Raw genomic sequence first — 72,089 nt, 5'->3', positions numbered from 1 at the left:
TATCACTCAAATCCCTGAGACACTGCTCAAATTTTTTCTCCTCTTTTCTTCTCTTGTTCTCACTGTATAGTTGTGAATGTACTGTCTACTAGTTTACTGATTCTTTTTTCCCCTGTCCGAATCTGCTATTGTATAAATATAGTATTTCTTTATGTCTTTCATAATGTCTTTCACCTCATTAATTTATGTTTCTTTTATATTTTCACATTATTTACTTTCATGCATTGTTTTCTTAATATCCATTAATCTATATTCATGTTTTCCTTCTTCTTAAATTCATTTAGGAGATTTTTTGTACATTTCTGATTAATTTTTCCAAATTCTATTTCTCTCCTGAATTTTTAATTTGTTCTCTTGAAAGAGCCACATCATCCTGTTTTTTTTTACTATTTCCTGTAAATTTTTGCTGATATCTGTACATCTGCTCATCTTGATGAGTGTGATTGTTAGGTTAATATGTCAACTCAGCCAGGAAATTTTGCTTAGCTGTTTGTTCAATCAAGCAACAGACTAATTATAACACAAGGTCATTTCAAGGACCTTAATAATCATTGAGTTGACTGCATAGTTGACTGGTTATATCTTCAATCAACTAAGGAGATTGCAGTCAGCAATGTGTGTTGTCTCACCCAATTATTTGAAGGCCTTAAAAGAGGAAGTGATTTCATCATTTAGAAAGAATTTCTATCTCTACTTCAGATAGAGTCTCCTGAAGAAATAATCAAGGAATTTTATTGGAGCTCTGGTTTGTAGCATTCCCTATAGAATTTGGATTTGTACATCCCCACTGTCACATGAAACAATTTTATACAATCACATATTATTTACAGAAATCTCCTGTCAATTCTATTTCCCTAGAAAACCCGGGCTAATATAATGAGTCAAATCTGAAGGTTAGTTTTTCACTATTGTCAGGGTTTTATTGTTAGGTGGCTTTGTATTGTCTCTTCTTTGATGACTGTTCCAACTGATTTTAGATCTCTAATGTAGCCCGTGTTTAACCATTTTGTTTTTTTCTGCTATTCATCTTGTTATGGATATGCAGTCCATTTTTTTAAGGTTGCAATTTTGTGCAACTGTTTCATCTGAATTGTAAAGATCCCTTTTCTGCTCTTTCCCTGGGAATCTTGATATGTGCTGATTATTTTTGTGAAGAAATTTCTCTTCAATTGCTATGGTGTGTTTAAATTTTTGCCCTCATTTTGTGTCCCTTATTCCTTACATTTTTCATTTCTGTCTCATAACTATCCAGTTGAATAACCATTTTATATTAATAGATTTTCTGCCTCCAGTTTGTTCCCTATTAGGGTATCCTGACCCAAGGAGCCAGAAGGCATCAAACCAGAAAGGTGGGTCACTCAAAAAGAGTCCGTTTTGCATACATGTGCCAGTCAACAGAAAACAGATTGATTGTGAGCACCTCTTGCCAACAGTTCTCTCATGGGCTTTTTCTCTCTACTCCTGTGGACACTTTTGTGTCCAGCAATACTTAGCTGTGACACATTTGCCAACACTGATGAAAAAACATTGTGATACTGTGATATCTATTGATGTATAAGTTTTTAAAATTTTGATGAAATCTGATTTATTTTTTTTTCTTTTGTCATCTGTGTTTCTGTGTCATATCTAAGAATCTACTGCCTAATGAAATGTCCTGTCTATTTTTTCCTATATTTTCCTCTAAGGGTTTTATGGATTTAGCTTTTATGCTTAGGTTGTTGATCAATTGTGAGATCACTATTTTATATGCTACATCATTTTTAAATGGCAGTACTACTTAAGATTTTGACATATAGTATCAGCCACTTTGGAGCTAAAGAATATGTGTTACTATTTTGTACATAGCACATATCAGAATTCCTCCCACTTAATGTGAAAATGAATTAGATAGAGCTCTTTTTATATAGGCTGTGGTTCCTTATCTTTCAGGTAGGACCCATATTCTGCATTTCCACAAATATTTCAGGGATGACATTCTGATCTTCAAAGAAAAGCATGGGCAGTAACTAAAGTGAGAGGACAGCCTTTATTCAACCTGCTGTTATAAAGGAGGAGTGAAAGTAAAAACAACTGGTATCAACTGTTATGAACAACTAAAGAGTCCTTATATACTTGTTAAACAAAAAAGAGTCTGGTTTGTGTACTTTGGTCCCTTATTTAAGCCAAGGAACAGGAAATTTTCATCTCTATTCTTGCCATCTGGCATTATCCTAAGTTTGACTGCCATTGTTTTAATGCTACAAAACACTGACAGTTTCTAAAGTTTAAGAAATGGATTTATGACAAATAGGTCTACTCACTCTCCTAGCTGTGTATTGGATGATAAACTCTACCTCTCTTGTAAACTCACTGTCCCATAATTGGATGCTCTCTGTGCATCAGGCAGAGGAGACCCACATGGATCCATATCAGTGGGAACCCAATAAGCAGAGATTTTGGATCCAATGATATAGGGTGTCAGCCAAAGGGGTGCTAATGCAAAGTACCAGAAATTGGTTGGCTTTTATAAAGGGTATTTATTTGGGGTAGGAACTTACAGATTTCAAGCCATAAAGCAAAAGTTACTTCCCTCTCCAAAGTCTATTTCCACAAGTTGGAGCAATATGACTGATGACATCTGTTAGGGGTCAGGATTCTTGGGTTCCTCTGGGCTCAGCTCCTCTCTTTTCTCCACAAGGTCAGCTGTAGACTATCAGGTGAATAGCTCTGTCTCTCTCCCTGGGGCTCCAGGTTCAGCATCAAACTCCAACATCAAAACTCCAACCTGAAAAACCCTTAACCCCGTCCTTTGTCATGACTTTTATCTGTGAGTCCCCAACCAACAGAGTGGGGACTCAACACCCTACTCGCACAAGAAGTTTACATAATTACTTAATCATGTAAACCTATGAATCTGATATAATCTATTATGCCAAAGGAAAAGATCAGTTTACAAATATCATCCAATATTTCTTTTTGGAATTCTTCCCTAATATCAAACCACTACATAAGGCTTAGATGGGCCTCCAACAGCTCATTGCTTGGTTGGTCAAAAGATGTACCTCATGATGGTTTACACAAAATGGAATAGAAATGCTAATATTGTCTAGGTATACTGTCAAAGAAGCTATCCCAAGGCATAAGAGCATTGGTATGTTAAAGAGTTTCTACAATTTCAGACCTGATAAATCATTATGTTAGGTTTCAGTGACATAAATTTCACTGTGATAGTAAGAAATAAAGTTGAGTAGGAAGCCTCAAAATTCTTGAGGAGTTCTGTGTTCACTCTTACATATATGTCACAAATTATGGTAGGAATCCCTGCCCTTAAACTGGAATTCTTAAATGCAATGGATGTAATTGTATTCTGGCATGTTAAGGGGACAAGTTGAAGTACAAAATTATCTAAGCCAAAGTGCCCATGGTTACAATAATGAGCAGCAGAATTAAAGCAGCAATCTTAAAAATCTACTTTCATAGATCTATGGTGTGGGCTAATTTTATTACAATTTCCCTAGTAAAGAAATAATTGTGCAGTTTACAGGATATTAAAATGATACGTATAATCAGGGAAGTTCTATATCCAGAACACAGAAGTATAAGTTGAATCAATAAAACAGAGAATTATGATTTATTAATCAATTTCCAGATGTGAGAGGTTTTATAGACCCTGAATCTCTCAAGTAAATTGAAGGTGAATCCTATTGAAGAGGACATTGGAACAGTTCTAAAAAATTACGTTAATCTTACTCCAAGTCTTCATCGAATAGTACTGTGGACTTTACCAGGGTGAGAGGGTATTTGAGAAAAAGAAATAATTAAACTCTTGGGGATTACTGGACACTGTCTTTGAAGTGACACTAATTTCAAGAGTCCCAAAACATCATTGTACTCCACTAGTCAGAGTGCATATTTTAGAGGTCAAATAAACAATATAGTTTAATTTCAGGTCCATGTCATAGTGTATCCAGGTGATGCCTAAAAATATTTTGTGGTTATTTCCTCATTCCCAGAATGTATTACAGGAATAGAAATAATAAGCAACAGACAGAATCTCCACATTAATTCCCTCAACTCTGGAATTAGGGCTTTGATGGTGGGAAACATCAAATAGAAGTCACTAGTGCTACATCTGTCAAGAAAATACTTTAGGTAAAATAAAATGGCCACCTGCATTGTTCACTTCTGGGATAGAACCCCTTTCTGAGAAGGATTCTCAGAAAGAAAACTGAGTGTATGTTACAGGGCTCTTAACCTGTTGAGAAAACCTGTTAATAAAACTACTTTTGACCCAGAAGATAAGCATGCCACACTAGTTAATGTATTTCTCCACTAAACTTTGTGAGACACCCATAAGTAAATGGAAAATTAATGTCAGTCTAAGAGAACATTTCCTCACCTGCTTCTGCATTCACACTATATGAGCTTCTACTTTCTAACCCCTCAATGGAGTTCCCTTCTGCTATCTGAATAGGATGTTGCTTAACGCATGAATCAATAAATAAAATTGTGTGATCCTGAACTATATGAACTTTTTCTTATATCATTAGTAAACCAAAACTAAGACTATATTTGTTGTACATTCCTTGACAAACTGGAGATTAGGGCTATCATAAAGTACCTAAAGGACTAAGGGTTGGTGATTAACATAATATTCCCTTTGAATTTGCCTAATTGGTCTATACACAATACAGATGGTTTTGTAAGATTTGCAGTCAAAACCCAAAAGTGAACAGTTGTGACACTAAAGTTCCTTTCTAGGGCATCTCTGAGTGAAACTGGTGAAGAGTAATCAACTCAGTAAGCACCTTGTTGTCATTTTGCATAGTAAGGGTAGATTTTTCATTATGTAGCAATCCATGGACTGAGGCTTATAGTTTCTATGGATGGTCATATACTTAGAAAGAACATAACAGGACACTTAAAGACAAGGAGATCTGGAAACACATTATGAAGATAGAGTTATCTGAAAAAGCATAAACATGAAGATATTTGCATCCCATATGAATACTCACCAAAGGATGACCTCGGGAAATACCAGTTAGTCTCTTTCACAAGCTACTCCTGTCAATAACCAGAGGGCACATGAAAAAAATTGGCCATTGTGTCACAAATGGAGGTTAAACATGGATGAACCAAAATAGATTTTCACTCAGCAAGGCTGACAATTTTAAAGGCACTTCTGAGTACCTAATGTGAAACAAGTTGATTACAAAGGACTGCTTCACTTTGTAAAAGGCAGTATTTTTTCTTAACATAATAGACACATTCTACATACAGTGTTTCTATCTTGCATGCAATGCTTTGCCAAAACTACCATCTGTAAATATACAAAATACCTCATTCAGTTCTGTGATATTCTGTACAGCATTACTTCTGAAAAAGGTACTCACTTCAAAGAAAATGCAATGTGGCAATGTACCAATGGTTATTGAATTTGTTTTACCATATTCCCCAACATTCTGAATCAGTTGGATGAAAGAATGATGGAATGGATGTTTAAAGAGTTAGCTTCAGTGGCAGTTAAATAGTAAGATTCTTGCAGGGCTGGGTCAAATCATGCAGGAGTTTGTGGATGTAAATTGGCATCAAATATATGGTGTTTTTTCTCCCATAGCCAGGAATCATGGGTCCAGGATCAAGAGCGTGGAAATAGCTGTGGCACTACTCAATATTAAATCTACTTTCTGTGTTTGCTAGCCTATCATTCTTATTCAAAGGTAGGGATGCTTCCAGCAGACAACAGACTAATGATTCCATTGACCTGAAAATTAAGACAACCACCTGGTCACTTTGAGCTGTTCATATCTTCAAATCATATAAAGGTAGGATTTAATTTACCAGCGGGGATGATTGATCTTGTTTACAAAGGTGAAAAACTGGAGTGTTTTACATATTGGATGTAAGGAAAATTATGTTTGGAATATTGGTGCTCTATTAGGGTATCTATCATGACCTGTCATTAAAATCAATGGAAAACTAAATAATCCCAATTCAGGCAGGACTACTATTGTCCAAGGCCATTTAGGAATAAAAGTTTCTGTCAACAAATAGGCAAAGAACAATGGCCAACTGAAGTGATCATTGTGATCAAAAGAAATATGGAATGGGTGGTGGAAAAATTGTTATAAAAAGTTCTACAACCACATAAGCTGTTGCAGAAATGAGGATAATAACTTTTCAGTATTCTTAATTTTTCTATGAATATGGTTTTGTTTATAATATCTTTGCTGTCTTCTCTTTCCTTCCTTAATCACATACCATTGTATATGAACTTTACATCATAGTATTAAATACAGGATCTGAAGGACAAGGTGGATCATATTGCAAAAGGTTTTCAATCCCCTTCTGGAAAAGTGTACTGGGTTTTCAGTTTTATTAGCAGTGTTTTGTTATGTGGAAGTATGACTTTGCTATTGTATTTCTTTGGAGATTAAGCATGGGTAAAGAAATGTGAGTGTGTAAATTTTACAAAAGAAAAATGATGTCGGCTTCTATTCTGCCGTGCCCAGTTGTTTGGTATGAGATATTTCTGTGAAGATATTATGTACAGATGATTAGCATATCCAATTAGTTGATTTTAAGTGAAGGAGAATATCCATAACTATGCGGATAGGCTTCATTCAATCAGTTGGAATTTTATAAACTCAAAACTCCTTCAAATGTTGTCCTATGTATTTTATTCTAATAGCTCCCACAATTGTGTGAGTCAGTTTCTTAATATAAATCTCTTTACTCACATACAAACACCCACATATCCTATTACTCTGTTCCTCTGGTAAGTAATTACAATGAACCCTGATTAACACATCTTGGCTGGATGGAGTGTTTTGTTTCCTCATCAGAATTAGCTAAATTACTATATGTGGTGGTGGTGCATTTGACCTTTCTAAACCAATCTTTAGGTTCCATTAATCCTAAGGATTTTGTGGTATATTTAATTATATATCATGACAAAGATATGTCCTTAATCTCAATCTGCATTGCTATGGGTGTGAATACATTTGTATTATCAAGACTATATTATGGTGAGTTAGGAAGCTGACTCCTTTGTGAATAGAATCTTCAAAACTCCTATTTATATGTGACAAATTGAATCTAGGTGGGTTTTAACCCATATTACTGGAGGCCTCATAAAGAGAAGGAACTGGAAGTCAGAATTCAGTAAAACTGGATGAACAGGCACAGGAAGAGAGAGATGAACATATGCCTGGGAATGTTGCTTTACAAGGTAAGGGACCCTAAAGACTGTATCAAGACAACATTAGAATGTTATAGACTTTGGGGATAAAGAATAGCATTACCATCACTTTGATTTTTGACTAGTCCCTAAATTAAAAGGAACAATATTTTCTTGTTGTTACTTTTACCACTTTGTGGTATTTTTCATAGCCAAACTATGACAAGGTGCTAAATGATAAAGAAAGAAGATTTAAATATAATTTTCTGTATTATTTTGTGGATTTGAAAGTCATCTAGTTCTGTCTTATATATAATGTGAAATTTGGTTGAAGTTTTGGATGAATGTAAAGATGTTCTAGTTAAGAGCAGATGAAGTCAGGTTTTAATCATGACAAGGAACTGTGAAAGGACAGGAAGAGGGGAAAGTAGAGTTGGGAACCAGAAAAGAGGACTTAGAAAAGATTAGGATGGAATAAGAAGTGGAGTGTATTCATAAAGGGTCAGAAATGGCTTGAGACAGAAAGAAAGAAATCTATGGGAAGAGTAAAGGCTGAAATTGCTTAAGAGAGGCTTCCATTGACTGAAGAACATCAGAATTATTTATTTTCATGGTTTCTTATACCAATAAAGTACCCCCCATTTGTTAGTTAGCTAATACATTTTCCTTTTGTTTTAAAGTACCATGCAGTTATGCACATCTTGAGGTATAGAAGACCCTAAAGGGACTCCTGAAGTTTAGGATTCCTTCTCATAAATTAACTTTGTTCTAGAATTATACAACACAGTTAGGAATGTCTTGAAAGTACCTAAGTGGCTTTTATTTAAGTGGTTCTAGATTGAAAATTTAATATAATAAAAGAGTTCTGATGTAGAATGAGAGGGAATAGTCACATGGTGATAAACAGCTACTGTTTATTTATCTGCTCAAGGAACCCTGAATGATGGAAAGAAAATAAAGGCAGTTTTTACACTTAAAAAAAAGAAGACCTGCAGCCTCTTTCCTACAAAAGAAAAACCCAGTCATGGGAGTAGAGCAGATGTCACAACCTCTCAAACTTACATAATACTCTAAGAAGAGGGAAACAAGGAGGAAATGTGTAAATCATTATTTATAAATGAGGTGAAAATCTGGGAATTGATGGAGTTAAGAAATGACTTAAAACAGCACAAGTGGTGTATGATTTAAATATGAAAAGTTACATTGTATTTATAACAGAATAAACATTTTTAAAAATCCATGGGCATACACTATACAAACAGTGAATCCTAAGTTAAACCATTGTCTTCAGTTAGTAGAACAATTATAAAAATGTGCTGCCATCAGCTTTAACAAATGTTCCATACCAATATTAGTTGTTGGTGGTGGGGTATTGTAGCAGATTGATATGGTTATGAATTCCAAAAATAGATATTGGATTATGTTTGTAATATGATCTGTATCTGGGCATGATTGAGTTCTGATTAGGAAATTGAGTCCCCACTCCTTGGTGGGTGGGGAATCACAGGTAAAATGTATGGCAAAGAACAGAGTTGGGGGTTATTGATGTTGGAGTCTTAAGCTAGAGCCCTGAATCCAGGAAAAAGAAGCATGAGGAAGGGAGGAACCCAGGAAGCCTGAACCCTCACAGACATTGGCAGCCATCTTGCTCCAACACATGGAAATAGACTTTGGTGGGGGAGGTAACATGCTTTATGGCCTGGTATCTGGAAGCTCCTACCCAAATAAACACCCTTTATAGAAACCTACCAATTTCTGATATTTTGCATCAGCACCCCTTTGGCTGACTAATACATGTGGTATGTGGGAATCCTTTATTTTAGGCATGATTGTTTTGTAAACCCACAACTTCTCTAATGAAAAAAATGAAAAAAAAAGCATATAAAATTATTAATTTAAATATTTTAAATTTCTGTTTTCTGGGAGTGGGTGTAAGCATCAAAAATTTCCTTATAAACAAAGCAACAGCAATAATGAATTGCCTAAATTAAATGTGACTCTAAGTATTTGGGGAAAAAACACACACACAGCACAATTGGTTTTCCAATGGACTTTGAGAGCAATTGCTATCCCACAACATCAAAGACATCTCAACAAATATGTATTATTTACCCAATTTGTATGAATTAAAGAACTGGAAGTCAAAGATGACTGAGGAACCTGACTTTGAATCAACTATACTCACGGTCCCTCAAACTAATCAGGGTAGAGATTGGTGAAAAGGCCTGATTCCCTTAGATTGACCCCCATCTTGTACTCTGTTTTAGTCTACTAAGTGTAAAATGTGCAGCAATATACCAGAAATGGGTTGGTTTTTACAATGAAGATTTATTCATTTAAGCACTTGTACTTCTGAGACTATGAAAATATCTAAATCAATTTATCATCAGAAATGCTTATTCATCAAAAGTCAGCTGCTTACAATTCTAGACTCATGCTATTAGGCAAGACATAATGGTAACTCTTCAGTCTGGGTCTATACATTCTACTCTAGACTTACTTTCTCCCTGAGCTCAACTGTAGATAATCTGAATTATGACTCATCTCTCTCTTCTCAATGGAGCCACATGTATTTCTTAGTCTATTGGGGTTTCTCTGCCTCTATAGCCTTTATCTCAGTGTGCCTGCTACTTTTATTCTTCTTTCATAAAGGACCCCTTCAGAAGTACCAAGACTTGCATTAGGTCATGCCTCACTGAAGTAATCATTTAACAGGGATCCCAATTGAGTCTAATCTAATCAAAGAGGCTCATTCCAACAGGAATGGATTAGCAACAAAAACATGTCATCGTTGTATTCAAAAATGGCTTCAAACTGTCACATTGCTCAGGTCCATGTACACATGGGTGAGTGAAATGGTCAAGTGGTGGAAAAGAAACTTCTGGAACTCATTGACACAAGAACCCAATTCATTGCAATTCTAAACCTATTTCTGTCATCATAATGATGGCTACAGTTAGAATAGAAGGATATAATTATTCTTTGCTTAAAAGATAGTGATGTGGGAAAAGTAGGGAGTGTGGGGAGTGGGGCACATGGGAATCCCCTACTTTTTTAATGTAATATTTTTCATGATCTATGTATCTTTTAAAAATAAATAAAAATATATTTAAAAAGCAAACAAAAAACAAACACACAAAAAACAAACAAAAAAAGATACTGGTTAAATTTTATGTGAAATTCTAAGGTTTAAATGGAATTTATGTCAGGTTATGTCTCATTTACCTGAAAGTATTTCAGAATGAGTATTTTGTGTTACAGGGAAACACTTTCTCTATTTATTACAGAACAAGAAAATGCAGGTGAATTCTAGGGATTTTTAGGTCTGTGGTTGAAAACTGCAATGGTAGGAATTTCTTTTTAGAAAATATGGCACAGGAGGATCACTGGTTCAGGGCATTGGTGGTGGTGTGATATGTAAGAAATGGTGAACCTGGACATGCTTCTGTGGAATATGAATGTATTCATTTTGGCATAGGTTGTTATCTCAGTGGCTATAGATCGACACAATAAATGAGAATATATTAAATTCCCATCCCAGGGAACCCTGCCACATTCTCAAAGAGAGGGACAAGAATATCTCAAGTATAAAGCAGGGCCTAATAAAAGAAAACAGACCAGTGTATCAAGCTTTCAGTATTGCATGTAACTCTAATCTTATTCTTCAGAAATTGAAACTTAGTAGTTGCTATAGGTTCTGATGGGAGGGTAGGGAAAAAAGGGTGGACCATAGAACATTTTTGTGGCATTGGAGTTGTTCTGAGTGATCTTGCAATGACAGATACATGCCATTTTACATTTTGTCAGAAAATATGAAAGTATATGGTACAAAAGTGAAACCATTATATAAACCACTGAATATGCTTAGTATCAATGCTTTGATTTTTACTCATCAAATGTACCATACTCATGTAAGATATCAGTGGTAAGGGAGGATGTTGGGGCAGGAAATGAATGAGCTGTATGGGAATCCTCTTTATTTTCTATATGACTTTTCCGTAACCTAAAATTTAGCAGAAAATAAAGTAAAAAAAATAGACGTCGGGGGAAGATTTAGAAAAATATGTAATTTTACATGAAAGATAACATATCTTACTGTGATGAAAGGCAGAATGCCAAAAAAATTTAAACATGTTTGATATAATTTCTTATTTTATTTTTGTTATTTTTTGTTGGATTTGCTTTGGGGAGGTTTTGGGTTGCATTGGGGTTGCATCTGTGGTAACCCTGGTCCATGGTTTCAGTGTTGGAGGGATGAGTATTGGGTGTGTGCTAGAGGCATACTTCTATGGAGTGTGAGTGCATTCATGTGGTCATGGGATGATGGTTTAGTGTATGTAGACCCATATAATAACCAGCAAAATATTGAATTCCAAATAGTTTGAATTCAAAATATTGAATCTCTGGAATACATGGGCAGTGCCTAGCCAATGCAGGCAGACATTGTGCCATTTCGTTGATACTGATGCTTCTACTTACGAAGCTTGTTCTTGTGAAATTGCAACTTGGCCTGTTAATACATATTGCCTAAGAGTTACATCCTGGAAACCTCCTTTTTTTCTCAAATGTGACCTCTCCCTAAGCCAAACTTAGCATACACATTCATTACGTTCACCCTGATGTGGGACATGACTCCAGGTGAAGAACCTCATTGGTACCAAGAGATTATTACCAAGTGCCAAGTTACAATGCATTTGTAAAAAGACTTAGAATAAAAGGGATAAATATTAAATGCAAATGAGTTTTTATTGCTGAGAGATTTCAAAGTGAGTCAGAAGATAATTCCAGAGGATGTGCTTATTATGAATTGCAGCCTATTTAACATCCTTTTTTGGCTATTCATTTTTAAATGGGTTCACCTATGGGAACCCACAGAATGTAATTCCAGTTTGGAACAGGCTGGGGAGTATGACCTCTCTGTGTTTGTGCCATGTGTCCAAGCTTGTGAGATCTAACCCTGGCTGAGAGGGTGGTGGTGCAAGGAAGGCAATCAGAGCAAGGTCCTGCCAAGACCAATGTTCTCTGATCAAGATCTGGGCACTGTGAAGCTGTGTTTTAAAGACATCTTAGAAGCTTCTGGTTTTGCCTTCAGACACGGCTACCATTGCCTTCTTCTACCCTCTCCCCTACTTGGTAGTGGCAGTGATGGAAAACTAGAGAGTTGCCCCTCCTTATGGGTCCATAACTTCAGAGGCCAACCTTCCTATCGAAGACACCTGGCTACCTATTCTGGGATGGGGTAGGAAGGTGGTGGTGGGCATGGCATACATGGATGCCATGATAGTTCCCTTCTCCAGAGGGTCACAGGCCAGGGTTCCCTTCATAATCAACCTTAAACCACATTTAGTCTTCCTACTTTGTCCTACTGAATTTCCCATTACAGGTTTGGGTTAAAATTTAGAAACTGTAAAACTGAAAATGCATTTACTATTGAGCTTAGCCATACTCATGGTGAAGAAGGCTACTGAGATAGGCTAGTGAGATAGCTTCTAGATGGATTTGGAACCTGGCAGCGAGTCCATATAGCATCAGTAGTCCCCAAGATGGCTGCTGGAAGACCCCCACTCCCAATATTCTCTTATCCAGAACAAAGACTTCTTCTGGAAGCAAGGAGAAGACCTGTATGTTCCCTAGGGACTTTATCATTGGGTCCTCATGGGGAATTGATGGGTAGGGTAATCAATCAAAACAGCAAACAGCTAGAATCCCTCCCTGGCCATTAACAAAGGGATGGAATAATTAACAGTTCAAAAAAGCCAAGCAGAGTCTGAATGAGCACTCTTTCTCTCATGTCTCTCATCTCTCTACCTGTCCTACCATCTGGGCACTACAGTCACCATTTTCCCTCTGCCATGAGGCCACACAAACAAACCTGGGCATTTATAATCTATAATGGGAAATTGTAGCCTATAAATCAGCCTGCTTTATCACTTCTCAACCCCTTCCTCTCTACCTGGGACCCCTGATCTCCCATTTTTCTTCCTTCCCTACCTGAATAAACTACTGGATGAACTCATCCATTGTGCTCTTGAGATTCATTTCTGCAGTATAGCCAAGAACCTAAATAAAATCCAGAACATATTTGGTGAGCCAGTCCAGGAGTTTATTGGTGAATGAAACTATGACCTACAGCTTATTTAATGTCTTCCTTTCATACTCTATTTTAAACAGGTTCATCTAAGAGCCTCCAAAGGTTGTTAATCCCAGGAGGGTAGGGGCCAAGGCTTGGAAATTCTCTGCATCCATGCTGTGGGCCCAGGCTTATGAAATCTGACCCCAGCCAGGACTCCTGGGTCATAGGGCAGTAGCTTAAATCATGACCCTGCCAAGACAGAGGTTACCTGGCAGAACATCAGGCCCTGTGAAGATTTTTCAAGCCATTTTAGCAGCCAGTCTTTGTTCTTATGCTTGCCTGCCATTGCTTTCTCCTCCCCTTTCCCCTAGAGGATTCATGGCAATGGCTGAGAACCAAGGGTGTACCCATCCCAGTGCATCCATGCTTTTGCAAGTGGCATCCTATCTAACCACACCCAGCTATCTGAGGGAATGAAGTAGGAAGGCAGAGCCTAAATGAAGCAGAGCCTAAATGGATGCCATGGGAGTTTCTTTCTCCAGGGTAGTCACAGACCATGATACCCTTGCATAATTTACCTTTACCCATGTTTTACCTTTCTACTTCTTTCTACTGAATTTCTCTTTGCAGATTTGTGTTAGAATGCTTTGGTCTGTTTTTAAAACTGTGAAAATGAAAAGTGCCTTTGTTTAATAAGGAAGCTATTGTGCTGCAACCTGCACAGGTGAATAGAGAACCTGAAGGCAAACAACAGGAGCTTAAGAAAGACACACAGAGACAAAGACAAGTTTAGAGGGGACCAAGTGGGCCAGGGCTAGCTTATGGCAAAGCCAAGGCCCTGAGCTGGCACCACAAGCTTTATCTAAAGCATTTAACCAGGTCACTGTTCTCAGATCAGGGATCTTCAGGCATGAAGTTCTTTGAAAAGGGTTTTCTTAGAGTTCCTTCTTATCAGGACATCAGCTCCTTTCTGCTTACTTGCAGGTACAGACACAGCTGACCACACCCACATCACTCTGTGCACATTGATCCTCCCTAGCAACATGGCTATAGTTGAGCCCCACACATTACTTCAGGGACACCTACAGGTTCCCATTTTCTTTTTTATCTGGATTTTGGCTGTGCCTGTCTCAGGTTTGTTTCCTCTGAAACTCTTACCCATCATTGACTAACAACCAGCTACAGACTGTTGTACATGGGGTGCCACAAGAGTGATCAGAGGTCACACTGAGCCTATTGTGTGAGTTTAAGGTGTGTGGTTTCAGTTTGCAAATGTCAAAGCACCCAGTGAGTTTGGCTGCAAAATAGAGAAAACATGCACCACAGGACAAGAACACTGACAATAAGGCCTGCTAAATATCAAAAGCTATGCTGCAACAGTTCCAAAGATTGAAACCGTGTAAAGTATGTAGTAGGTTCTCAGTCAATTGTTTGGCCTCCCTTACCACCAGATGAGCAGTTTGGAGAACTAAGATCTCATTGTGCAAATGTTTTAGATCCATACTAATTTTTTAATGATTCCATACCCCTTATAGGTGGAGTTTCATTACTGTCCAATTCCAGAAAGTTTCATTGAATTGGACAGAGTTCACACAAACAAACATGTACTGTGGATGGCATTTTACCCATACACGGTACTGCAATGCCTCCAAGTGAGCTCCTAAAGAAAGGACCATTTCTTCCAATGCATTTAATTTTTCTTCCAATTTCCAGTTGATATATTCCTGATTTTCTAATGCTAGTGAAGTGTTTTTAGCCAAATCATTTACAAAATGAACTGTCTGAATGCTATTTGCTAAGGCCACACTGGCAGCTACAGAAGAGCTTATAATGGTAATGAGGGCAACAATGCCAGCAATGATCAGGCCAAGGGCTCTATGGTGTCATGATGCTAGTGCATGCTGCATGAGCTACAACATTCATTCCCCAGGTTCATCATACCAGGGCTCATCTATGGTCACTGGGAGCATGACAAAGCTAGGCTGTCAGACGATCAGTAGATCAGCATCCCAGTTAGTAAGGGGTAATGCAGTTGGTAAGGTTACAGAGGGGGCATTCTACCACATAGTGAGAACCCTGAAAGGAAATATTTACATGGCCCTCTAAAACAGCATACAGGCTGGGACACAGGCCTTTAATCCATATCAAAACTGAAGACCATGGTCTGTGGTCCCAGAGCCTGTGAAGTTGATTTGATGCATTGCAGCAACTAACTGCCACAGCTTATCCTGCAAAACAAACTTTGGAGATGTAATGGCATTAGCAAAACAAAAACAAAAACAAAAAAAAAAGTAAAACTAAAACCTTCTGTGGACATATAATGAAAATTTGGATACTGGGGTTCTGCACAATGGGCCCATGTATATAAAATACCCAAGGCTCCTGAGATGTTATGAGCACAGGCTGGAATATAAGCACTCGAGATCCAAGGAAGAAAGCTCTTAAACTCTAATGTAGTGCTTTTAGCACAGAGTGGCAACAGGACCAGAAGGTGTGTGGCCACTGGAGTATCATTAGTGAATCCCCATTTGCTTACAGTTTGGATGTATTTATAGAGATCCCACAGGCCAGCGACATTGGCTACATATCTGCCTCAATAGGCTGGGTCTGATTTTCCTGCCGGGTACTTAGACTACCCACAGTTTCCTGGGGTGAAAAATAGAGAGGTGCTTCAGCAGTGAGGCCACTGTAGCTAAGTGAGTTGACAACATGAGGTTTGATATGATCCATCACCGAGCCTCCTTTCATGGCCATATAATTGACAAACGCAGGCACAGGCAGGTCATATCAAGTAACCAGGTGCAATAGGGGAGGTCTGTGGGAAAAAAAAAATCCAATAGGAATAAGATGCTTAGATGCAGGTTAAATGCAGCAACTACAACCACCCCATTTCCTTACTCAGCATTCTGCTGGCCCATTTCCTGGTTTTCTGAAACTTCTTGTTCAGGTCAGGGCAGGATCACTGGTGTTGTGCCTGATCAGACTGCATGATTGAGAACCCACAGAGGCTGATCTGCTGTTTTAGGAAACACAATAAAAACCTCAGCCTCATTATAACAAAGGGTCAGGACCATTCCAAAGGCCTGTAAGGAAATACTTCCACATAATGAGTCTTCTGCCTCCTGTGGGGTTCTAGTGAAATGCCATTCAGATGCAGAGGACCCTGAAGTATCACAATTTAAAAAATTAAGGTATAAAGAGCAGCAGCTAATTGATGCTGTGGACTCCTTGCTGTCTCCTCATCCCCCCCCCACCTTTTTGTTTTAAGAGCTGCATTTTCAGGGTGCAATTGGTTATCTCAACAACTGATTTTCTGGTTGAATTGTGTGGAATGCCAGTTGAGTGGCAGATATCGTAAGTGGAAAAAAATTGTTGCAGTGCATGGCTGCAATATGCTGGAGCATTACCAGTATTTACATGATGGGGCAAACCCATAAAGACAAATTCTAGCAAGAAATGGCTGATAACGTGCCCTGCACTTTCTGCAGTTTGGCAGGTAGCATGGAGAAAATGGGAGTGAGTATCTACAGTTATGTGAACTCACTAAACATGGGCAAAGGGGCAAAATAGGTGACATCCATTTACCAGAGGTGATTGGGGCACCACCATGAGAACTAACGCCAACAATGGGGACAGAACTGAAAGGAAAACAGTACATTGCTTTACAACCTGCCAGGCTTTTTCACAGGTTTGCTGAAATTGTTCTACAAACTATTTGCATTTTGATGGAACATGGCATGGGAGCATTGGGCTTGTGAAACCTTGTCAAAAGTGGGGGCTACTAAATGATCAGCTTGGTCATTACCTTCCACTAGGGGTCCAGGTAAAGACATGTGTGCATGTAGATGACAGAAATAACAGGGAAGAGGCCATTGGCAGATAAGTGTTTCAAATGAGAGAACAAAACAAAAATCTCTTCAGAAGGGGTTGTTTTTAAATGAGCAGTTTCAATTCACAGGGCCACGCAGATTACTAGCGACTGCAGAATAAACGTTAATAGGCTCATGAGGAAAATATTGCAGTGCATTACAAAACATACAGAACTCCACTTGCTGAGCAGAAGTGTAAGGTGTTTGCTGGATGCAAGAGAAGGAAGATGAAACAATAGTGGCCCAACCTGAACTGGAACCTTCTGTGAAGGCAGCACATGCATGTGGTATGGGACAGGGAGAAGTATGACTGGGAAACACAGGAGGGGTTAAGAAGAGAAACTGTAATAGAGGGTGTTTTGGATAATGGTTGTTAATTTGTCTGGGGAATTATGCCAGTGTGCACTGCCAAGGGGTAGAGAACATTACCAATTGATCAAGATTTTTTTTTTGAGTAAGGAAGAACAATCTGTTGGGGTTCCATGATAAATAATTGAATTTCACAAGCATGGCTGCTAGTGACAAAGGTGGCAACCTCTTCTCTACAGGGAAGCACACTTTTTTGTAACTATGAGACAGGTAAATTCACTCCAGGATGCCACAAATCAGTAATTCAACAGGCAGGGTAGTATCAACTCGTGTTAGTTGGGCATCTGCTATTTTTTGCTCCATGAGATGTAGAGCAGACTCAGGTTAAAGTGACAGTGTCTGTGGGGATGTGGGATCAGAGTGTCCTCAGAGAATGTCAAATAAAGGGGTTAAATCACCTGTGGTTGGTCCCAAAGAGGGTTACAACCAATTAATGTCCCCTAACAATTTTTGGAAATCATTTAAAGTAGCTAAAGGTGACACATGAATAGTTGACCTTTGTGGCACTACTCACTGCTTTTCCACTAGATGGCCTAAGTAAGCAAAGGGAAAGTCTTTTTAAACTTTTTCTGGAGCATTTTGCAGTCCCCACTGCTTAAGCAGCTGTTGGGTGTCCATGAAAAGCAAAAGCAACATTTCTCCTGTTGAACAAGCCAATAAGATATCATACACAGACTGAAAAATATAGACAGAAGGATATTTTTCTTGCAATGGGGTTAGTGCCTTAGCTACATAAGCTTGGCAGAGAGCAGGACTGTTGGCCAAACCTTGAGGCAGTATGGTCCAAAAGAACTGGCATAAAGGCTGTTGAAAATTAGGGCTTGGCAAGGAAATGGCAAAATGGGAGTGGTCAGCAGGTGCAAAGAAATAGTGAAAAGAGCATCCTTAGGTCTAGTACCAAAAGGTGATATTTTAAAGGGATAGTGGTTTGAGATGGGAGTACAGGCTATAATGGTCCCATAATTTGCATGGTTTTATTTATTGCACTCAGATCTTGTAACAACTGCCAATTTCCTGATTTTTTTTAATAACAAAAATGGGAGTATTCCATGGACTAAAAGTTTCACAGAGATGGCCAGCAGCTCTCTGTACATTCACAAGCATTTCTGCAACAACTAACTTCTCTGTGTAAGGGGCCACTGATTCACCCAGATGGGCTTGTTGGATAGCCAAACTATGGGTGCTGCAGTTGGCTGAGTTGAAGTATCAGTGACCCCATTTAAAAATGTGTGTACCCTAACCCCTGTTGAGGAAGATGAGTCTGAGTATGCACAGGTTCTAAGAAACCTTGTTGTTTCCCCAGACCCTTTTGGGGGTCATAGTCCTGTTCTAACATCATTTGTGTAACAGCAGATGATGGGCTAACAAGCAAAAGGCCAAGATTAGAAAGAATGTCTTGTCCCCATTAATTAATGGGTAATGCTAGCAGGACAAAAGAATGAAACCAGGCTTTATGTCCTTCTTCATCTTCCCATTGAATGAGTCGTGCACTGAAGAAAGGGTGATGCAAAATGCCCACCCCTTGTAAAGCACCTGATGCTGTTTCCACCAGCCAAGTTACAGGCCAGTGCTGCTGGGCAATGACACATACATCAGCTCCCATGTCTATGAATCCCTAAAAAGCTTGGCCATTTAGATGCAGCATTAACAATGGCCATTCTGCCTGAATTAACCTAGTCCAATAAGTGGCTGGCAAATGATCAGAGGGATGACAACTTAAGGCAGCAGGAAGCAAAGTGAGTTTAGCAAGAGCATTCTGAAGTTCTAACACAACAATAGAAGTAATAGTTACTACTAAGCAAATTTCTTCAGTATAAGTAGGGGTGATTAATGAAGGAAGAATAATTATTCTTTTTACAGCCAAATGAGGGAGACCAAGAATTAGTCCATAGTTAGTTGGGGGCATAGAACCCAGATGCCAGTGGGAACAATCTGAGATCCCATTTCAAGGGTTAATATCCATCAGGCTGTGGCACTGAATTCCATATTGTTGATACTTTGTTGTCGGGAACTGGAGGTGGTGAACTGGGCAGGGCTATTTCTGAGCAAAGGCTGTGCCCCTTTGGGATCAGAATAGGTGGGCTGTTAGAGCTCCTATTATTTGGTGGGGCTGGGGTTGGCCCCACAAGCCATTTCACAGCAGCTGTATGGGTTGTCCCAATGCAGTGGTCTTAGACCAGCATTCATTTGCCCAATGCTTGCTTTGCTGGCAGGGAGGGCAAGTGCTAGGTGCTTGAGCTCATGGATGCAACGTCAAAATGTGTGAAGGATACAAAGCCACAGAAGGGCAATTGTGATGAAAATCTCCTGGTTGTTGGCACTGAAAACAAACTGGTTGACAATTTTGGATGGTGGTTTAAAGAGCAGCTGCTAAAACTGCAGAAGGACCAATATCTACACAAAGCTGGATGTATTCTGTGATGGTGGTGGTTTTTTATAAGGTCTGATAGCATTTTTGCAAGCTTCATTAGCATTTTTAAATGCAAGCTGTTTCATCATGATACCCCCGACTTCAGGACTGGTCATCACTCACCCTACCACCTTAAAAAGGTGGGCCACAAACTCAGCATAAGGCTCTTTCGGTCCCTGCACAATTTTGGATAATTCTAAGGATTTCTCTCCCTGTGAGGGCAATTGTCTCCAGGTGTGTAAGGCACAGAGACTGATTTGATGGTAGGCCTGAAGCCTAAACAGCAACTGCTATTGGAGAGGGTCATATTGACCTGTGCCAGTAAGCATTTCCATGGAGATAGGCATGCCATGTCCTTGATTGTGATCAACCTGTGAACTAGATTCCTCAAGCCAATTACTTTTCCAAAATAATAAGGCTCCCAGAAAGACAGGCTTTAGCAAGAACTGTCCAGTCCTTTGGGCAATGGGGATTAGTACCCAAAGATTCCAAAACAGACATAGTGAAAGGTGAAGTGGGACCATAAGTACTGCAAGCCATTTTTAACTCTTTCAGCAATTTAAAAGGAATGGGATCATGAGAGCGCAAGACCTGATTATTAGGGTCTAAGTGATGCATCACAGGAAACAATTGGAACCCTGTGACATCTTCCCCAGCAAGACACACTGTGCACTGCCCTTGCTGCAGTGGGGATACCAAAGGAGCCTTCACTTCATGTGCAGGTGCTGCATGGGAGAAACGGAGAGTTGCAGCTAACAAGTTCTGATCCTGCACAGACAATTGAGACATCTGGCATTGTAGTCCCCTGAATCCAGGGCCCAAAGGCATGGTAATCTCTTCCCCCTCTTCCTTGGAGTCCTTGGCAACAGCCAGAGAGGACTCCCTTAACTCTTTATTAACTGTGAATGCTAAAGCTTCAACCATAGGTTTGTGTTCCAACTCCCTCAGAGGATGCAGGGAATCCCTTAATAAGTCTCACAAAGTAAAGGTGCACACTGGCATTCCCTGTGGCCCTTTGGCAGTGTCATAGTCTCAAAGGCATTGACCAACCTCCTGATATGTCTCTTCATTTATGGTGCCTTCATTGGAAAACCAAGGGGAGGTCTGTTGCACAAAATCTGAAAATGTTTCCAATTATGAGATAGTCACTTTTGAACCTCTATCAGCTAACAAAGCTTTCAACATTTGGATATACAAGCTACACTATGATGAATCATGATTCTCCATTTTTTACACCCAGTGCTTCATCCCTGTCACTATGGTTTACCACTCTTGACAGGGAGACTCCTCACCTTTTCATTACATTCTTCCATAATCAGGTCCCTGTTCAGGCACCACTTGCTGTGACATGTGTGGTGAACAGAGAACCTGAAGTGAGGCAACAGGAACTTAAAAAAGACACACAGAGACAAATACAAATTTAGAGAACACATGGGCCAGGGCTAGATGATAACAAAGCCAAGGCCCTGAGCTGGCACCACAAGCTTTATTTAAAGCAGTTAACTAGGTCACTATTCTTGGAGCAGGGGCCTTCAGGTATGAAGTTCTTTGAGGAGGCTTTTCTTAGAGTTCCTTCTTATCAGGACATCAGCTCCTTTCTGCTTACTTGCAGGTACAGACATGGTTGACCACACCCTTACCTCTCTGCACACATTGGTCCTCCCTAGCAACATGGCTATAGTTGAGCCCTACCCATTACTTCAGGGACCCCTACACTACTGCCTCAGAACCACATAGCCTATTAGCTAGAGCAATTGATCATTAATGACTTAATGGGATTTTGATGGCTTATTTAACTGGGAGACTATCAGAAATTAAAGTCATAGAACTAAGATGGCATGTAAGACTTCTTGAAGGACAGGAAGAAGAAACACTGTTCAGCTTGGGAGCTTCAGGTTGAAATCTATTCAGCCTGTCTCCCAAGTCCAGAACTGCCCTGGGAAAGCCTGGTAGCAGTGCCTCTATGATTACCTGGGGTGGCAGGAATTAGAGAGCAACCAAATATTTCTGAGATTTAGCTCAGGAACTTCTGTTTGGGTCAGTCAGTCTCAAACCCTGTAATGTTCAGGGGTGCTGAGAACCAGAGCAGGAAACTTAATGGCCCCTATTCCTTGGGCTTATATATTCAGAGAGCAGTCAAATATCCCCTGGGACAGATGTTTCATCTGCTTTGATTGGGGGTAACTGCTCAGGCCTCCCACCAATTCAGTTTGGCATCATTGATCTGATATCTAGAATCAGATACCCTGAAGACCTACCTATAAGGATGCATGTGGGCCAGTTAAGTTCTGAAAATTGATTTTCTCAGTATGCTGAGACAGGGCTTCAGCTCCAAATTGTGTGGAGCAGTGCATTTTAGTCAGACTAGGACTCTGGGATTACATAACAGTCAACTAAATGGTGTATCTTCTTTCTTCCTAGAATAATGGGCACAGTCTATAGCATACCAGCAAACTCCCCATAGGAGTCTCTTAGAAAATCAAGAAATTCTGCATACTGCTCTTCCACATGGCCACAGTATAGCAAAGAGCAGCCTCTCCATAAAACCCTGAATTCTAGGAAAACCAGTGTAAGAAAAGAGAACAGATAATTCTAGGGCATAGAAATTTCATGTTGTGTCTCCTTAAAGAAATGAGGAAATAAACCTCAAACTTCTCAGTTTAAACGCAGTCATGCCTATAAAAATGTGACTAGTGATCAAACTATAAAACCTCATGTGCCATCAGATAAGATCAAAGGCTCATTGAAATGCTAAGGGTATAAAATTCTTCTGTTTTAATCTGTCCTTAAATTTGTGTTCAACTTCGAAATCTGTCTTTTAACTTTGTCAGTTTGATTGTGTCTAGGAAATCAGATTTGGGGTTCACCTGTTACAAACTGGATAATGGTAAAAGGTGACCAAATAATGAGTCCTTAAAGATCAACACTGTCTTGCTAGTAGGTTTAGTGTATAAATCACAGGTGAAATTAATTAAATTGCTAGAAAAGCAGAAAACTTTGCAAAGATCAGTAAGAGATAAACTTCAGCATTATCAAACTCTCTAGTGCATTCAAACTAAGCCTTCGATACATTGCAAGCTGCCTCTCCATATGAGTTATTGGCCAGGTTAGCCACTAGCCTCTAAAATAATAACGGTATCTACTGTATCTCTGGTTGTGCTACTGAAGTCAATGCAGTTTCAAACCCCTGCATCAGCTCAATATGGCCAGGTGTACAAAAAGTATTGCCTCCAGACTTGCATTGTTTCATAGTGTCAATGAATGCTATGCACCAGGCCGGTGGAATAGTGGAAACTACATTCTTAGTCTCTCTCTAGGGTCAGTGGTCCTGTGGCTCACTGTGTGAAGGACATACCAAGTGGAGCCATGATCACCAGAATACTATGAGTAGAACTTAAAAGCGATTGTCATTATGGCCTGCTCCCATGGAGAGATAACATGTAAGGTATTGCAAACCTGAAACTTAAATCTATTAATTACAGCTCAAAGAGAAACTTATACATTGAGTAGTAAATTAATTAGTACTAAGGACTGTAACTGTATCCTAATCTAGACATATGCCTGATGACTATGTTGATACCTTTTCTATTCTAGATCATATACGAAGGGGCATTGAACATGTCAAAAGTCCTGGTTAACTTCATTTTCTAAGTAGTTAATACATGTGCTTAGCCCAGGTCTGCCTCCTACCCCTTAATTCAGACCTGTACAAGAACTTTAAGTTCCACAGTTTACCAGGGTGAACAAACAAGAGCAACTAGCCTGGGGTTCATTCTGGAGGTTGATGGGTGGCTTGATAAGGATAGTCAAGTCTACCTGCCAGCAGTAATGCAGTAGAAAGTCCTTCATGGACTTCACCAAGCCACTCATCTAGGGAAGGATGCCCTAACTAGCTTAGCCAAATGAGTTTTTGAAGGACAAAGCCTGGTGAAAACAGTAAAAAAAAAATTACCATGTGTTGCTCAATTAGAGCCAAAATGTAAGGAACTTCACTCTGTAGTTCTGATCACTCCCACAGATATTAAAGTTAAAGGAATTTCCAACTTGGTGCACTAATTCTGAATGAAGCTAGTTGCCAAAAAAAGTGCAAGGTCACTAGAAGCACCTGATGAGATGTACAAATGCCAGTCATTGGATGGCCTGTTCGCGCTCTCCCCAGATTAAAAAACAAACAAACAAACAAACAAAAAACAAAAACAAAAAACAAAAAAAAAAAGAAGAAATAGAGCTAAGTAGCATCTGTGTAAAAGTCATCCATTCCCTCTAACTCTAGCCCAAATGCCTATTCCTAGGTAGAGGGCAAACTAGACATCACTTTGAGAAACTGTGCCTGTTTTTATTTCTTTTAACTAAAAAAGGATAATGCTTCTTCTCTTTCTACTAAAAATAAATTCTTTCCCATTGACTTTAGGAAAATGCAGCCTTTGCAAGCACCTGGCCTTTTCTACATTTGTGGTCCTCTGTCCTCTAAGTGGGACCATATAGTCTCAAAATTCTAATTAAGTTTACTTCCTCCAGAATCAACAACTTGTTAGCCATATGGGGACTTCATCCAGCTTCACACAGGATGCCAGAACTGTCTTCCTCCAATCAAGGTAGAATAGCAAGAGAGTTATACAGCTTGGCAGGTAGGGCCTGCAGTAGCTACAGAAGAAAGATCATTTCCCATCAGGACCCCTTCAGGATTAAAGGTGTAAACTCTCTGAGGGAAGAATGAAAAAGGCTAGTGAGATAGGGAATCAGATAGGGAAACTGGCAGAGAGTCCATGTGAATATCAATAATCCCCAAGAGGGAAACGGACTTGGCCCAGTGGTTAGGGCGTCCGTCTACCACATGGGAGGTCCGTGGTTCAAACCCTGGGCCTCCTTGACCCATGTGGAGCTGGCCCATTCACAGTGCTGATGTGCTCAAGGAGTGCCCTGCCACGCAGGGGTGTCCCCCGCATAGGGGAGCCCCACGCACAAGGAGTGCGCCCCATAAGGAGAGCCACCCAGCATGAAAGAAAGTGCAGCCTGCCCAGGAATGGCACCACCCACACTTCCCGTGCCGCTGATGACAACAGAAGTGGACAAAGAAACAAGACGCAGCGAATAGACACAGAGAACAGACAACCGGGGGAGGGGAGAATTAAATAAATAAATAAATCTTTAAAAAATAAAAATAAAATAACCCCCAAGATTCTGTTATCTAGAACAAAGACTTCTTCTGGAAGGACAGAGAAGCCCCAGGTGTTCCCTAGGGACTTTATCATTGGGCCCTCTTGTGGAATTGATGGTTGGAGTAATCATTCAAAACATCAAACAGCTGGAACACCTTCTCTGCCATTAGCAAAGGGTTGCAATAATTAACAGTTTAAAAAGCCAAGTGGGGCCTGAACAAGCACTCTTGCTCTCAGCTCTCTTGTCTCTGGACCCATTCTACCCTCTGAGTGCCACTGTTGCCATTTTTCCTTTGTCATGTGGCCACACAAGTAAATTTGGGCATTTACCATCTATACTGGGAAATTGTAGCCTGTTAATCAGCCTGCTTTATCACTACTCAACCTCTTCCTCTCTACCTGGGATCTCTAGTCTCCCATTTCTCTTCCCTCCCTACCTGAATAAACTAGTGTACTAACTCACCCTACAAGCTCATGGAATTGATTTCTACAGCATAGCCAAGAACCTAAATAAAATCTGGTAACAATTTGTTAGAAAATTATAGCTTTAGGGCCCCACAGCCTGTTAGCTAGAACAATTGATCTCTAATCTCTTAATGCCTTTTGATGGCTGGTAGAACTAGAGAACTCCCAGGCATAAATTAGGACTGCTTTTGAAGACCTTTGTAAGAATATGAAGAAGGATTTTTTTGCCTCTTTCCCAGAAAGGAGCAATATTCACCTTGGCAGCTTCCCTCAGATGTCTTCAGTCTGTCTGCTAAATCCATGTCCACAATGGGCCCCAAGACATTCTTTGGGCTCTTCCACTCAGAGATCAGAGCAGTAAATTCTGAACATCCCCCAAAACATGCACTGGGCCCTTCCATTCAGAGGGCAGTCAAATGTTCCCTGAGACCTCGGTGCTTCAGTTTGGGTAACTGCTCACAATGTCTCCCACCAATCCATCTTGTGTGCTTTGGCCTGAACTATGGGATTTTCAGGCATCCCCCAAGACCACACTGGCCACAGGAATGCCTGTAGACAGGTTTTGGAATTAAATTCTCAGGATATTGAGACCAGAGCACCAGGTTCAAATAATTCAAAGCTGTAAATATTTTACTCAGATTGGACTCTGGGATGCCAGGTTAGTTGACCAAAAGGTGCTTCTTCATTTTTCTTAGAATAATGGATGCAGCCTCTAGCATACCAGCAGACTCCCCACTGGTGTGTATTCTCCAGAACTGGACAACTCTGCCCACCAAAGAGGTGAAGATAGGGGACTTGATCTGCAACATTGAATGGCCAGGGTATAGCATTGAAAGTGGCCATACTATGAGTCTCTAAAAAAGAGTCTGGAGGTTGTCAGAAGGATTGCCCCTATGCATACCTGAGCAGAATCTCAGAGACAGATAAAGTAGATACAACCCCAGGTATTGGTTCTTTTGAGGTCTAAAGAGACCTATGGGTTCTATGGTCATGGCAGATGGGGTTCACTGCCATGTAAGTTGGCCCTTCTTTGGAGCTGGTGTTTCTGCATGATGGAACTGGACTCAGATGGGATCTCTTTTCACAAGACTTACATGCTACTTTACTGGAATTGTAGTTGGTGCTGGGGTTTAAGATATATCTAGGGGATTTGAATCTCTGGACTGACAATATGATAGCCAGGCCCTGAACCTCAACAGACTTCAACTCCTACACTCTGACTTATTGGACTTACCCCACTCAGCTAACATGGAGTTGAAGAATGTCAACCACCACACCATGGAGCCTAGAGTGCCTACAACTGAAAGCAGGAGGATTGCATCCAGTATCCATGTGGAATCTAAGCCCCCTCTTGACATAGATGTGCAATGGACACAACCAATCCAAGGTCCACAGAGAAAATGTGGTATTGGTGTGGTGAAAGTGGCCATGGTGGCTGCTGGGTGTGGGGAATGGGAGGAAGAGATGAGATGTGGAGGCGTTTTTGGGACTTGGAGTTGTCCTGGGTGGTGCTTCACGGACAATTATGGGACATTGTAGATCCCCCCAGGGCCCACTGGATGGAACGTGGGAGAGTATGGGCTATGATGTGGACCATTGACCATGAGGTGCAGCGATGCCCAGAGATGTACTTACCAAATGCAATGGATGTGTCATGATGATGGGAGAGAGTGTTGCTGTGGGGGGAGTGGGGGTTGGGGGTGGTGGGGTTGAATGGGACCTCATATTTTTTGAATGTAATATTTAAAAAAAAAATTTCCAGCCCCCCCCCCAAAAAAAAGAAAGTGGCCATAAATGGCTGGTAAATGACACTATAAATTATGAACATATTGTACAGACAGACATACTGTGTAAGAATGAAGAGAAGCAGAGACTATGTCCAGGTTTTATGACTTTATATCAGGATGCCAGTTTAAGTGGATCTTGCAAGTTTTGCTACGCTTGGGAAGTGAAAACACCCCCTGAGAAGGAGGGAGATATTTCAGATGATCACGTCCTCGGTTCTCACCACCCAGTCTCTGCTTCCATGCCTTATATGCCCATAGCTATCCATACCTACCTTATGCAGAACCTGTCCAGTAGAAGGTTTTGACTTTAAACGTAAAATTAGATCCTTTACTGAGCTTTTCCTCTGCCAAATAGGAGACTTAATCATAAGTCATCAATTTTTAATTATCCCTGAATATCCCACGCCCTTACTGGGACAGGATTTGCTTCATACCCTGGGGGCATGCATCCAACTAATGGGGATAAGTATGTTAGAAATAAATCTTCTTCTTCTGAAAGAAAATAAGGCTCACCCAATTGTGGAGAAGAAAAGAATTTATTTCCAATCTTGCAAGAAGGGGTGCACAACCAGAAAACATGGCCGGCACCCCAAACAAAGAAAAATGACACAATTTATACCCCTAAGCCTAGCACGCAAGCCCTTCCTCTGTTTCTCCATAGATTGGATACTTCAGAAGTTACAACCTATCCGAAAAGATCTAACTTTCCCACGCAAAAGTTTGTGATTAACTGCTTCCCTCATCATATTCCAACCATTTTTGTTTTTACCTGCTCCCCTTTGCCAAATAAGGAATGGAATGTGGTGCTGAATTGGTATTGGCTTAGCTCTTTCTTGGGCATCTTCCCTTTTTTTTTTTTTTTTTACTCCCTATAGGACTGGCTTAAGCTGGTTTCCTTTGTTGCTGTTTAGCCTGGGAGTGGGAGACTGAGGCAGTAGGCTGCCAGGTTACATTCCTTTATGTGAAAGCTAAACTAATCTTTGTTTCTTACAAGTAGAACCTCTAAGGTGCCTGTAACCCAGTAGTTAAGGGAAGAATGTGGAACTCTATGTTTAGCCATGGTTCTGGATAGTCAGGTGTTTCATCAGGAACTATTCCCCAGGAAATCAATAGTAAAGTAAATTATGGTTAGTGAAAGCAGCATACCCAGAAGAGCCCTCCATCCAGGTCCTCCCATTTTCCATTTACTTTATTTTTTAAATCTTTTTTAATTAATTTTAAAAAAACAAATAATACAAAATGTTACAATAAAAATTATGACATTCCCATATAAGCAGCCCTACCCTCATAGAAACAGTACTTCCTGAAGAAGGATGTGCAAGACCTCTAGTCTATGGTTAAAAGTCCTTGAAGAATGGTCTACTAGTTCCCTGCCAAAATCCTTGCAACACACCCATACTTCTCATGAAAAAGCCCAATGGCACCTTCCAGCTTGATCAAGAGTTAAAAGCACACCTTAGCTTTGTAATTCCAAATTAATCCAGTTATAGCCAAACCTTATGCTCTGCTAAACCAGTCTCAGAAACCACAGCATGGGTTCACTCTTCTAGATTCAGAGGTTTTTTTCTGCATTACTCTTTACCTGGCCTCCCAACTACTTTGGCCTTTGTCCAGTTTACCTTGACTGTGCAGCTACAAGGATTCCAAGACTGACCAATATTTTTGGGAATGCCTTAGCTCAGGACCTAGTTGGCACTTGCTGCAGAGCTCCAATTTACAGTATGTGAATGCTCTGATGCTTTGCAGTCCAATGAAGGAAGCCTCCAAGGTAACACCATTTTAGACCTTAATTTACAAGTGGATAAGGGCAATAGAGTGTTGGCATCCAAGGCAAAAATCTCACAGCAGAAGTTCTCCTTTTTAGGGTTCCTTCTTACCCCAGGGGAAATGTCTCTCTCCTGAGAAAGAGTTCAAGCTATCACTAGTATTACCCAGCCTCAAACAAGGAAGCAACTGAGGACTTTCCTAGGAATGGCTGGTTACTGTAGACTGTGGATACCTAGGTTAGGACTGTACAGTGTACAGTGCCTTAAAGGGGCTGATAACCAACCCTTAGAATGGGGAACAAGCCAGGAGTCTGCCTTCTGTGTCTTAAAAAGTTCTTAATTCACCATCCACCTAAGTGAGCCTTTCTATACATAATTGAGAAGAAGGGATGGCTCTAGGAATTTTAGCCCAGAAACTTGGTGAAATTTCTCAACCAGTAGCTTATTTCTACAAACTGCTGGAGAGCAAAGTGCATGGATGGCCACCTTGCCAGAAAGCAGTAAGGGCAACAGCCATTTTAATTGAAAAAGCCAACAAATTAACTTGAGGACAACCTTTCACATTCATCACCCCACACCATGTGAAGGACTTGCTTGAGACCAGGGGTCATCAGTGGCTTACAGGTAGCCAGGTAATTAGATTCTAGGCTCAATTATTAGAGACCTCTGCAGTGCAGGTGAGGGTGTGCCAGAACCTCAACCCAGCCATCCTGCCACTGTAGTGGAGAAATTCGGATAGGCGCGGTTTCGAAGGCCAGGACACGAGAGAATACCGAGAAGGAAGTTGGTTTATTTCGACCGGCCGGGCTCGGCGGACTCTTGTCCTAATAAAAACCGAGCCCCGAACAGCCTTTTACAGACCCTTTTATACAGAGGATATAGGATTAGGAAGACTAACAGTGATGGTAAACAGACCTTTGGTTAGGTTCTTCAGATCTTAGTATCAGATAGGTTATTTCCTCCCGGTGAGTTACATATTCTCCACATCCAAGCCAGTTTGGATTAGCATATCTTCCACATCGTCTGGAGGCAGCCCTGAATACACATTCAGTCTCACATCCCTTCTGAACATTCAAAGACTGTAGGGCCTAAATTACTTATTTGGCCATCTTGGAGACTAGGTACTCTTGGAAATAATTTTGTTTTAATGCACAGGCTATATCACCACCAGTGGACTGTCCAAAGTCAGATACTGAGGGGCCCCTTCTCCACTCCTGCCTTGAGACTTTTAACCAAAACTACTCAAGCAGGCCAGATTTAAAGGATGAACCTCTAGTGAACCCAGGCATTGAGTGGTTCACAGATGTAAGCAGGTGAATTAAGGAAGGAATTAAAAGGGCATGTTATGCAGTGGTTTCTGAATTAGCCACAAGCTCTTCCCCCTGGAACCTAAGCCCAGAAGGCAGAGTTGATTGCCCTTACCTGAAGTGTCAAGCTAGAAGCTTGGAAAAGGGCTAATATTAAGACAGACTCTAAGTATGCTTTCCTTGTCTTCCATGCTCTGATATGTGGTGAGAACAAGGTTTGCTTACTAAAAGTGAGTCACCTATAGAGCACAGGCAAGAAATCCTAGACTTACTGGAAGCCATACGTTACCCCAAGAAATAGCAGTTCCAGTACTTGAAGTTCCAAAATATACTCAGGATGAACAACCCAGGGCAACTAGCCTGGGGTTCATCCTGGAAGCTGATGGATGACTTGTTAAGGAAACTCAAGTCTACCTGCTGGGAGCAATGCAATGGAACATCCTTCACAGACTTCACCAAGCCACTCTTTTGGGCGGGATGACCTAACCAGCTTAGCTAAATGAGTTTTTGAAGGATAGGGTCTGGTGAAAACAATCAAAGACGTTACCAGGAGTTTCCACTTGTGTGCAATTAATAACTCAAACAACAGGAGACATAACTGTATTCTCTCTTAAACACCCCCTGTCCAAAATGCAGGGATCATACACAGGGGAGGACTAGCAAATAGACTTCACCCATCTGCCATCATTCCAGAGCTATAAGTATCTCTTAGATACATTTACTGGGTGTATGGAAGCATTTCCCAGTAGAAGATAAATGGCAAATGAAGTGGCTAAACCTCTCCTAAAGGAAATATTTCCCAGGTTTTGACTGCCATAGTCCCTCTAAAGTGATAATGAGTCAACCTTTACTACCAAAATAAGCCAAGATATCTCAGTTGCTCACAGAATTAAATATCATCTCCATAGCTACCAGAGACCCAAATTTTCCAGGAAAGTAGTTAACCACATCCTAGAGCAAATTCCAGCTACACTTTGCTTGGAGAGTACATCATATTGGGTCACCAATCTGCCTGAGGCTGTATTTAGCTTCAAAAGACCCACTTGAGCTTAGCCCCTTTGAGATGGCTTATGGGCAGCCTTTCCTTACCAAGGTACTGATACTATATGGGAAAATTCAAGAACTCACAAAAAAATTTATGCAACTAGGAAAAACTCTAAAATCATTCAGGAGCTTGGAAGCAAAATACTTCCTAGTCCCAACCATGAGTTATCTCTATCTAAAGCTAAACCTGGAGACAAGGTCCTTATCAAAACCTGGCAGGAGAACAGGACTCACTCTCAACTATATCCAAAATGGAAAGGACCTTTTGCTGAGGTTTTAATCACTCTCACTGCTGTTAAAGTTAAAGGGATTGCCAGCTGGGTGTACTTAACTCAAGTGAATCCAGCTGCCCAAGGAAGTACTGACTCACCAGAGGCATCTGATGGGTGGTATTAGTGGTAGCCATTGGACAGACTGAAATAACTCTTTAAGAGACAAAGCTAAGTAGTGTCTGTTTCTTTAATCCAACACCTTTTAAGAAAACTTGTCTGTTTTCATTTGTTCCAGTATAATAACTACAAAGGCAATGTCTCTTTTCATCCTGCTCTTAGCTGCCTTAGGAATAACCACCACCATGGAAAACTGGTGTTGGCAATTTATACCAAACCCCATTACCTATTACAGTTATTCCCTAGAGCTAACTAATGACATAAATGAAACCAGTCATGCTTTAGAAGCTCTAAACCACAAGCAGACTATCTTGCTGCTGTGGTGCTGCAATACCACACAACCACTTAATATGCTAATTGCAGCCCAAGGAGGAATATGTCTTTTCCTAAAGGAAGCATGTCATCTTTATGTAAATCACTCTGAAATAATCCTAAACAGTATTCAAAACCTGCAAAATTAAACCTACCGATTTTGGGAAGATGCAGCCTTTATAGGCACCAGAACTTTTCTACTTTGGTGGTCCAGTATCCTCTTAGTTGGACCATATATTCTCAAAATTTGAATCAAGTATATTTCTTCCAGAATCAACATCTTGCTAGCCATATGAGGAATTCACCCAGCCTCACCCAGGAGGCCAGATTCATCTTTCTTCAACCAAGATAGCATAGCAAGAGGGATTTACCCTTTGTCAAGTAGGACCTACTGCCCTTATGCAGCAGGAAGTAATTACTGAAGAATGACCATTGTCCTTCAGCATCCCTTTAAGAATAAACAGGTAAATTCTCTTAGGGGTGAGATGAAGCAGGCTAGCTAGGGAATAAAGAGATAGATCTGGATCCTGGCAGAAAAAAATGACACCATTAACCAAGCGTCATTTGGAACACACAAGATGCCTGCTGTCAGAACATGTGAGATACTCCCATTTGGAAAAAAGTTTTCCTCAGAAGCCAGGAGAAACCCAAAATGTTCTCCAGTGGTCTTATCATAGGGCCTTCCCAGAGGATTGATTGATGTGGTAATTAATCAAAGCAGGAAAGAGCTGGACCACTCTTCTGCCATTAAAAAAGGGGCTGAACAACTAAGGATTTAAGAAATAAGTGCAAAAAACAAAAAACAAAAAAACCTTATTCTGGCCTTCTTCATCCCCCACCTGGATCAATATGCAAGTAAACCTGAGGATTTGTAATACATAAAGGGGAATTGTAGTTTGTAAATCAGTCCTCTTTATTACTTTTTAGCCCCTTCTTCCCAATATAGAAGCCATGATGTGTTATTTTCCCCATTTTCCTTCTCACCATTCCTTAATAAATTACTAGTCTTGATGTTGGGGTCTGAGTCAGGCATCTCAGTCAGAGTGGGTGAGTCAGAGCTGTTAGAAAAGATAAGGGCACATGAAGCTGTGAGTAGTTTTTGCATATTGAGATTATTCCATGCTCTTTTCCTCTTTCTCTGTTCTCAATCCTGTTCCATTTTTTAAAATAATTTTTGAGTATTTTCTTTTTTGAAGATATTTATATCACACAAAATATTATATAAAAAGTATGAGGCTCCAACATACCCTCACTCCCCAACACCCCACTCCTCCCCATCACCAAATCCATTAATCAGTGTAGCATATTCATTGCATTTGATGAATACATTTTGTAGCACTGCTACACAGCATTGGTTGTAGTTTACACTCACTCCCAGTCCATTCAGTGGGTTATGGCAGGATATATAATGTTTTGTATCTGTCCCTGCAATATCATTCAGGACAACTCCAAGTCCCAAAAATGCACCAATATCACACTTCTACTTCTGTCTCCCTGCCCTCAGTAACTCCTATTGCCACTGTCTCCACATCAATGACACAGTTTCTTCCATTGCTGGAGTCACAATAATTATATAGTAGAATACCAGTAAGTCCACCTTAATCCATATTGTATTCCTCCTTCCTGAGGATCCTGGGATGGCAATGAACACTCCACCTGTGAATTGTGAGGGGGCTTAGATTCCACATGGCTGAAGGATGGAATTCTAATGCTTGAAGTTGTAGTCTCTCTCAGTTCTCTGGTGTGGTGGTTGGCCCTCTTCACCTCCCTGTTAGCCGACCTGAGTAAATCCAGTGAACTGGAGAGTAGGTGTTGAAACTCTGCTGAGGCTCAGGACCCCAAAGTGCAAGGTCAAAGATGAATGAAGAAGGATGGTCCAAGGTTGGGCCCTTGACACTGATGACTATGCTATTGAGCCTGTGTGCTTGAAACTTCAACTAGAAGCTGCAGGGTGCCCAAGAATTACCTCCTGGGAGCCTCCATGTTGCTCAGATATGGCCACTCTCTAAGTCAAACTCAGCATGTAAATGCATTACCTTTCCCCCAGCATGGACATGGCTCCCAGGAATGAGCTTCCCTTGTGATGAGGAATTGCTACCAAGTGCCAGCTAGTGATGCAACTAGGAATATACATTGAGTAAAATGGAGAAATGGTAAAGACAAATGATTTTATATGGCTAAGAGACTTCAAAATGAGTCAGGAAGTCATCAGAAGGGTCTTGCTTATTCATGTCTCAGCAGATTCTCAGAGAAGGCAACATAGATGCAACCCCCTGAAGTGGTGCTCCTGAGGGCTATGAAGACACACAGATCTTATGGTCATGACAGACAGTTCTGGAATTCAATGCCTTGAGAGTGGGACCTACTTTGGAATTTGTGTTCCTGAGTGTGATGGAGTTGAAATGAGATATGACCTCTCTACACGTGCCTCTTCTGTCACTTTTACTGAAACTGTTTTTAGAGATGGGGTTTGTGTATGCTCAGAAGACTTGAATCTCCTGTTCCTTTAAGATTCCTTTGTTCTCTCCACTCCTTACATAGGAGCTACTTTTATGTTACTACTATCAGAATATATGATTGGCTTTGATAGTGGCATACCTATCATTTACATATACTAACTGGCTGGCATGCAGGTCAGCAGGGATCAAGTTCATTCCCTGGAAACTGAGTGCAGTTTTGCTGTGTCACTGGTTCCTGGATATAGGAAAGAAGTATTCAGGACACTTGGGTCATTTAATTATTGGCTTTAACTACCCCTACATTCCACCCCTTAAATGGCAAGTTTCTTAAGGGTCAATCACCACAAGACTGCACCCCTGGTCCAAAGGCCACAGCAATAATAAAAGGCACAAAATAAATAACTAAGAAAATTACAAAATGAATGCCAATTAACATAACCCATTTCCAGATGGATCTCAGATGTTCCCACCTATAGCCAGTTTAACTATTAACTACAGTACAATTAAAAAGAAATCAGGGGATCCATCCCACTACTCTCTGGGAATCATTAGCATGTTATTCAGTACACTGGCATACTATTTCCCTCAATGTTACAGATGGTAACATTACAGATGGTAAGGTTCAGATGGAAACCACCCCCCTATTTTAAATAGCAAACCCATTGGGGGACAGATTTTGTCCATATCTCTGTGGAGTAGTGCTTCTACTTGTTTTTGTTTTGTCTCCCATTTTTGTGTGGAATAATTGGTCATCTGTCCATTTAACCATGTCCAATTAACTTCAGCCGATGGAGTGATGGTCCATGGAAGTCCTTCTGCTCTTTCTGCTGGCAGGTCAGTGCATACTCAGCACTGGGATATGTTGTGAACATGGGCATAGGTATGAGCCCATGACAGTACATTTTGGCTGCTATTAACCTGAGTGGAAAGATAGTAGGACCAAAGATACCATAAGAGGTAAATCATGTCCCTCAGGCAATATACATATGACTTGTTCATCTTGGGACAGAATGATGGCAGGCATTGGTGGCCAACCTGGTCTGGAATGCCAGACCTTGTTTCCTCTCACTAAAGTCAACTGCAAAGGGGATAGCTCTGCTGGGAACATTGGTATGGGCCACATTTGCAAGAAAAAAGTTCCCCTCAAAAGGGATCCCCCTGAGTTTTCAGACAGTGCAAGTCATACCTCAGATGGCCATTTATAAACCCATAGTGTCATGGTCAATCCCCTCTTCATGCTTTCTCTATATGGTAACAGGACAGCTCTCCAAGTGGGGACTTCATTTACAACAGTCCATGGCCATGTCCACACCACTTTTTTCCTGACCTGAAGAGAATGGGAGCAGGCAATACCAAATTTCTAAGGAAAACTTTAGGAAATGCAAGAGTATCTGACATATATTACATGTAAGGGTAAAGCACATCCCCATACAACAAACATGCCTTGTTTGCCATGGCTGTTCATTTAGAAGGTTTACTGCCCATGGCAGGCAGGTAGCCCACCCCTGCAAGGTCAGCTCCTTTGGAGACATCATGCATAACTTGTTCTTTAATAAACCATTATACTGTTCAATCATGCCTGCAGTCTGTGTTCAATATGGCATGTGTGAATGCCAATCAATGTCTTCATTTTTTGCTCACATTTTCACTTTGGAACCTGTGAAATGGGAGCCTCTGTCACTCCACACTTCAAGGGGATTCATGTAGCAGGTATTTAAAATATTCATTGCCACAGTGGTAATCTTTAGGGTAGCTATGTGGAAAGGAAGGGAAAAATCTAAATGTGTATTACTATCCATAGCTGTACACAGGAACTTATACCCTTTATCAGAGGGCAGGGATCCACTATAATCAACCTGTCATATCTGTGGTGGTCTATATCCTTGTTTATGGCCCCTTCTTTCATAGGCACCCAACATCTAAGAAGGTATTGTTTAGCACATAGCTCACAGGCTGTTACCAGTTCATTTTTTCTGCAGTTATTAATGGGATACCATATTGCCTGGGTATCTGTAGGAGGGTTTGATTCCCCACATGTCTCATGTGCCTATGTAACCAAGTGGCCTGTCCATTCATCAGAAGGTATAAAGCTCTTCCTTCTGCTAGACTGTCTACAGGGTCAATTCACAGGTTTATGAGAGGTTTATTCAGTGCCACATGATAAAAATTATGCTGCATTCTTGTCCTTTGGACCACAAATTTTTTCTGCAGGGAGGTATTTTACCAATCATCCCTTCTTGCTACTCCCACAGTGGCAGCCATAATGTTAGTCCTTTCTACACAACCCAACTGTCTGTACACACAGTAAGGGGACCAGATTCATGCATTATAACTAGCTACACAGCTCTCAGTTCAGCCCATTGGCTGCTTTGACTAAATCTTGATTCACAGCAGATATCTTCTGTATCCACTCAAAAACCTACAGTGGTCCAAGACATCACTGTGCCTTTGCTGGACCAATCAGTATACAAGGCATCAGCTGGTGTAGTGCCCATTCCATCCTTATACAGTCTAGGCTCCATAGCCTGGGAACCAAGAAGCTCTTTGCGTGAGGGCCATCCTAACACTTCCTGTACCTGTGCAGACAGGGGGCTAGTATTCAACATTTCCTGTTGTTTCAAATATGTGTCACATTTAGCCAATGTGGGCATCTGAGCCACCTCAGTCATGGGGGCATTCAATCATGAACATACCCATCCTGCTACAAGGAGGGAAGTTCAGACTAGGACTTGTGGTGCTGTAAGCACTTCACATGCCTGAAGGGTGGTTTACACTGCTGCTAACTGGTGCTCAATGAGAAAAGAGCAGCATTCTGCCCTTTCCCATAGTTGGGACCAAAATTCTATGGGCACCCTGCATTTCCCATGTGTTTGCCAGAGGCCCCAGACATACCTGGCATCTTTACAAGTGACACCAATTTGGAAAGGCAGGGAATGATCAATAACTTGCAAGGCCTGAGCCTGATCAGCTTCCTGTTTGGCACCTTGAATAGCATGTTCATAAGTATCAGTCCAATCCCAAACAATTTCCTTCTTCTGGAGGACATACAAAAGGGGGTGTATCAGTGCCAAATGAGGTATAAATACCCTCCAATATCCTAATAAGCTAGTAAATTCCTGTAACTGTTTTACAGTAGTAGGTCAGGGGTACACTTGTACCTAAACAGTGACTGCCTCAGGGATAACTTTTGTTTTACCTGATCAAACAACTTCCAGGAATTTGACAGATACTCCAGACCCTTGGACCTTTGCTTCATTGACTCCACCAAACCCATGTTGTCAACCAAACTCATAGGTCCTTGGCTGCTTTTTTTCTAAAATTGAAAGAGAATCAGAGGTTAGCATATCCTGTGCAGTCAAATTATGACAGATTGTTGTGCTATGAATATACCCTTGAGAAAGCTTCAAAAAGGCCCATTGGCATCCTTCCCATGTAAAGGCAAATTTTCTTAATTCTCTGGTACAATAGCTACAGGGAAAAAACAAATTCACCACATTATGATATTGTCTTAATGTATGTGATAGATGACCTATGAATCAGTCACTGATGTGATTACTGCATGTAAAGGTGGAGTCACTTGTTCAGTCCATGGTAATTTACCACCAGGCACCACATTGTGTTGAGCTAATGGAAAGGCCACATGGGGTACTATGTGTGGCCTCCAATCCACAACATTCTTAATCAGGTTTCTTAGCCCACTTGCTAATTTTCATAGACATTATCCTCTAGTTCTGCCCATAAAACATCTTATTAATGGAGAAAATATCCCATGAGGGGGAGCTTTTTCCCCCAAATTTGCATACTGCTGTTACTGCAACAATTCTTTCCAAAAAGCTAGTAGCACTTCATTAGGTTGTTGTATCTTATCTGGATTCCCACTGGCAGCAATAAAATCTGCCCACATTTGCTGTCAAGGCACTTTCAGGGGCCTCAAGGACTTGCTTCCTCAGACCTACATTGGGCTGGTCCCTTGCCTTGCCATATGAGCCCTCCTCATGCTGCTGCAGAAGAGGGAGGGACATTTTGGATGCCATGGTCCTGCTTTATCTACAGATGGGACTAAGAAGGCTGCTAAGGAACCAAAAGTAACTAGTGTAGCTGTAACCAGAACCATGTCCTTCATATGGGTGGAAAGGAGTTCACTGTCCAGGCCTTTATAATTTACCTGGAACATCATTTGGTACATTCCCATCTCATGCAAAATCTGAACCAGGTCCATATAAGTGGCCCATTTACTAACAGTCTCTGGGAGTTCCCCATCATTGTGCCATATCATTCAATACAGTGTCCTGGGGGTGTTGTGAGTACTCACAGCACCATTGGCCTCCCCAAGAGCTTTCTCTTCATTCACTTCACAGAAGCCTGCCTCTAGTCCCTCCTGCCTCTCTGTAAGTCTCTGAATGCAGGCTTGCACAGCCAAAATTTCCTTGTGCTGTTCTTGCAGCATAGGATCAATGTGGCTCCCAAATATCCCAGTAACTTTGCAATAAACTCTGAAGTGGGATGAACCATATTCCAGCTCTCTGGAGGGGCCCAGTACAAGAGAATCATTGTCACTTGATACCAAAGACCCAAAGGGGGCAACGTCCCATCCCCATCATGCAGTTTTCTGTCCACTGGGGTTGAAGATCCACTCACTGTGCTTGGAATGTCCTTCCAACTATGCCAAGTGCTGGGGTCCAAGCTGGGCACTTCAGACAGAGTGGGGAGTCAGGGCTGTTGGTAAAGATAAAGATACATGGAGCCATGGGCAATTTAGGCATACTGATTTTATTCCATGCTCTTTTCCACCTTCCTTTGTTCTTTCTCTCTCCTGTTCCTTTAAGTTCCTTTTGTTCTTTCTGCTTCTCTGTTTACATGGGAACTACTGTTATGTTACCTCTATCAGAATATATGATTGGTTCTTACAGTGTCATACCTATCATGTTTCATACACTGACTGGCTGGCAAGAATAAGGTAAGTAGGGATAATGTTTCTCCCCCAGAAGTTGAGTGCAGTTATACTGTATCACTTGGTACTGGATATAACAAAGAAGTATCCAGGAATATAGTTAGGCCTTTTAACTAATAGGCATTAGCTACCCCTATACTAACTAACCTGGTTTGCTCACAAAATTAATTTCTTTCAGATAAGCCAAGAATTTAGAGAAAATCTGGCTACAGAACTTCTTATCTTCTCCAACATTTCAATTTCTAGATTGGAAACTATTACAAGAATTTTCAGGATAATGGCAAATTAGATAATAATTACTTCTGATGGTTGGTAAATGACACTCTGTGAAGTATCTAAAATTATCAATCAAAGTCTGTTTGCAATGATATGGTCAAAACACCTATGTAAGAGTCCCACTATATGGCACAATCTTTTTTCTAAAACATATTCCATTTTCTTTCATCTATTACCTACTGTACAATTGTGTTTTTATTCTTTTTAAAATTTTAAATTACAAGATTTTCCTTAATGTTATAGAGTTAGTAGAAACATTTCAAAAATGCAATTGTATTAGGGGTTACATGCTTTCATGGATATTCTGTAATGTAAATAATTATATTTTAATTACATATAAAATTATAAATGCATTGAATCACCATTGATATTCACAACTTAAAAATACACTTTAAATTTAACAAAAATTCTTTGCAAATATTATTAATAATAAGCACTTTTAGGTAAGTAACGTCTCAAGATTATAGTCAAATAAACCTTAACAAAAAGAAGTCAAAGGAAAACTGGTCTTTTTGGAAGGTGAAATCACCAGTTCCCCAGGATTACTGAGAATTAATAATATGATTGTCCTTTCTCTTTTATTTAGCTCTTTGATCTACCTTGAGATAATTTTTGTATAAGCATTGAGATGGTGATCCTTTCTTGTTCTTTCATGTATAGATACCCAGTTCTCTAAGCTCCATTTGTTGAAGAGGTCATTCTCTCCCAGTTGAGTGGGCTTTATGACCTTGTGAAATATCAGTTGATCATATATGTGAAAATCTAAAACAGAATTCTTAATGCTGTTGCATTGGTCAGTATTTGTATCTTTGTGGAAATACCATGCAGTATTGAGCATTGTATCTTTGTAGTATGTTTTAAATGCAGGTAGTGTGATTCCCATAATTTTGTTTTTATTTTTCTATATATCTTTGGCTATATAAGACCCCTTTTCTTACACATGGATTTCATAATTAGCTTTTCCAATTCAATGAAAAATGCCATTGCAATTTTTATTGGGATTATATTAAATCTATAAATCTAAAGAATAACCATGTTTATATAAAAATTCCAAAGTAAAATTGTTCTAATGTTTATGGGTAAATGTGAATCACTTTGAAAAGTGACTTCTTGATTTTTACTTAGTGAAGAAAGAAGCAACATATTGATTTTATAAAATTTCTATAATTATGCAATGCGACGGTTTGCTCGGTCGGTAGAGGTGGGGTCTGACTGTGGACGAGGGGTCGGTCCAGCTCGGGACGAGGGGTCGGTCCCACCTGGGACGAGGGGTCGGTCTGGCAGCAGACGAGGGATCGGTCTCACAAGGGGTTGCGTGGTTCGGCTGACGGGGTCGCCCGGCGAAGCCGGCGATGAAGGGGTCGCCTGGAGAAGCAGGCGACGAACTGGGGACAAGGGAGGCCAGGCCCTTGTCGGGGGCTCTCAGGACTGGAGGGCGCACAGCAGAAGAACTACCGCGGAGACAAGGTAAACACGCAAGTCCACTTTATTGAGGGAGAGGCAACAGTTTTATAGGGGCTGGGGAAGGCTGATTGGTCGAAGCCACGCCCTGTTCTGATTGGTTGCCAGCGAAAGGTCAGTGGGCGGTACTGGATGGGGGAGGGGTGGTGGTTAGGGATTGGCTGTCGCTGTTGCTGGGGGAAGGGGCAGGGTTTAGGGATTGGTGGCTGCTGTTGCTGGGGTGGAGGGCAGACTTGAGTTTCCCGCCCACACCTGGCTGTTGCTGCTGTCAGGGGGAGGGAAAAGGGCAGACTGGATTTTTCTGCCCACGCCTGGCTGTTGCTGCTGTCGGGGGAGGGGAAAGGGCAGACTGGATTTTTCCGCCCACGCCTGGCTGTTGCTGTTGTCAGGGGAGGGGAAAAGGGCAGACTGGAATTTTCCGCCCTGCGCCTGCACAGGGAGAAAGAAGGCATCGTGTGGCGCCATCCGGGAGGAGGGGCGGCTGCGGAAGCATGGCTGCCGAGAAGGGGAGACCCGAGGGCACTCTGTGCCCATGCCGAGCTCCCTTCAGGGGTGGCGGTGAGTCCGACCAGCCACCCTATTATGGGGGCAGTGGCTTGGCCTGCCGCAGCTGCTCCCCCGCCAGGCCAGCAAACCACACTTCAGCCTGAGGGGTGACCACAATGCAAAATAAATATACATGATACAGAAGATAAATCTGTTTCTTCATTTCTCAGGTATATTTGTTCATTTTAATTTATATTTCTTTAAAATTAATAATGAAAAATTCACTAATGGGTGAGATATATCCCTAGATCGTGAGCATAATTAATTTCTTCTAACTTATATAATAATTTATTCTCATAGTTAAGAATGGATGTACCTGGTTATAGTATTTATTGTAAGTGGTTATTTTATAATTATATCTGAAGATATAAATTTAACTAGCAAACACCATGAATGAATGTTACTTGAGCTCATTTATAAAGGATAACTTAGAAATTTAGAGACAAAATTGTTTTGCATGGCATTTGTAGGGAACAATCCATACAAGCAATGAATGTGCCACAATGATGAAAGAGGTTGTTGATGAGGGAGGAGTGGGAAGGGGTGGGGGTATATGGTAACCTCTTACTTTTTTTAATGTAACATTTTTTGTGATCTATGTATCTTCAAAAAATACAACTAAAAATGATGGGAGTGAGGTGGTGGGGAGTAGGGTATATAGGAACCTCATGCTTTTTATTGTAACATTTTGTATGATCTATCAACTTTAAAAAAGATAATAAAAAATAAAATAAAAATTTTAAAAGCCATTGATTATTCATTTTGGATAGATCATTTGGTATATGAATTATCAAATAAAACTGCTTAATAAACAAATAAATAATTGTCCAAGAATAGCCAAAAATTGTAGCTATGTACAGCAGGGGAAACATATTACAAGATGAGGAATTTTCTTGTTTATTTGTTTTGTCTGTTTTTGTGTTTATTATTATTATTGAAATAATGAAAATGTTTTAATAATGATTTAAGTGATGAATGTGCAACTATGTGATTATACCAAATACCATTGATTGCATACTTTGGATAAATTATATGCTATATCAATATGTATCAACAAAATTGTTTAAAATATTAAAAAATGGCAAACTATTGAGATAAATAAGTAGTTTCTATGATAAACATTTTCTGATATTTATTTTCTGTATAATAGAACTAGTTAATTTAATTTGTTATTGTATTTCATATGTTTAACAACTGATAAGGAATAGGAATCCCCTCACATTGTTTTCCACATTATGAAACTGCAAAGCAAATTATTTCTAAATATACTTGAGACTATAATGAGCAGGGAGGTATCTATGAACTACTTTTTATTGCTTTTTAAAATATGTAGTACACTTATCTACTTAAGGGTGTTTCTCTTCTTAATGAAAATGTGGTTGATAGAAAAACCACATATATTGAGAAGGTTTATTTTTTAATATTTGCATATATTATGCAAAATGCTAGGAGTTCAAATGAATATAACCAAAGTAAATCTAAATTGTTTACTGTTCATCTAAAAGTTTAGCAAAATGATCTTTGTAATGCTTCAAATTGTTTATGTATACATATATCATTTTTATTAACACTAGCACTTAACTGGGACTTGTTTTTCTCCTAACAAAATACAGATGAAGAATCATCATATCTTTGAATAAGTTATCTTGAATTTTAAAATGTCATGCACTCCCTTAATTGTCTCAGATTTTCAGTCATTTCAAAATTTTTCTACATTATTCAAAATCTGGAATTATTCCAATGCTTTGGAGTCCTCAAATGTATGTTTAAAATTGTAAATGAGGTAATTGAAAACTGTTTAGGATGTCTGTACTTTGGGGTTAATTGTCTCTTGAAATTTAATTATAGGTATCTGTACAGCTGGCATTAATTCTTTTTGATCCTATGGATGCTATTTATCAGGACTCTTTGTTCTCAAGCCTCAAGCCACAAAACTTGCCCATATTTTCCTGGGAAATTAAATCAATTTCTACTTCATGGTGAAGCACTTTCAAGTAAGTTTAATCCTGCACATGTAGAACTGGCATTAAAAGGATGACGCTAAGGAAGATGAGGGTGTGCTAAGCAACATGTAATGAACATACCAGGTTTTAGCATTATGTGTTCTTTACCTCCAAAGCTTACATTTGTCTGAATTTTAAGATATATATCAGGAAATCCTCAACTCTTCCTTTGTCTCCATATATCTTTCACCTAAGGCTACGTCTATTCCTTAGAAACCAACTTTCATATTTTATCTTCCAATATGTGTTAACATCAATTAAGGAGTAATGTACCATTATCTGCATCAAAGACAGTCATAGCTTTTTAATTTTTGTTCTATTATTTTGATGTATTCTTCATCAGGATAAGAGATACATACATATAAGTTTTACTAGAAGTATACTGAAGATTTTTTGAACTTTTTAAAAAATTGAACATCCATTAACAATAAGTGTATAGCATAATTTGTAACCTTACAAAACAAACTTGGACATCATCACACAGAGCTCCTATACATTAACCCAAGACCAACAGCTTGCAATGTGATGAAACAATTGTTGCAAACTATTAAATATCATTGTCAAACATTACTACTAACTAGAGCTGATATCTTATATTTGGTGTATTTTCCCCCAATCACCTAATTAATAACTTCCTGTATTAATATTATATACTTGTTATAGTTCAGGAGAGAATGTTTATGTATTTGTATTGTTAACCACAGTCCATTTTACACCACAGGATTAATTGTGTTATAAAGTTCCATGCTTTGTACAATAAATTGAATGTATTCATGCAGTGGCTTTCAAATTCTTCCAGAGTTGTGCTGTAATAACCTCAATCAATTTTAGAATATTTACATTTCTCCAGAAGGAAAAATCCCATACCTCTATTGTTGTCCCTTAGAAGTGATATAATATCTTCCCTGCCCTGCTGGAAAAATATTACAATATTGTGGGTAACTATAATCCATATTACATTACTTGTAATTTTCCCATTCATCACCATATTCTTAACATTTTGTAAAAGAACATTATTTTACTTATACTATGAACCACAATCTTCTCCACCACCAAAATATTATATAATCCCTAATTTATTCTTTATCTTCCTTTCAATTGAAATATTATATCAACATACTACCCTTTCAGCCACTACCACATATATAAGTCAGCAGTGTTGGTTATAATTATGATATTTTCATCAACTCTATTTCCAAACATTTATAATAAACATTATTTAAAATTCTACAAACAGTAAGTGTTACCTCCCATTTTCAACTCACATTAACTTTCCTATTAACCTAATCTCTAGAGTTTACCTCAATGAGTTTACCCACGATTTTAGTTCATATTAGTAAGACAATATGATATTCGTCCTTTTGTGTCTGGCTTATTTCACTCAACATAATGTCCTCTAGGTTCATCAATATTGTCATTAGCATTCTGATTTCATTTCTTCTTATAACTGAATAATACTCTATCATATGTGTATACCACATTTTGTTTATCCACTCCTCTGTTGATGAACACTTGAGTATTTTCCATATTTTATTTATATTTTTAATTTTTAATTAATTCATCACAAGGATTGTTACATTTAAAAAACATGAAAAAACAAAAAACGTAAGAGGTTCCCATATAACCCACTCCCCACTCCCCACCACATCATTTTTGTAAATTGTATTTTTTGAAGATATATACATCACAAAAAATGTTACACTAAAAAGTATGAGGTTCTTGTATACCCCCATCCCCCCACCCCACTTCTCCCACACCAACAACCTCCCTCATCATTGCAGCACCCTCATCGCACTCAGTGAACACATTTTGGGGCACTGCTTCACTACACAGATAATAGTTTACCCTGTAGTTTGCACTCTCCCCCAATACATTCAGTGGGTTATGGCAGGATATATAATGTCCAGCATCTGATCATGTAATATCATTAAGGCAACTCAAATTCCAAAAAATGCCCCCACATCACATCACTTCTACCCTCTCCCTGCCCTCAGCAACTACTGTGGCCACTTTCTCCACCTCGATGCTAAAATTTCTTCTATTACTCATCACAATAGTTTATGGTAGAATATCAGTAAGTCCACTCTAGTCCATATTTTATTCCTCCATTCGGTGGACCCTGGGATGGTGATGTCCCCTTGATCCACATAGCTGAGCGAGAGGGTTTCGTCTTCGCTCAGGCCCAAGAGTCGGGGGGGCTTGCTCCTGCTGAACCACTGGCGGGGGGTGCCCCAAGAGGGAGCACCGGTTCTCCAGGCGTGGGGGACACGCGGTTGGGGAAAAACCACGGAGACCGCTTGAGCGCAAGAACAGGTCTCTTTTATTACGGAAGTACACTTAGCTATATAGGGTTGGGTAGAGGGAGGGGCGTGATGAAGGGAGGGTTGGCTAAGGGGCGGCTGTGGACAGGCTGAAGCTGATGGATAGACCTGAGGTAAGCAGTTACTGGGGAAGAGGGCAGATTGTGGGTTGGCAATATGGGCGGGACTGGCGGGAAGGACGGCGGGGGCTGGAAGGGGAGGAGGGGTGGAGAAAGGCGGCAACAGATCCATATTTTAGAAATTGTGAAAAATGATGCTGCGAACATCGATTTGCCAACATTAGTTTGCATCTTTGTTTTTAGTTCTTTTGAACATATTCCTAGCAATGGAATTGCTGGATCATGTAGCAGCTCTATATTTAGTTTCTTGAGGAAATGCCAAATTGTATTCTATAAAGTCTGCACCATTCTAAATTCCTCCAACATTGAAGGAGTGTTCCAATATTACCATATTCTCTCCAGCACTTTTAGTTTTCAGTTTTTATAATAATAGCCATCCTGTAATGTGTGAAATTATATCTCATTGTAATATTGATATGCATTTCCCTAATAGTCAATCATGGATATTTTTATGTGCTTTATGGCCATTTGTATTTCCTCTTTGGAGAAATGTCTCTTCAAATTTTTGGCCTATTTATTAATTGGGTTGCTTGTCTTATCATTGGGTGGTGTTATCACTTAACTTAAAGTGGATATCCAACCCATATCAGATATGTGTTTCCAATTATTTTATTCCATTGGTTGAACTGTCTTTTCACTTTCTTGACAAAGTACTTTGAAGCACAATGGAGTTTAATTTGGAGGAGGTCCCCTTTATCAATTCTCTTTTGTTGCTTGTGCTTTGGGTATAAGTTTTAAGAGTCTACCACCTACCAAAAGATTCTGAAAATGTTTTCCTACATATACTACTCATAACTTATTAATGTGTTCCTTGCAAAAATCTCTTTAACATTTCTTTGTCTTTTGTGCAAAAAAGAACAAATTAAAAGTATGGAAGAGACACATAACTTAAAACAAATAATGGTGTTTGCACAAATTTCCTAAAAGAATTCAAGGAGTTGGAGGAAAATATGATAAAGAGATAAGGTAGATTAAAGAAGAATTTCCAAACCTGCAAAGAAAAATGAGTTATCTTATGTGAATGAAAGGTGCAGTAGATGAGATTAAAATACATTTTTTCATTTTTGTTTTTTATTTTTGTGAGTTTAACATGCATGTTTAAAAATTAGTGGCATAAAGCAGATTTGAAATGAAAAGCAAATATTTAAGTGAATTAAAATACAGAATATCTGAACTTGAAAAGATTGGAGAACAGACAGTGAAAAGAAGGGAAAAATATCAAACAGGGAATTAAGGAATTGAATGACAGTACAAAACATGTAAACATATGTGCTATGAATGTCCTGGAAGAAGAAAAGAATGGAAAAGTGGTAAAAAGTATATTTGAGAAAATAATGACAAAGCACTTTCCAAACTTTATGAAAGATTTAAATATTAATGTTCTAGAAAGACACCATTCTCCACACAGAATAAATATGAACAGACCTTCTATTAGGCATCTACTATTCAGAATATTAAATGCCTGAGGTAAAGAAAAATTCTGGAGGCTGAAAGAGAGGAGAAAGTCACCACATTGAAGGCATACATAATAAGAATGAGTGCAGATATCTAATTTTAAAAATGAGTGTATAAATAAATGGTATGCTATATTTAAGGCACTGAAAGTAATGGGCTGCCAGTCAAGAATTCTTTATCTGAAAAAAACAGTTCTTTCATAGTAAGGGTGAATTTAGAGTATTAATACATAACAGAAACAAAATTTGACACCAGTGCACCAGACTTACAACTAAAAGGACTGTGACAATTTGAAAGATAAAGAAAGGCTTGGAGAAAAAAATAAAAATGATAATTATTTGTAAGAGTAATTAAACAGGCAAACATATGGGCAAGAGTAGGATATGATAATGGAAATGATATAATGGAACAAATAGGTTATGTTTTTAGAAAAATAACATTGAATGTTATTGTATTGAACACCCTAACAAAAGTGCAGAGACTGAGAGTAGTTATTAAAAAAATATGAGGCATTGATATTTTTTCTACAAGAAACTCAACAGTCCAAATTAGAAAAATAGGATAGGAAGCTGTGAGAAGAAGATTGCTGGGAACAATGGGACCTTGATAGAATACAAGAATGGTGTTCAAATGAACAGTATGATTAAAATCATGGCTTGAACTTTAATTGTAGTTTGGAATATGTAATGTAGAGGCACTGAGATATATAGGCTGAAAGGTTGGAAAAAGATACTCCATGTAAATAGTAAATTAAAAAGTGATAGAGTACCTACACTAATAATGGGCAAAATAGATTTTAAGTGAAAAACTGTTATGAGACAAAGAAGGTCATTAAAATTAATAAAAGAGGAAACTCAACAAGGAGAAATAATAAATATGCACCTAACCTGGGTGTCTTAAAATACATGAGGCAAATACTGAAAAAATGAAAGGAGAAACTAATATCATTACAATAAAATTAATAGTTGGATTTGTCAATTCACCACTTTTTTCATTGGATAAAACACCTGGAAAAAGAATAAATAAGGAAAAAGGGTGCTTGAATAATATGGTAAATGAACTACACTTACCAAATACGTATAGAACATTGAACCCCCAAGTTATGGGATATACATTCTTCTCAAATGCTTATTGATTTTTCTCCAGGATGTACCCTATTTTAGGAAAAAAGAGGTATTAAGAAATGTTAAAAAGACTGAAATTATTCATAGCACCTTCTCTGTTCCTAATGGAATGAAGCTGGGATTTTATGACAGGCAAAAAAATAGATACTTCTGAAATATCAAGAGATTAAAAAACAAACTCTTAAAGAATCTCGGTGTCAAAGAAATTGCAAGGGAAATCAGGAAGCAATTAGAGATGAATGAAAATGAAAACACAATATACCAAAACCTATGGGATATAGCAAAGACAGTGCTGAGTGGAACATGTATAGCCCTCAATGTTTACATGAAATAGGCAAAGAGGCTAAAATCTAAAACTTAACTGCACACTTGGAAGAACTAGAAAATGAAGAGCAATTAAACACAAATCAAGCAAAAGAAAAGAAGCAACAAATTTGATAGCAGAAATAAGTGAAATTGAAAACAAAACCATAGAAAAAATTTTTAAATCAAAAGCTTAGGTAGAAAAACAAAAGTGACACTTAGCTAGACTGACAAAGAGAAAAAAGAGAAGATGAAAGTAAAAATCAGAAGTGAAGGAGAGAATTGCAAATGACTCCACAAAGTTTATAGAAATTGTAAAAGGATATAATGAAAAAGTCTATACCACCAAACAAGACAAATATATTAAATGGACAAATTCCAAGGAATAGAAAAATAACATACACCAATGTAGCAGTTTGACATTATTAATAAATTCCAAAAAGAAATATTGGGTTATGTTTGTAAACTGGTCTTTTCCTTTTGGTATGATTAAATTATCATTAGGCTACAGAGACACCCAGGTCCTATGGTCATGATAGATGGCTTTGTAATTCAGTGCCTTGCCAGGGGGCCCTACTTTGGAATTTGTTCTCCTTAGTGTGATGGAGTTGAACTCAGTTGTGGTCTCTCTACACATGCCTCTTCTGTCACTTTTACTAACCTATGGTTCGTGCCAAGGTTGGTGTATGTTCAGGAGACTTGATTCTCTGGACAATCTATCAGGTGGGCCCTGAGCCTCAGCCAATTTGCATCACCTACTCTTGGGTTTGGTGGCCTTACCTAGGTCAGCCAACAGGGCGGTGGGAATGGTCAACCACCACACCAAAGAGTTAAAAGAGTCTACAACTGCAAGCAGGTGAATCCCATCCATCTGCCATGTGGGATCTAAAGCCCCTTTGATTTAAAGGTGGAGTGGACGTCACCAAAACTGTGGCCTCAGGATGGATTAATTCAAAGTAATATGGTGAGCCTGGACATTTAGCTGAAGAATTTTCCAAAGTAAATTAAGAGAATGAAACTTGGCTTTTTCTTGCAGCTTATAGCAAAATGCTGGATGAGAGACATAGGCTGAGTACCAAACTGTTGGGCAGAAAGAAAATAGAAACTGATTCCAGAAATTCTAAGTCTCTGGAAATCAAGATTCCTGATGATAGTGCCCATTTTGGTACTTAACTAATGTTGGAACTTGTATATCAGGATTGATGCAGATATCAGAAAGACTTTTGGAAAGTCTTACTGTCTAATGGCTTGAACCCCTGTTTCTTGCATGCTAAGCCAACAAGATTTTGAGAGAGCTGTATGGGAAAATAAAACACAGTTAGCATGGACTGAACGGGACATCAAAAGATTGAAAGAGAAACAGCTTTAAGAGAAAAACCATAAAAGCTGAGATCTGAAATTAAGATATTGCCTAGGAACAAGAGAGGAACACCACCCATTTATAGAGAGAGGTTAAGTTCATCTCAGGAGTTGAAGAGGGTGAATACCCCCACATGATTTTTGGGTGTTTTGACACTCCAGGGTACAGAGAGAGGGAAGCATATTCCTCAAGGATTATAGAGTTTCAGGTTGATGCCCCATAGTTGTGAGAGGGATGTGCCTATCCCTTGTGGATTAGGGAATGTCAGCTGTTAACTCATTTCATTGCTCTGAAAAGATTGAGCCTGTATACCAAAGGTTAGGGAGGATGTTTTCTTCACTTTACTATAATAGGGGTGTGTAGCAGTTTGATATAGTTATAAATTCCAAAAATAGATATTGGATTATGTTTGTAATCAGGTCTGTACCTGGGCATGATTAAGTTATGATTAAGACTTTGATTGGGCCACATCATTAGGGCATTGAGTCACATGTAAAAGACAAGGCAAAGGACAGAGTTGAGGGTTTTTGATGTTGGAGTTTTGATGTTGGAGTTTGATGCTGAAGCCTTAAACTGGAGCCCCAGGGAGTAATTTCACAGAGGAAAGAGAAGCCAGCCCCAAGAAGAGAAGAATCCTAATCCCAGGAGAAGCAAGCTATGGGATTAAAGGAACATTAAACACAGAGAGAAACAATATCCTGAAGAGAGGAACCCAGGAATCCTGAACCCTCACAGCCATCAACAGCTGTCTTGCTCCAACACATGAACATAGAGTTTGGTGAGGAAAGTAACTTATTCTTTTTTTTTTTTTTTAGTGTCTCATCTATATCTTTTTTTTTAATTTTTTAAATTGATTTTGTAAAAATATTACATTAAAAAAACATGAGGTCCCATTCAACCCCACCACCCCCACCGCACCCCTCCCCCCAGCAACACTCACTCCCATCATCATGACACATTCATTGCATTTGGTAAGTACATCTCTGGGTATCTCTGCACCTCATGGTCATTGGTCCACATCATGGCCCACACTCTCCCCCATTCCATCCAGTGGGCCCTGGGAGGATTTACAATGTCTGGTGATTGCCCCTGAAGCACCATCCAGGGCAACTCCAAGTCCCAAAGGTGCCTCCACATCTCATCTCTTCCTGCCATTCCCCATACCCATCAGCCACCATGTCCACTTTTCCCACTCCAATGCCACCTTTTCTCTGAGGTCCTTGGATTGGTTGTGTCCGTTGCACCTCTATGTCAAGAGGAGGCTCAGATTCCACATGGTTACTGGATGCAATCCTCCTGCTTTCAGTTGTAGGCACTCTAGGCTCCATGGTGTGATGGTTGTCCTTCTTCAACTCCATCTTAGCTGAGTGAGGTGAGTCCAATAAATCAGATTGTAGGAGCTGGAGTCTGTTGAGGCTCAGGGCCTGGATATCATATTGTCAGTAAAAAGATTCAATCCCCTAAATATATCTTAAACCCCAATACCAACTACAATTCCAGTAAAGTAGCATAATAGTCTTATGAAAAGAGATCCCCTCTGGGTCCAGTTTCATCATGCAGTGTTGCCGCCTTTCTCCACCCCTCCTCCCCTTTCAGCCCCCGCCGCCCTTCCCGCCAGTCCCGCCCATATTGCCAACCTACAATCTGCCCTCTTCCCCAGTAACTGCTTACCTCAGGTCTATCCATCAGCTTCAGCCTGTCCACAGCCGCCCCTTAGCCAACCTTCCCTTCATCACACCCCTCCCTCTACCCACCCCTATATAGCTAAGTGTACTTCCGTAATAAAGCAGACCTGTTCTTGCGCTTAAGCGGTCTCCGTGGTTTTTCCCCAACTGCGCGTCCCCCATGCCTGGAGAACCGGTGCTCCCTCTTGGGGCACCCCCTGCTGGTGGTTCGGCAGGAGCAAGCCCCCCCGACTCTTGGACCTGAGCGAGGATGAAACCCTCTCGCTCAGCTACAACTGGCGCCCAATGTGGCGGCTCCTCCCCCGGCCCCTCTCTGCTGCTGCTGCTGCTGTGATCGTCCTCCTCTCCAGGTAGGGACCCCTCGCCCGGACGAGCCCCAAGGGACCCCTCGCCGTTGTCCCGTCCCTATCCCGTCATGGGCGCCTCTTTGTCATTGCGTCAGGCGCCCCAAGTCAGGGCCCTCGCTGCCCTGCTCGATGCCAATGGAGTCCGCGTCTCCTTGCGGCAGCTCCAAAAGTACTGGGATCTCTTGCTCCCTTTTAATCCGTGGCTCACCACCTGCCAACTCTGGAGCCCGGACACCTATTCGCGACTCATAGATCGAGTCACCTCCGCCATGGAGCATGAGAAACGCACCTTCCCAACAGGCCTCTTACCCATTCTCATTGCCATTTGCGCTTGTCTCCTTGGCGCCCCGACCGAGGCCGTTTATGAAGCTTCTCCCAAACGGCCTCTAGACTGTGATCCCGATGAGTCCGCCGACACTGACTCTCTGTCTAACCAACTTGCTGCTGCTCTCGAGCGTGAACCTCCCCGCCCGAGCTCCCCGCAGCAGACAGAAACCACTCCTGCCACTCCCCAAGATGGCGGACTTCCGCCTTCTTCCCCCACTTCTGCCCAAGATGGCGCACATCCGGCTTCTTCTCCGCCAGTATCCTCCTCCTCCCACCTCTACCCGCCTCTTCCTGCCCAGTCAGCATCCGGTTCGGGCCCGGAAACTGCAGGGTTGCCATCTTCCGCTAAACCGGAAGCGCCCCCCGTGCCATTTTGTCCGCTGCCAGATGTAGCTGCTCCTCCATCTTGGCCGGCGCCTGGAAGGGTCCTGCCGCCATTTTGTTGTCACCCAGAAGCCGCTAAGCCACCATTTTCTCACCCGTGTTCCGCTTATCCCTTGCCGCCGCCGTACGGCAATAGCCCTTCACCTGCCTTGGCTGCTCCATCGGCCCCCGGTGCCACGCCTCCTCAAACCCCTCAGCTGTATCCGCTAAATCCGCAGCCCACGCCGCAGCGACCCCAAACTTGGCTACCCTTTACAGCGGAAGAGGTCAGAACCCTCCGCAAAGCTGTAAAGGAAGACGGGATTGGCAGCCCTTATGCGCAGCAACTACTTGAGGAGTTAGGGACCCAACTCGTTCTCCCATATGACTGGATTGCACTAGCCCATGCCATCCTGACGCTGGGTCAATTTATTGAATGGCGTGCCCATTATCAAGCGGCTGTTGACCGACAAATCGTGGAGAATGCCCAGGCCGGCGTCCTCGATCCCTCCGATGCATACACGGGCACCAACAATTATGCAAACCCTCGTTCTTATCTCGAAATTGACCCAGGGTTTTGGCACCGGGTAAAGGTCCTCGTCCAGTGGTCATTCTCTCTAGTTTCCACCAAGCAGCCCACCAAGCTCACGCAGCTGCTTCAGGACTCCAATGAGACCTTCCCAGCATTTGTCGCCCACGTCCTGGAAGCTTGTCAGCGGAAAATTTCCAGCGAGGATGCCCAATTTGCATTAGCCAAAGAGTTAGTCATTGACGGGTGCCTTGCGCCATTCCGGGCTGTAATCCTTCCCATATGCGACAAAGCTCTGCACGAATGGGTCCTTGCTTGCCGTGATGTCGACCCACAAGTCAAAACACTCACCACTGCCTTTGCCTCTGCCATGGCTGTTTCATCCAGCCCCACTTCCGTCTGCTTTTGGTGTGGCCAGCCCGGCCACTTCGTCCGCGAGTGCTCCCAGCCAGGCCCAGCGCCTCGCTCAGACCCGCCAATGCGGCGGCCAAGGGGCCCTTCTACGCCGTGTCCGCGTTGTGGAAAAGGATATCACTGGGCCTGCGACTGCTGTTCCGCCCAAGGTTCCCATCAGCCTTTAAACTCCCAGCGGGGCAGGCCTCAGCCCCACCCTCAAGAGGTCCTCTGAAAAATTCCCAAGCCATAATGTGGACAATGCCCATCACGTGCCACCAGAGACCCTCATTAGAGCTCAAGATCGATGGGCAATGGCTCGATGGGCTTCTGGATTCTGGTGCTGAAGTCTCCTGTGTTCCCTTCGAAATCGCCGCATTCAATCACTGGCCCCTCGAAACCGGCCCTCAAGTCATCGGCGCCACAGGAGCTGCTGCCTCCTGGAAAACATCCCAGCCTCTGCATTGGAGCGACTGAGAAGGCCACAAAGGCCAAATTCGTCCACTTGTCCTTTCGTCAGTCCAGACCATCTTATGGGGGAGAGATGTCCTCAGCCAGTTAAAGGCCCAAATCACCACAGAAGACTTCTCAGCTGCGCTGCCCCCCCCCCCTCCTAGGGGCCACTGCTCCCATCTCAAAATCTGACCCTATCCCTCTGGAATGGGACACAGAGGAGCCCGTCTGGGTCGAGCAGTGGCCCTTGCCAGCTCACAAGCTGCAAGCTCTCTCTGCCCTCGTCGAAGAGCAGCTACAAGCAGGGCATATAGAGTCATCCACTAGTCCCTACAATTCACCAGTCTTTGTCATCAGCAAAAAGAGCACTGGCAAATACCGCCTTCTCCACGATCTCCTCGAGATCAACAAGCATATCAAACCAATGGGGTCACCTCAGCCAGGATGCCCGCACCCCACTGCAGTCCCCCAACATTTTCATGCAGCAACCATTGACATCAAGGACTGCTTTTTCTCTATTCCTCTTCACCCACGAGACTGTCCGCGATTTGCGTTTACAGTCCCACACACCAACAACCAGGGCGCAGCGCTTCGATTCCAATGGGGAGTGCTACCGCAAGGTATGCGGAACAGCCCAACCATATGTCAGCTCTATGTCAACCATGCCATTGAGCCGCTGCGCTCAAAGTTTCATCCAGAGCAAACATACATTCTCCACTATATGGATGACCTTCTCTTAGCAGCGAGCTCCAGCGCGCTCCTCAATGACCTGCTCTCTGCAGTGATGACACAACTTTCAAGCCTCGGACTTACCGTGCAATCAGACAAAATAAACCTCCAACCTCCTTTTCAATTTTTGGGCTTTCATTTTCATCACTTCATTCAGCCCACAAGCCCACAAATTCATGTCTCTCACAAGATGACGCTGACTGAACTCCAACAACTTTGCGGACAAATCAATTGGCTTCGCTCGGCGCTGCCCATCACAACAGCGCAGATGCAACCCCTCTTTGAGCTCTTGCAGACCAAAGACAGCCCACCAACTGCAACCACCCGCAGCATCACCATCACTCCTGCTGCTCGAGAAGTCATCCAGCAAGTTAGCGCCGCTCTGCAGCAGTGCCGCCTGGAGCGGTTCTCCCCTAACCTTCCAATTTTGGCTTTAGTTCTGCCAACGCCAATCACTCCCACAGGTCTCTTGTGGCAAGATGGCCCTCTCCTTTTTCTGCATACGTCAAAGAGCAAACTCCTGAAAATCTGCCCTTTTACAAGGGCCTGGATCGCGCTGGCCACTGACTTAGTACTTCTCTCCATACAAACGTATGGCATCCCGCCACACACCATTGTTTGGCCTTTAGACGCCAAGGAAGTTACCTCCCTCATCATGAACAATGCCCAAATGCAGAGCCTGGTAGAGCTCTTTCGCGGCTCCTTTGACAACCACTATCCTCATCACCGATTGCTGCAGGGAATGTCTCAATTGGCATTTTCCAACCCGTTCCGTCCATTGCCAGCACGGAACCCGATCCCTTCAGCTATCACTGCCTTCACAGATGCCTCAAAAACGGCGTTTGCTGCCATCATATACACTCCTGTGAATCCTGAGCCACGGCAACTGCTGTTCGCAAATGACTTCTCTGTTCAAGTAGGTGAGCTTCTAGCCATCGCTGCAGTCCTTAACCTCCACCCAAACCAGTCTCTCAACATCTTCACTGACAGCCTATACACTCTTCAAGTGTGCCGCAGCCTCCCGCTTGCCACTTTCTTACCAGGTGACTCAAACATTGATCGAGCACTCGTTTTCGTACAGCGACTGCTTGAGGCGAGGCAGCAGCCATGGTTCATTGCTCATATCAGAAGCCACTCTGGCCTACCAGGACCGCTGGCTCAAGGGAATGGAATGACCTCGCTGATGCTTCTGTGTCAAGCTGCCAGGTAAACCCGGTCCTCCTACATGAAAACCCTGCCGATGGGCCGCGGCTTGGAGACTTTGTTAATCAAGCCAAGCTCCTGCATTCCCAATTCCACTTCTCCACACGGTCCATCCGGAAGCTCTTCCCAGACCTTCCCATTGAAACTTGCAAACACCTTGTGCGCGCGTGCCGGACTTGCACGCCATTGTTGCCACTTGGGCCTTTGCAGCCTCAGGGTGTTAACCCCCGCGGCCTCCGCCCAAACTCAAGGTGGCAATTAGATGTCACTCATGTCAGTGCATTTGGCCGCCTCAAATATCTTCATGTGGCAATTGACACCTTTTCACATCTGTGCTATGCAGTCCCTCTTACGGGGGAAGTGCTAAACACTGCGTCCAGGCGCTTCGCCAAGCTATTTTGTTCATGGGAATTCCATGGGATCTCAAGACAGACAACGGACCAGCATATCACAGTGCTGCCTTCACCAGCTTCGTGCAGATGTATCACATCACGCATCATTTTGGCATTCCATACAATCCACAGGGGCAAGGAATCATTGAGCGCACTCACCAACAGCTCAAGCTACTCATTCAAAAAGAAAGGGCCTCCTCTCCCCACAAGGCCCCAGCCGATGTCGTGACTGCCTGCCTCATTCATCACAATCTCCTAACCTTCGATGACCGTGGACTCTCCCCCACCCATAAACACTGGGGACCCATGTGGCAGCCCTCGCAAGTTCCCCTCATCCATTGGAAAGACCCTGCCACAAATCGTTGGCAAGATCCAGCTCCCCTCCTAGCACAGGGGAGGGGCTTTGCTTGCGTCTTTCCAGATTCTGAGCCACAGCCGCTCTGGGTTCCTGGGCGCTGCATCTGGCCTGCCACTGACCCATTAGTTCCACCGAACGATCAGCACCCTATGCCTTTGGTAAGAGATAACATTGACAGTGGATACGGCCCAGAGGTCGCCCCGTTCACCCGGATCCAGCACCAGCCATCATCAAGGAACGCCCCTTCTTAAAACGTTTCAGACCCTTACCCCACTCTCCTTACCCCCCTCATGCTGCCCACTCGCCAAGTGTGGAGAGCGAGGAGTTTTCTCCACAGATGCCACACCGTCAGATGATGCCTTCTACACAGCCTCGCAGCCGTTCTCTTCGTCCTGGCTTCCCTCGCTCTCCCAGCCGCTGCCAACCCGAGTCACCAGCCCTTCAATTGGACCCTCTCCCTCTGGCAACAAAAAAGGCTCCTCGCCTCGAACGTAACCGCCTCCGCCCCCTCTTTCACTACTGATGTCGCCAACCTCACTGGACGCACGAACCTTCCGTCTTATGAGTGGGGGGGACACAACCCCGCTGCCACAGGTTTCTCCACCTACTCCAGACTGCATGCCTATAGCTTCTTGTCTTCCTCTCCTTACTTCTCCCCAACTACTCCTCCCCCTCGGGCGAGGGGTACAGGGGCATCACAGGCCCGTTTCGCTGGCAAGGCTCGGCGCGCGCCAGGCGCCAGCGTGTGCCGACCCTAATGGCGGGCACATGCATCCTGGCCAGATGCTATGTCATCTGCTCAAGGCCGGCCGGTCCTCGTGGTCTCCCCCCACCCCTCGTCCTATTCCAGTACCCGTCCTTATAACCTCCTTTTCCTCCTCCTCCTCATAATCCTTGTCTTTTGTTGCTGCGCACACCGAGTTATTCACACCCACAGTGCGCACCAAAACTTGTTGCCTCTATTTCCTTTTAAAAACAAAAGGAGCAATTGTTGCCGCCTTTCTCCACCCCTCCTCCCCTTTCAGCCCCCGCCGTCCTTCCCACCAGTCCCACCCATATTGCCAACCTACAATCTTCCCCAGTAACTGCTTACCTCAGGTCTATCCATCAGCTTCAGCCTGTCCACAGCCGCCCCTTAGCCAACCCTCCCTTCATCACACCCCTCCCTCTACCTACCCCTATATAGCTAAGTGTACTTCCGTAATAAAGCAGACCTGTTCTTGCGCTCAAGCGGTCTCCGTGGTTCTTTCCTAACCGCGCGTCCCCCACACCTGGAGAACCGGTGCTCCGCCCGGAGCACCCCCTGCCGGCGGTTCGACTGGAGCAGCCCCCCGACTCCTGGGCCTGAGCGAGGTTGGAATCCCCCCGCTCTGCCACAATGCAGAAACACCAGCTCCAAATAAGGGCCATCTGACATGGCAGTGAACCCTATCTGCCATGACCATAGAACCCGTGGGTCCCTTTAGCCCTCAAAGGAACCAATACCTGGGGATTGTATCTACTTTATCTGTCTCTTAGACTCTGCTCAGTTGTGCATAAGGGCAAACCTTCTGACAGCCTCCAGACTTTTTTTTAGAGACTCATAGCCATATAAACTCATTTCTCCTTTCTATTTCCCCCTTACATTAGGTCAAACAGCATTTTAAAGTCATATTATTCTATGTAGACAGGGATATTCTACTGATCCACATCGAACCTTCAATTCAAGGTCATTTTCCAGTTGCATTATCAGTTGTTAGTTGATAGTGATCCCTCGGTGCCAGGGAGATTCATCCCCGGGTGTCATGTCCCACGCTGGGGGGAAGGCATTGCATTTAGATGCTGAGTTAGGCTTCAAGACTGACCACAATTGAGTAACATGAAGGCTGCCAGGAGGAAATTCCCAGGCACAGTGCTGCTCTAGGCCTTGTTCTTATTTCAGGCATATAGGCTCACAAGCATAGTCATTAGTATCAGGGGCTCACTGTTGGACCCTCATTCTTTCTCGGTCCTTGCTGCTACACTTGGGGGACTGCTGCTGCTCCCCTAGGGACCATGGCACAGCACCCCTGGCCAGGGACCCAGTATCCCCCCAGCTGTAGTTTTAATTGTTGCCACTATGAGTATATCCAAACATTACCATGCACCCTGGACATATGCCCTGTATAGCTCCCTGTCAGCCAAATATCCCCTGTCAATAGTATCCTATACCAGTATTCCTCCACTGCCATTGTTGGACCACTCTGGGATCCAGAACTTCCTGAATATTGAAACCCCAATATAATGTCAGGATCTCTTACTAGCAAAATGAGATATAGCGATGGGTTTAAAGGTTAGATATAGAATACATGTTGACTTGGAAAAATTCTACATCCTATCTTTTTCTTTTCCTTTTTTTTCCCTAATTATTGAACTTCTCTTCACAAGAGCCCTAGACCTCAGCAATTCATGTATACAATATACAGCACTCTCACACATCCACCACAAAACCTTTTCCCTTCCACAGTGATACTCTTACAACCTATTCACAACATATTTACTTAAAGTGATGTACAGAGTCTGAGACAATAGCTTTCAAACCAGGTGACATCTGTGTTTACATTGTGGTGCATACTTTAGGACATGCAGTTTTCTAACATTTTTAGTTATCCTATGTTTTATATGATGGTTTACATTATCATTCTGTCATCTCCTATATGTTTATGATGTAATATTACATATTTTATATCCATCCTTGTGTACTCTCACGAAACTCCTCTCTTACCCCAGATTTACCTTGGTTCCACACATTTAACATCCATTTTCCCATCCCCTTGGTGCCCACAGTGACAGCCAACCTCCATTTCCCAAGGAGCCACGTCCAGAGATACTTGCAACAGTGTTCAGGTCCTAACTTGCTCAGCTGCCCCAATGCCCTGGGAGCCACCCTTTCTCTCAAGTGATACAGTTCCCTCTATTTGATGGCATTAGTCCTCCCCAGGATGTGGGTCCACCCCCACTCTCACTACTTGGGTCTCTACCCAATGGTATCACCCACTCTGGCAAAATGAGCATTCAGACATTCCCCAGGAGCCCATCCCACATCAGACCATCCCTTCCGAGCATCCTAAACAGGTAACCCTCTTAATTATATTTTGATATGATTTTCTCAGCATTTTACTCTCAACCAACACCTGACACTCTCCTGTGTTCGTATGCTACCCCTCCCTCCCTCCACTTTTTGGGCAATATTACCCATCCGCCCATCCCCAGCCCCCCTCAAACCCACAAAGCCCCACCCAAAGGCAACCCCTTGCCCCCATTTTATCTCTTCTTTGTGTTCATACTTACTGCCAGCTCATCATAAATTCCACCCCTGCAGACATTGGCTCACATCCTTCCTCCACCCCCCAATTTCCTGTAAGCCTATCGTTCAGTCTCTACAATTGGGAGCTGATGTAGCTCAAGTGGTTGAGCGTCTGCTTCTCATGCAGGAGGTCCTGGGTTCAATCCCTGGTACCTCCTAAAAAAAAAAAGTCTTGAGTTTGAGTAACTTATTCTTTATGGCCTGGTATCTGTAAGCTCTTACCCCAAAAACATAGCCTTTATGTAAACCAACCAGTTTCTGGTAGTTTGCATCAGCACCCCTTTGCCTGACTAATACAGATTTTGGTACCAGGAGTGGGCTAGTGGTTTTGCAGTAACTGAAATTCTGGAACAGTTTTATAAATGGGTAATGGGTATTTTTTGGAGGAATTGTGAAATGCTTGATGGAAAAGGCCTAGGTCTCTTTGAAGAAATTGTTGATAGTAATATGGATGCTAAAGAGACTTTTTATGATGCATTAGAACTAAATGATGAAACTGTTATTGAAAACTCAAGAAAAGGTGATCCATGTTTTAAAGTTGCAGAGGACTTAGCCAGATAAACTCCTGGTGTTTTATGGAAGGCAGAATTTGAAAATGATAAGCCTGGTCATTTTGCTGAAGACATTTCCAAAGGAAATTCAGGGAATGAAGATTAGCTTCTCCTTGCAGCTTATAGCAAAATGATAGATGAGTGAGATAAGCTAAGAATAGAACTGTTGGGCACAAAGAAAACAGAAGCTGATTCTGAAAAGACCAAACCTCTGGAAATCAAGCTCCTAGATGACCGTGCCCCATTGGAGGACTTAAATAAATTTGGAACACATAAATCACGATGGAAGATGCAGTTATGTCAGAAAGACTTTGAAAAGACTTACTTTGTGATGGTTTGGACACCTGCTTCCTGCATTCTAAACCAACAAGCTTTTCAAGAGATCTGTATGAACAAAACCACTGTCAACCTGGAATAATAAGGACTTGTAAAGGAGAGATTGAAATAGAAACAGCTTTAAGAGGAAAAGTGCGGAAGCTGAGATTTGGAATTAGGACATCACCTTTGGCCAAGAAAGAAACCCCACCCATGTGTACAGAGAGGGCAAGTTTCCCAGCAGTTGAAGAGGGAGGATGTTCCTGTCTGATGCTCTGGAAGAATTTTGCTGCCCCAGGGTACAGAGAGGGTGGAGCATATTCCCCAAAGATTAGGTGGCTAAAATCAGCACTCCACAGTTCTGAGTGGGGTGTACCAGTGCCCGCTTTAGAAGAACTATCTCAATGTGCCCCACACTACTGGACACCTAGAAATTTCACTGAGTTGAAAGGACCTTGTATTTTAGTTGGATTTATCTCCCATCCTCTCTCCTGCAAATGCTTTACTAATAAAACTAGTCTTTGCTATTTCTTGTTCATTAGGTCCTATCAACATATCAATAAAATGGACCATTGTGATGTAGTGTGAGATGGAATGGTGAGCAAGATCCCTGCGGACAATATTGATATACCCCTGAGGAGGGACAGTGGAGGTATACTGCTGACCTTGCCAGCTGAGAGCAAACTGTATCTGGTGGTCCTTACACCTATTGAGAATAAATCATTTGCCAAATCAACACTACATACGAAGGGGCATGTTGATTTGCTCAAGCAATGATACCACATCTGGAGAAGCAGCTGCAATTGGAATCACCACTCTCATCCTCCATGATCCATCTGTTTTCTGTAGAGGCCAAATAGGAGAGTTGAAGGGGGATATGGTGGGAATCACCACCCTTGCATCATTCAAATCCTTGATGGTGGCACTAATTTCTGCAATGATTCCAGGTATCCAGTATTGCTTTTGTGTTTTTTTTGTTTTTATTTAATATTTACTTTTTATTTATTTCTTAATCTTGTTGCTTATCCAAAATTCTGCTAAATTCAAAGAAAATATAAAGTTCTGAAACAAAAAAATAGTGCTAAAGCACTGAGAATATTTTGGTTACAGTCCATTAATTAAGAAAGAAAATTCTTGTGTAAAACTGCATGGTCATAGTGTAAAACTGCACAATCATAGTGCAAATTAAGAAAAGTTTCAGGAGTCTTTGAAATATTTTGCAGTCACACTTGTTTTGTAAAAATTAGAAGTTTAAAGTAACTAAAGTTATGTTTCTGTGTCAAACTATTCATATCTGCATATTTGCTCAAATTGTTGAGGTTAAATATGCAGTTATATAAGTAATATATATTTCTGAACCCCAAATTAAGCTAAACAGTATATAAAATAATGCAAATTATAAATAATATCAATGAGTTGTATTTCTGTATCTAACTCTTTGTGTCTGCTGTTTGCTCAGTGTATGTCTTCATAAATCAAGATATTAATATCAAATTACAAATGAAAATTCTTAAAAGAGCTCTATTCAAATTGTTTAAAAAAATTAAATATGCAGTTATATATGTAAATAAATATTCTTAAAGCCCAAATTAAACTAAGCAGGATGAAAAAGTCATATAAAAGTCTGATTATAAAAACAATTGGGAAAAGGCCTCCTCTTTGCAAAAGCTTTAAAGGCAAGATTAAGTGTGGCAGATTAAACCTACCTACTAGGGTAGGGAATTAAGAATCAGTTTGCCCTGTAATTTTCCAGTTTAAACCTTTTGTCAGCCATAAAATGTAAAAAAACAAAGATTAAGTCAGTTTTCAGATAAGGGGAAAAAATGTTGATTGGTGTAACCTGGGAGCCTGCTACCTCTGTCTCCCACTCAGGGGTTGAACAGCGGTAGAGGAGACCAGCTTAGGCCCGTCCTATGGGCAGTGAAAGAATGCCCAAGAAGGAGCTAAGTCAGTGCCATTTCAGCACTAAATTCTATTCCTTAATTAACAAAGGGGAGCAGGTAAAAACTAAAATGGTTAAAATGTGATAGAGGAAGCAGTTAAATCATAAACTTTTGCATGGGAAAGTTAGATCTTAGATAAGCTCTAACTTCTGAAGTATCCAATCTATAAAGAAACAGAGGAAGAGCTTGCGTGCTAGGCTTAAGGGTATAAATTGTATCATTTTTCTTTGTTCAGGGCGCCAGCCATATCTGGCTTTGCACCCATTCTTGCAAGATTGAGAATAAATTTTTTTCTTCTCCACAATCTGGTGAGACTTATTTTCTTCCAGAAGATTTCTTTCCAACAAAATAAAGGTATTTAGTGGCTCTATTAACAAATTTCAGTAAGTAAAGAAAAGTCCATAAAAACTATGGAGAAATCTTTCCTGGATTATGATTAAACAAATTAAGTAATTGTGTAATGTGTTTTAAAACCTGGTAGTCAGTATGCTTTTAAATTATTCATTTTCATAACTTAAAGAAGTTTTTAGCTTCCTGTAAAGAAAAATCAACCACTCCTTGCATAAACTATAATGGTTTCAATTTTATTTAACTTAAGTGTAATCTCCCATAGTTAATTTATAAACTAAATTAACATATGTATGAAATCTTTACAGTAATGAAAAATTTAAGTTCACATTGGCGAAATTAAGCTAAAGGAAAAAGATTGTAAATATGCTCTCTTAAATAAATGGAGTAAATTTCTTTAGTTGGTAATTGTAATTTAATAAGTTTATTTAAACATGAGGTGGCTAGTCAATGTGGATATAGTCAATTATAAAGAGTTTGTAAAACATCTTCCAAACTAAAAACATTTAAATAGTTCTAGTACACGAAGTCATTGTTAACTAAAATCTTAGATTGGTATTAGTAGCAAAAATAACTTCGTGATAATAAAACCTGTCTGAAGGCCACTGCAAGGTACATATTTAAGTAAATGGTAATAAAAAGTTGTCTTGATTCTATTGGAAATCTTCTGTTTTCATTTTAACAATAAAAAATAATTTTTCCTCTATTACTCAAGTAAAGTACCTACTGTTATCTTCATAGTAAAATTGTGTAAGTAAACAGTCATTTGATATATTATGTGTTGCATTAAATTGTTTAAAAAATATATATATAAACAAGAAATAAACTTTAACATTATCAAACTCTTGTGCATTCAAACCAGGCCTTGTATACATTGCATTTTGCCCCCCCATGTGAGTTATTAGCTAGGCTGGTCACTAACCCCTCAATTAAAATATTTGCTATATCAGCCTCTGGTTCTGCTCCTAAAGTCGATGGAAACTGCATTGCAGTTTCAAACTCCTGCAGCAGCCAATGATGACTCAGTACAGCCAAGTGTACAATGGAGATTGCCTCCAGACTGGCACTGTTCCATAGTGCCAGAGAGCACTATGCACCAGGCTAGTAGAATACTGGAAAATCTCTCTAGGATCAACAATGCTGCAACTTGGTCACTGTGTGAAAAACATGTTAAGTGTAGCCATGATACCAGGATACTGTAAGTAAAACTTAGACACAATTGGCATTATGGCCTGCTCTCATGGAGAGATAATATGTAAAGTGTTACAAACCTGAAACTTAAAACTAATAATTGCAACTCTGAATCCTTATGCATTAAGTAATACATTAGTTAATATTAAGTGCTGTACTTTTATCCGGTACTAAATATATGCCTAATAATTATAACATTATCTTTTCTATTTTGGATCAAGTGCAAGAGTATATTGGACATGTTAAATTCCTAGTAAATTCATTTTCTAAACAGTTAATAAACATGTCTATAGAATAAGGTGGCAGTCTCAGCCAGGCTCAGTCAACTTACTATATTCTGCTGTATTCTACTGTGTAGCAAAGGTGAGGCTTTTGCTTGCTAATAGTGAGTCATCTGTTGAACAAGTCAAAATTGCTAGAAATTGTACAATTAAAACCAAGGTGTAAAAAACCTTTATTCTGTAGTTCTAATCACTCCCATAGCTTGAAAACTAAGAGAATTTCCAACTTAGTGTTCTAATCCTGAATAAAGCCAGTTGCCCAAGAAGTGCCAGTTCACCAGGAGCATCTAATGGAGCGAATGAGTGTCAATCATTGAACAGCTTGGAATGTGTCTTCAGACAAAGCTAAGTGTCTGTTGTAATTTCTCTTTAAAAATAAATAACTTAAAAAAGAATATATATGCTGTTCCTACCAGCTTTTAAGAAGGAGTGCCATCTTTATAGACACCTAACCTTGTCTACCTCTGTAATCCAATGTCCTCTTTTAAAAACGGGTATTCCAAAATTTTAATTAAATTTGTTTCTTTCAGAGTGAACATCTTATTAACCATATGAAAACTTCATCCAACTTCGTACAGAATGCTAGATCCATCTTCCTCCAGTTAAAATAAAATAAGAAGTTTACACCTTGTTAGGCAATGACTACAGCCCATGGCCAGCAGGAAGCAGTTACAGAAAAGAGTTCATCTCCCTTCAGCATCCCTTTTAGATTAAAGGTGTAAACTCTTTAAGGGTAAAACAAAATTAATAGATGGGTCTGGAACCTGACTAGAAATCCACATGAGCGCCAGTGGCCCCAGGATGTCTGCAGGGGGCCCCTGCCCCAGGATTCTGCTGTCCAGAATAAAAACTTATAAACTTCTAAAAACAGTCCTGGATGCTACACTAATGGATCCACCTCATAGCTCTAATAATAATTATGCCAAAGCTTAGCAAGTTAAACTTTGGCAAAGGGGGAAAATGATGTGGGGTATGGGTGGGAGGCTCTTTGTCTCTTCAGAGATAACCTAAACTATCTGTGACTTGGGCGTGGGATGATAAAAGGCTTCAGTCCCATGGCAAGGACTCCAGTCCCAGGAAACAGTTTAACAATGCAAGGTCTATAAACTTTAAGTATTCAGGGGAAATGGAAACAAAATATGCTAAAAGCTTACCTAGAATACCTAAGGTCCATGCTAAAAGCTTACCTAAGATGTAGAAGATATATATGTTAATTCAAGCCTATTGAGAACTGAAACAAAAGGACCATTTAGCCTTTCCTCTCTGTATAAAAGGTACTCAAAAATCTTGTTCCAGGCTCAGGATTAAAACAGAAAGCTCCCGAATCTGGCCGGCCATCAATAAACCATTTTTCCTTCTCAAAATCATTCCTGAGTCCTGGCCTCTCTATACACAAATAATTAAACCTCTCTCAAATTCTACAACAGCTTGGTATGCAGGGTAAGAGAGTTGGCATAAAAAATATGTGGTTGAGCCTTCCAGGTATTGTGGCAATTTGACTTCTTTTATGCATTTGCTTGTATATATTGTTGGAGTGGGTTCTACCTCCAATGATCCTTAAAAATATGAAAAAAATGCTGAAAACATACCACACCCTTACCATTGCCCAGGGACTCCTGCAGAAGATCGAGTCAGAGGGTTGCTTTTATGACACATAGAGTATCTTGTATTTGGCCTAGTATTGACTTTGCTACTGCTCTCCTCTGAAATCCATTTCCATGATACTGTGTATGTGTGCAAATTTTGGCTATCCTTGAGGACAACCTACAAAGAGCGCATGTTAAGAAAAGGGCACATACCAAGATATTTTCCCAGTAATTATATGCAAGCCTCTGGCACTAAACTATTTTTGGCTTAATCATATACAATCTGTAGATTGTTTGCCATAGAGACATACATATTAAAGGGAACTTCTTGCCTTCTGTTTTTCTCAAAATAGTTGTAGGTCTCCGTATGTAAGTTCCTTTAAAAATACTTTCATTCTTTTTTATGTTTATTTTTATTTTCTAAATATCTCTATTTTTTAAAGTTACATTAAGAATATAAGAGATTCCCATATTCCCCCCACCCCCTTCACACCACTCCTCCCACATCAACAACCTCTTTCATCATTGTGGCACATTCACTGCATTTGGTGAGTACATTTTGAAGCACTGTTGCACCACAAGGATAATAGTTTCCAATGTAGTTTACACTCTCCCCCAGTTCATTCAGTGGGTTATGGCAGGATATATAATGTCCAGCATCTGTCCCTGCAATATCATTTAGGATAACTCCCAAGTCATAAAAATACCCTCACATCACATCTCTTCTTTCCTCCCCCTGCCTTCAGCAACTACTGTGGCCACTTTCTCCACATCACTGCTACAATTTCTTCTATTACTAGTCACAGTAGTTCCATAGTAGAATATCTGAAGTCCACTCTAATCCACATTTTATTCCTCTATCCTGTGGACCCTGGGATGGTGATGTCCATTCCACCTCTACATAGAGAGAGGGATTAGATTTCACATGGATGATGGACACAATTCTCCTGTTTGCAGTTGTAGGCACTTTCAGTTCCCTGATGTGTTGGTTGACCATCTTCACCTCCCTGGTAGCTGGCCTTGGTAAGTCCAATGAACCAGAGGGCAGGGGTTGCAAGTCTGCTGATGCTCAGGGCCCAAATGGCATACTCAGGAGGCTTGACTGAAAAATGCTTTTATTCTGATCACTCTCTCTGGTGATTAGATTCTTTTCCTTAGAAATCTCAACTGACCCCATTGTATGGAAGTTTGAGGCAGTCCTCTTTGGAGCTTCCCCTAATTCTTCTTTGTGGACAAGGACAGCAGCTGATTCAAAGGGACACAACAACACTTCAGGATATATATCATTAATCAAGGTTAATTATCAGATGTTGGGTCTTTCTTTTTTATGTAAATTTTAGAGTTAAATGCATGTGTCTTAAATTCCTCCATTCTAATTTGTTTTGCTAAGAAAGAGACAAAAATTCTAAATGCTATGCAAAGGCAGTTTTTTTCAGTCAAATGAGTTTCAGGTTATATCAAAAGATTATAACTATCAAGCAATCAAAGGAAAGAATAGTAATTTATATAAAGCCATAGGAAAGAATGAAAATATATACAATCACTCACCAAATCAGGGGAAAACATAATATCTGATTTCTCACAAGGCTGGGAAGTCCCTTTGCAGCTGATCAGAGTCCCAATTTGAGAAATGGTTTCAAGTCCAACATCATTCTTTTGTGAGAATTCAACTGACTGGTTGGGGACCATCCCTTTTAAGTTGTTCTGATCCTCAGAACTCCAATGAGTCTTACAACTCCTAAGGAATGACTTCATCAAAAGTAACTGAATACATTGGTAGGGGCTGGCAAGCCAACCACAGGAGAAATATGGTGTCTCCAGGGTTCTTCTGTTTTATTCTATTCATGGTACATTAAACAGGAAAATGAAGGTTCTCAACTTTTAGTTTTACAGAGGTTACAAAGAGGAGGTCTAAATATCACTTCTGGTGGCTTCCTTCCTTTAAACATTTGTTTTTGGATAATGGATGATGGGGTTGCCTGCATAGCAGCATTACAACATTCCAGATGAAACAGGGCAAGGTAATATTTCACAGTTCTAGCCTAAAACAGTAAATTCTATTGATTAGAAAGCTTATGAATTCACAATTAATAATAATTTTCTTATACTGCATCAATCTTAAATTTGATTTTTTTAAAGATTTATTTTTTATTTATTTCTCTCCCCCCACAGTTGTCTGCTCTCTTTGTCCATTTGCTGTGTGGTCTTCTGTGACCACCTCTATCCTTATCAGTGGCATTGGGAATCTGTATTTCTTTTTGTTGCATCATCTTGTGTCAGCTCTCTGTGTGTGCTGCACCATTCCTGGGCAGGCTGCACTTTCTTTCATGCTGGGCAGCTCTCCTTATGGGGTGCACTCCTTGCATGTGGGGCTCCCCTACATGGGGGACACCCCTGCTTAGCATGGCACTCATTGCATGCATCAGCACTGCACATGGGCCAGCTCCACATGGGTCAAGGAGGCCCAGGGTTTGAACTGTAGACCTCCCATGTGGTAGACAGATGCCGTATCCACTGGGCCAAGTCTGCTTTCCTAAATTTGATTTGAAAAAAAAATCACCCCTGTAAACAAAATCTCTAACTTATATAACATACTGACATCATCCCAGAGAGTTTTGTCTCCCTTCATAGTTAATCTTTAAAAAGACACTTCCTTAAATAGAAAGAAGCACTACCTTATTAAACAAACATATGTACATTTTTCCCCTCTTAAAATTTTAAGTAAATTTTCTCATGCAATAGTCAATCTTCTGTGTAAAGGTATTTTACAATTTGTTCTTTAGATTCTTTGAGATCCATCCATATTATTGACTATATAAGGATTTTGTTACATTTAAATGTGTAGTATTATTCTTTTGTATAAACACCCTACAATTTATCAATTTTCCTTTGATGAATACCTACACAATTTCCACCTTTTAGATATGAATAAAGCTGCTATGAACATTCATGCACAAGTTGCTTTAGGATGTATGCACTCAATTCTTTAGAGTATATAATGAAGATTTCACTTGCTGGTAGGTGGATAGGTGATATTTATTTTTTTAAGAAATTGTTCACCTTTTTGCCAATTATTTTAATCTCTCATACTTCTACCAAAGCACATTAGAATTTATCTTGAGCAATATCATTAGACTTTTTTATGATTCTAGACCTGTTAATATTGGAAAACCCAGAGGTATGTATTTGCATATCATTGAGGTTTAATTAGCATTTCCCTTGACCACATACTGAGCATTTAAATAAGCCTCCATGTATTTGAATTATACAGATTATCTTCTCTGACAACAGTGGAATTAAATTAGCCTCAAAACATAATTTGGAAATTTAATGTTATATATTACACAATATATGAATCAAAAATGTATCAGAAGAAAATTTTTAAAATATATTAAATTGAATAATAAGAAAAGTAATATATATCACATTTAGTGGAATAGGAGAAAAGCAGTCCATTGAAAGAATTCTTTATCTGTTAATTCTCATTCTGGAAAAGAAGAAAGGTCTACAGTTAATGGCCTTCATTGCCCTCTCCGAAATAAAAGAAAGGAACATAGTGATCCTCTAGTAAGTTAAAGGAAGAGAATAAAAAAATTAAAACTTAAAATAACAGTAATAAATGATATATATAAAAAATAGTGAAACAAAAGGAAAAAGTGACAAAATTAAAAGTTTATTTTAACAGATTAATGAAACTGCATAATACTCCAATTTCTCTGGAAAAAATGAGAATGGAAATATACAAATTCAGGCATGAAAGAGGAACTGGTAATGATAGAAAAACCAAAGCAAAGCATAATTTATTGTTTGGCAGACATTTTCTATATATCATGTAATAAAATCAACTAAAATATTAGGTGCTAATGATAAAATTAGAGTTTTGAGTATAAATCAGTGTTTTGGAAAATGTATCTTTCACAGGAATCTTACAGTTTCCCAATAAAAGAGACTTCTGATGAAATTTGTGTTGAAATTAATCCATGTGTTTTATTTTTGGTATTGTATTAAATATGTCATGTTTGTATGATGTGTATTGCTCTTTGAACTAATATTTTCCAAATGAACCATATATGATGTTATAAAATCCTGACCTGAGTAAAAGACCCATTCAAATTGACAAAGAAATCAATGTAAATAAATCTAAGAGAATATGAAAATTTCATTAATATGGTTACAGATTGCAAGCTACAAAAGTTCTTTAAGTAACCCTATTTTTTTGTAATTTTGGGAAAATTTCACAGAAGAATAAGGATTATCTGAAAATACTATTGAAAGAATCCTTTCCTTTTGTAATCATTATCTGAGTCCATATTTTCTTTATGATCTTCACACTTTAAATCATATTGCAACAGAACAAATGAAGAAATAGATATGAGAAGTCAGCTGTCTTCTGTTAATTCAAATATGAGTAGTTTTCAAAAATTTAAAATGTTTTCATTTGTTTTGTAAATTAAAATATTTTAGCATAAAATGTGCTATTGTATTAATTTGTAAAGTATTAATTACTTTGAATAAATTAAATGGTTATTTAAACATATATCAGTTCTATTTTTCTAATATAATTTTAATGTGTTTAATAACCACTTAATGTAAGATTTTTAGGGTCATCAATAATTTTCAGTACACAAATTGTCCCTGGCCTAAAGAAAAATGGAAAACAGATGAATTTTCAATATTATGTTGACATTATATCCTTCAATTACAATATTGAAATCTTCAATTATATAGTTTGCCATGCATTTATTTGTTCATATCATTATTCAATTTTAAATGTTGTATTTCCATAAAAATAAAAATACTCTGGATTTAATAGCTTCCATACTACCAGTTTACCTCTTACACATCACAAGTTGCCAAATTGCCTAGTTCTGTCATATATTGGATATAGTGTGGATTATCCTGTCATATCAGGGAGAGTCTACAGCCTCTATCAAACTGAGCTATCCATCAAAGAGTTGTTTTCTTAACTAATATACATATTCAAAGTTATAGAACACTTATGATGATCAAGGTTAGTAAATCTCTGCCTTTGGGAAACCTTAAATAAGGGTTCTCAGCTATATTAAGGTTGATTTCTGCTTCTATATATTTGACTTCCATTTACAAAACAAACTTTCCAAGTCAACATTTGTAAATGAACTGACATCAGGTAAGACTGCAAACAGACTTTTAGTTTTTAGACTTTATTTGCTAGAATTACCTCAGAGCTTTATCTTTTCCTCATTATTCTTCTATTCAGATTGGCAGTCATTAATAAAAATGTTCAGAATAATGAAAATTTAA

This window comes from Dasypus novemcinctus, chromosome 16 (genome assembly GCF_030445035.2).
Source record: "Dasypus novemcinctus isolate mDasNov1 chromosome 16, mDasNov1.1.hap2, whole genome shotgun sequence".
NCBI lineage: Eukaryota > Metazoa > Chordata > Mammalia > Cingulata > Dasypodidae > Dasypus > Dasypus novemcinctus.
The sequence above is the reverse complement of the archived record's forward strand: the minus strand, read 5'-3'. Positions refer to the sequence as shown.